Below are 71,908 nucleotides of genomic sequence, written 5' to 3'. Positions count from 1 at the left end.
ACAGCACTGTTAACAATTTTATTTGAATTTCCTTCATGAATAAAATTCACTCCATGAATGTGTTCTTTCTGTTCCAGAACCAGCACCCAGAATGCATTGACTTAACCCTCCTTAGACTCCTCCAGCCTGGAGCAGTCCTCAGTCTTCCCTCGTCTTGTATGACCTTGATCGTGATCAGTTTTTTGGTGCAGCGGACCCTTGAACAACACAGAAGTTAGGGTCACCCCAGCCCCCATGCCGTCAAAAATCCATGTTAACTTTTGTTTTCGTTTTGGAGACAGTCTTGCTCTGTCACTCAGGCTAGAGTTCAGTGGCACAATCTCATCTCACTACAGTCTCTGCCTCCCAGGTTCAAGCAATTTTCTTATCTCAGCCTCCCAAGTAGCTGGGATTACAGGCATGCACCACCACGCCCAGCTAATTTTTGTATTTTTTGGTGGAGATGGGGTTTCACCATGTTGCACAGGTTGGCCTCAAACTCCTGAGCTCAGGCAATCTACCCTCCTTGGCTTCCCAAAGTGCTAGGATTACAGGTGCGAGCCACCACATCTGGCTACCATGTTTTAACATTTGGTTTTTGTTGTTTCTGAGACAGGGTCTTGCTCGTGCTCTGTTACCGAAACTGGAGTGCTGTGGTGTGATCTCGGCTCACGGCAGCCTCAACCTCCTGGGCTCAAATGATCCTCCTACCTCAGTTTCCTGAGTAGCTGGGACTACAGGCATGCACCACCACGCCCAGCTACTTTTTCAAAATTTTTTGTAGAAACAGGGTTTCATTATGTTGCCCAAGCTAGTTTTGAACACCTAGGCTCAAGTGATCCTCCCACCTCAGCATCCCAAAGTGTTGGGGTTATAAGCGTGAGCCACTGTGCTTGGCCCATGTTTAACACTGGACTCCCCGAAAATGTGACTACTAATAGCCTACTACTGACTGCCTTACTGATAACATAAACAGTTGATTAATACATATTTTGTATATTATATGGATTATATACAGTATTCTTACAATAAAGTAAGCTAGAGAAAACAATTATTCATAAATCAAAGAAGATAAAATACATTTACTATTCACAAAGTGGAAGCGGATCATCATAAAGGCATTCGTCCTCGTCATCTTCACATTGAGTTGGCTGAGGAGGGAGAGGAAGAGGAGGGGTTGGACTTGCTGTCTCAGGTGTGGTAGAGAAAGAAGAAAATCTGCGCAGAGGTGGACCCGCAGTTCAAACGTGTGGTTCAACAGTCAATTGTACAATGAAGAACAGCGATCGGCTATTCTGTAGAATGTCCCTCGATGTGGGTTTGAAGGGTGTTTTTTCGTGATGGGAATGTGGTCATGCGTGTGTGGAAGTGATACTGGAGAAGTGCTATGGTGGCCTTCTCAGTGCCTCGGACCAGGGGTTCGTGTTGTGTTCGTGCCCCTCACTGTGGACATTAGCTGTGCTCCTTGGACGATACTGGTGTTCACTGGGCTATCATGGATGTCTGCTCTGGAAGGGTATTTTCTCCCTTGTTGTTAATAAATGCATTAGGGGAACTACTTTGAGGTTGCACCAATCCTGTCCTTAGCCTTCCACCCACTAAGCTGAGCATGCATTGGTGGGCCTTGGCTGCGACAATTATTTCCGCAGGGTTTGGTGCTTGCCTAATGGTGATTTCAATTTTCCTCTCCTTCTACATTTTTTATTGATTGGAATTCTGCTGTAAGGAAGAGCTGTTCCTTCGCTGTTGATTGATGGATGGATTTCAGTATGGATTTATGGGTATTTATTTTATTCTATTAAAATCTGATATTTTTGTTATTTTCTGGCTTCAACCTTACCACCTTTGGCATTAAGAGCTGCTTTGGGTTGGCACTTGTGTTCTGTGAGCGAGCCCCTTCCTCTTCTGAGCAATTCCTTACTTTCTGGCAACCCAAGATGCTCCACGCTCATCTGGTTCATTGCCTGCCTTCATCCTGGAATCAGCCACTTCCCCAAGGGGCCAGGTTCCTTTTCTTGGAGAATGGTGTTTAGAAGCCAGGACCTGGTTACTAGGTGTGCTTGATGCTATTGGGCTGCTATTGCTCTTAGGCCGTCTTGTAGGAAATATAAATGGATGTATGAAGCCTCTCCCCGAACACAGCTATGGTTCTGCATCTGTCTGGGTATACGACTGTGAAATACCGTGATCCTATGCTGACCTCTCCAATTCTAGAAAGACACTTCAGGTTCGTTCCAGCCATCCTCCTTCCCCTTCCTTACAACTTCTTTCTCCAACAGCAGGAAACCTGGCTTTCATGATCTATATTTACTTATGTGTTTGATATAGTTTGGATCTGTGTCCCCGCTGAAATCTCATGTTGAAGTGTAATCCCCCGTGTTGGAGGTAGGGCATGGTGGGAGGTGATTGGATCATGAGGGTGGATTTCTCATGAATGGTTTAGCACTATCCCCTTGGTGCTGTTCTTGTGGATTAGTTCTTGTGAGATCTGGTTGTTTAAAAGTGTGTGGCACCTCCCCTCGCCCCCTTTCTCCTCCTCTGGCCATGTGACGTAGCTGCCCCTCCTTTACCTTCCACCATGATTGTAAGTTTCCTGAGGTCTTCCTAGAAGCCCAGCAGATGCCAGCACCATGCTTCCTGTACAGCCTGCAGAACTGTGAGCCAATTAAACCTCTTTTCTTTACAAATTACCCAGTCTCAGGTATTTCTTTATAGCAATCCTAATACAGTGTTCAATTCTAGTACACACATAAAGAGCTGCAGACCCCATAGCCCATTAAGAACACATGTATTAACTAGATTGCATATTTGGGGACAGCTCATTTCATCTTGAGCCTCACGGTATCCAGTCACAATGTTGTCTTCCAAAGTTACTCAGTGTGCCTGGGTATGGTGGCTCACACCTGTAATTCCAGCACGTTGGGAGGCCAAGGGGGGCGGATCACTTGAGGTCAGAGTTTGAGACCAGCCTGACCAACATGGTGAAACCCCATCTCTACTAAAAATACAAAAATTAGCTGGACGTGGTGGCACACACCTGGAATCCCAGATACTCAGGAGGCTGAGGCAGGAGAATCACTTGAACCCGAAAGGTGGAGGTTGCAGTGAGCTGAGATCATGCCACTGCACTCCAGCCTGGGTGACAGAGAGAGACTCAGTTTCAAAACAAAAAAAAACAAAGTTAGTTAGTGAGTTTTTCCTTCCCTGGCCCCTTCAGGTGGTTGTGTTACTTGTTTGTTATTGTTTGTAGTTTTGTGTGTTTTTTAGAGACAGTGTCTTGCTCTGTCGCCCATGCTGGGGTGCAGCGGTATGATTCTAGTTCACTGCAGCCTTGACCTCCCGGGCTCAAGCTATCCTCTCACCTCAGCCTCCTGAGTAGCTGGAACTACAGGCGTGTAACACCACGCCTGGCTATTTTTTTTTTTCTTTTTTTTTTTTGGAGAGATGGGGTCTCGTTTCATTTGTTATTTATTAGGTTCATTTGTTAGTGTTTGTATTTCATTTTGGGTTCCTTTTGGATATGTGAAATTATGTGAAGTATCATGATTAGCTGAAGAGTCAGGGAGAGATACATCCAGAGAGGTGTCTCTTTCCTCATTCCTGCTCCCCGTACCATTCCCTCCTTCCCACCTCTCGCCCGTACAGCCAGTGTAATAACCAGTCTCTTTGGTTTCCGCTTTATTCCTCCTGTACTTTTTGTGTTTCACAAACAGATACAAATATATTTTCTTCTATTTCCTTCTTTCTTGCATGAAGAGTAGATACTATGGGCCTGCCGCTATGGCTCACACCTGTAATCCCAGCACTTTGGGAGGCCGAGGCGGGTGGATCACAAGGTCAGGAGTTCCGGACCAGCCTGGCCAATATGGTGAAACTCTGTCTCTACTAAAAATACAAAAATTCACTGAGCATGGTGGCACACGCCTGTAATCCCAGCTACTTGAGATGCTGAGGCACAAGGATTGCTTGAACCTGGGAGGCAGAGGTTGCAGTGAGCCAAGATCTCACCACTGCACTCCAGCCTGGGCAACAGAGTGAGACTCCATCTCAAGAAAAAAAAAAAAAAAAAAAAAAAAAGGAGTAGACACTATGGCTATTCTTTTGGACTTTGCTTCTTTTCACTTAGCAGTATGTCCAGAGGTTACTCCATGTCAGTTCGCAGAGGTCTTTCTCTTCTTTTTTTCCAGCTTTACAGAACTTCGTTGTGTGAACGTGCCATAGTTTACACAGCTGTGCTCTCAGATATGAACACGCAGGGAGCGTCCAAACATTTGAAATTACAAACAATGGTGCAGCGCCTAACCTTGTGCCTATGTATTTTGGTATTGCTGAAGCTGTAATTTCAGGGTAGATACCTGGAAGAGTGATTGTAGGTTAGAAAGGTAAGTGCACATGCAGTTTTGTTAGGTATTGCCAAATTTCCCTCTAAAAGGATTGTGCCAATTTGCATTCTCACAAGAGATGCTAGTACAAGTGTTGAGACTGACATGTGGCTAGATGGCTGGAGAGTTGGCAGACAGCTCACCTCGCAGCATCAATGTTAGAACCGGAGCTTATGCGGCTTGCAGTTACTAGAGAGAGCCACTAGATGGCAGATACAGCCCATCACAGAGAAGAGTGAGCACACCTTTTTCCAGATTTTGCTTGACAGACCTATGATTAACAGTTGTGTAAGTTGAAGTAACAGAATGTTTCTAAATGACTAATAACACAACAACTAGCTGTTTGGGAGTTTGTTTTTTGTTTTCTTGAGACAGAGTCTCGCTCTCTTGCGCAGGCTGGAGTGCAGTGGCGTGATCTTGGCTCACTGCAGTCTCTACCTACCTCTGAGTCCAAATGATTCTCCTGCCTCAGTCTCCCGAGTTGCTAGATTACAGGCACATTCCATCACACCCAGCTAATTTTATTAATTTTTTGTAGAGACAGGGTTTCACTATGTTGCCCAGGCTGGTCTCAAACTCCTGGCCTCAAGTGATCCTCCTGTCTTAGCCTCCCAAAGTGCTGGGATTACAGGCATGAGCCACCGCTCTGGCCACAACCAGCATTCGTAATACTAATAGTAATAGTAACATTATTTTCATTAGCAAGTAACATTTTTCATTTGATTATTTATTCATACAATAAGTGTATATTTGTTCTATGTGCTGTTATAGACACTGGGATGAAGAGATTTAAAAACACACACAGCCATCAGCCTGCATAGAGCTTTCATTCTCCTGGGAGAGAGAGACAGGAAATACAAAAGCCAAATCCGTAGTCTATCGGGGGACGGAGGTGCTATGGAGAAAGAGCACAGAAGGGGAATAGGGTGTGTGTGCATGCATGTGTGTGTGTATGTGCGCGTGTGTGTGTATAGAAGGCGAACAGGGCGTGTGTGCACGCATGTGTGCACATATGCTTGCAACGGTGCATGTGTATGCATGTGTGTATAGAAGGGGAATAAGGCGTGTGTGCATGCATGTGTGCGCATATGCTTGCAACGGTGCATGTGTATGCATGTGTGTATAGAAGGGGAATAAGGCGTGTGTGCATGCATGTGTGCGCATATGCTTGCAACGGTGCATGTGTATGCATGTGTGTATAGAAGGGGAATAAGGCGTGTGTGCATGCATGTGTGCGCATATGCTTGCAACGGTGCATGTGTATGCATGTGTGTATAGAAGGGGAATAAGGCGTGTGTGGATGCATGTGTGCGCATATGCATGCAAGCGTGCATGTATGTGCGTGTGTGTGTGCGTGTGTGTATAGAAGGGGAATAGGGCGTGTGTGTGTGCACAATATGTGTGCAAGCGTGCATGTGTGTGCATGTGTGTGCGTGTGTGTGTATGTGGTGAGCAGGGCAGTTAGTTTACAACCTTAAACAATGTGATCAGGGAAGGGCTCACTGAGAAGCAGCTGACTGAGAGAGGAAACTGCAAGGACAAAGTGGGAGGGAAGGGTGTATGGCAGGAGGAATGGGCCGGCAGAGAGCCTGCAGTCGGAGCAGCCTGGCATGATGGAGGCACCAGTGCAGGGAGAGAAAGCACGAGCAGCAATGGAGCAGGGTGTGGACCATAGAGGCCCCGTAGGCTACTGAAAGGACTTTGGATTTGTCCTCGTGTGAAAGGAGAGCCGTGGGAGAGTAAATCAAATTCCTCAGAAGCCCAGAAGGTGGCTGTCTTCAGCTCACTCCCCTCACCACAGATCACCCATTCACCAGGTACTTACTGATGGCTACCACGGGCCAGACCTGATTCCAGGATTTGATCGTGAGAGGAGCTTGTGTCAGAGGGTGTGAAGCAGAGCTACTCCATCTTCAACAGGAGCTGGGTAAAATGAGGCTGAAACCTACTGGGCTGCATTCCCAGATGCTGAAGGCGTTCTAGGTCACAGGATGAGATAGGAGGTCAGCACAAAATGCATGTCATAAAGACTTGCTGAGGCCGGGCGCGGTGGCTCAAGCCTGTAATCCCAGCACTTTGGGAGGCCGAGACGGGCGGATCATGAGGTCAGGAGATCGAGACCATCCTGGCTAATACGGTGAAACCCCGTCTCTACTAAAAAATACAAAAAACTAGCCGGGCGATGAGGCGGGCGCCTGTAGTCCCAGCTACTCGGGAGGCTGAGACAGGAGAATGGCGTGAACCCGGGAGGCGGAGCTTGCAGTGAGCTGAGATCCGGCCACTGCACTCCAGCCTGGGTGGCAGAGCAAGACTCCGTCTCAAAAAAAAAAAAAAAAAAAAAAAAAGACTTGCTGATAAAACAGGTTGCAGTAAAGGAGCCGGCCAAAACCCACCAAAACCAAAATAGCAAAAAGAGTGACCTCTGGTCGTTCTCACAGCTACACTCCCACCAGTGCCATGACAGTTTACAAATGCCATGGCAACATCAGGAAGTTACCCCATATGGTCTAAAAGGGGGAGGCATGAATAAGCCACCCCTTGTTTAGCGTGTCATCAAGAAATAACCATAAAAATGTGCAACCAGCAGCCCTCGGGGCTGCTCTGTCTACAGAGCAGCCACTCTTTTATTCCTCCACTTTCTTAACAAACTTGCTTTCACTTTGCACTGCTGACTCACCCTGAATTCTTTCTTGCACGAGATCCAAGTACCCTCTCTTGGGGTCTGGATCGGGACCCCTTTCCTGTAACCCTTCGACTCTGGACCCGGGGGGCTCTGACAATCTGGGGGTGGTGGGCAACAAGCCTTTCTTCCCAGAAAGGTCATGCATGCCGTCAGGAAGGGCTGTGCACTGCTCTGAAACGGACCGGAAGGTCTGTGGAGGCCATTGGCAGAAAACTAGCCTGTGCAGGGTGCCCTTCAGGGGGTCCTCAGCCTGCAATTGTGTTTGAGCTACTTCATGGCTCTGTAGGCTGGGCGCAGGGGCTCACACCTATAATCCCAGCACTTTGGGAGGCGGAGGTGGGCGGATAACCTGAGATCAGAAGTTCAAGACCCGCCTGGCCAACGTGGTGAAACCCCATCTCTACTAAAAATACAAAAATTAGCCAGGTGTGGTGGCAGGCGCCTGCAGTCCTAACCACTCAGGAGGCTGAGGCAGGAGAATCACTTGCATCAGAGAGGTGGAGGCTGCAGTGAGCTTAGATCACACCACTGCCCTCTGGCCTGGGCAACAGAGTGAGACTTTATCTCAAAAAAAAGAAAAGAAAAAAAGAGAACAGAAACTGTGTGACTTAGACAGTGGGCATAGCTTTGGGTTCCCCACCCTGCCCATCCAGTCTGGTCTCAGCCCACGTACCTTGCCAGACATCCATTCATTCCCTAAATATTAACTGACTCCCATGAGTCAAGCAGGCTCTCAGCACTGAGCATGCATAGGTAATAGAATCCTATGAGTTGTCAGCCTCTTAGAGGCTGTTAGACAATGGGGAGCAGACAACAGCAATGACATGTGACTATACAATAGCATATCAGCAGAGGATCAGCCTAGAAAGAAGGATGCACCAGGACGAGGGGGCTCCTGAGCTTCATGGTCAGGGAAGACCTTTAAGAGGGCACTTTGGAACAGAGCATGCACAGCAAGTGCAAAGGTCCAGAGGTCCGCTCCTTCCCACCAAGGGTACACGCTGCCCTTAATGACACATTCGTTACCATTGCAACGGGGTTTCTATCTGACTCACAGCATTAAAGGAGATGCTTCAGGAGGGCAGAATCCACCACCATTGGGTCTTCACTGCCAGGCCTAGGCAATGCCTGCCTCACGGTAAATGCTTAATAAATGAGTTACTATAATAATACAAAAATATAAAAATGAATTACTATAATAACTCATTTATTATATAACTAATATTATATATTAGTTTTATATATTACATAACTAATATAACAAATATAACTAATAATTTGGCGATGTGACCTCAAAACATTAACCGAATTTTTCTTTTTTTTTTTTTTTGGTGACAGGGTCTCAATCTCTCATCCAGACTGGAGTACAATGATGTGGTCTTGGCTCACTGCAGCCTCGATTTCCTAGGCTCAAGCGATCCTCCAACTTCAGTCCCCTGAGTAGCTGGGGCTACAGGTGCATACCACCACACCCGGTTAATTTTTAAATATTTTGGAGAGACAGGGGTCTCACTTTGTTGCATGGGCTGGTCTCAAACTCCTGAACTCAAGCAATCCTCCTCCCTTGGCCTCCCAAACTGCTAGGATTACAGGCATGAGCCACTGCACCTAGCCACTCAATACATTTTTTAAACTACGATGTGAATTTGCATATGCCAACCTTACTAAATTAGCCCTTATCTTCCATTAGCTCTCTCATTTCCTGGTTACTTTCCTACAGTGTATCATTGCTTGAAACCCAAACCTTATTTCCTTTGTTACATAAGATCAGGCGCGGTGGCTCACACCTGTAATCCCAGCACTTTGGGAGCCTGAGGTGGGTGGATCATCTGCGGTCAGGAGTTTGAGACCAGCCTGGCCAACATGGTGAAACCCTGTCTCTACTAAAAATACCAAAAATTAGCTGGGCATGTTGGTGGCACCTGTAGTCCTAGCTACTCAGGAGGCTGAGGTAGGGGAATGGCTTGAGCAAGGGAGGCAGAGGTTGCAGTGAGCCGAGCTCACACTACTGCACTGTAGCCTGGGCAACAGAGCAAGACTCTGTCAAGAAAAAAAAAAGTTATATAAGCCTGAATCTAACCATTTCTTTGAGTTTTACTCCTTTTCTATAAACTCTCGTGCATGTAAATATTAACAAAAATTATATGTTTTTTCTCCTGTTAATCTGTCTTTTGTTACTTTAATTTGCAGATCCCAGGTGCTGAACTAAAGAGGGTAGAAGAAAAGTTTTTTCTGCTTAACATATTCAACTCTCTACCCTCAATATATTTGGCTGTTATTATTCTGGTTTACATGTACCTAACTTAACCAGTTCCCTACTGGTGGATGTCTAGGTTTCCCTGATGTTTTGTTATTACGAACACATATGGTACACGTTTTTCTAGATCGGGCAGGGTTTGCTGATCTCCACTTCAAGCAGCACAACCACCATCTGCCAGTGTTGGGGTTTATTCTACAGTCAGCAAACACTGTTGGCACAGCCAGTCAGAGAAACTGAAAACAGAAAGCAGAAATGGCTTACACTGGACTAATTTTAGAATTTCTAAGTACTTTTAAGTGATGACTCATCCCGCTTACATTCAAACCTGTTTGCTGTGCCATCTGGCTCACCAGAACATGAAAGACTTCTCCCACAACCTGGAAAAAGGCCAGAGAGGAAGACAAACAGGAGTCAACCCTGTGAGAATGCCGACTGAGTGTTAGCTCCCCATGGACAGGAATGTCGCTGCATGAAAAGGCTGCAGTACGTCTGGGCCTGTTTTTTTTTTTTTTTTTTTTTTCATAAAATGTTCCTTTTTTTTTCCCTTATTACAAAGCAATGCAACAAAAAGCACAAGAAATCAAAAAGGAAAAAATAGATACATTGGAGTTCATCAAAATGAAAAATTGTTTGCTTCAAAGGAAATGGAAAGAAAGTGAAAAAACAACTAAGGGAATGGAAGAAAATATTCTCAAATCATCATCTAACGAACGTTGTCTTAGTCTGTTCGGGTTGCTGTAACAAAATATCATTTTAGGTGACCAGGTGGCTTAAACAACATATTCAGTTGGTCCTCCATATTCACGGGTTTCAGGCCTTCAACTTCAACCAACCTCAAAGAAAAAATATTTTTAAAAGCCAATACAGCCGAGTGCGGCGGCTCATGCCTGTAATCCTAGCAGTTTGGGAGGCCAAGGCGGGAGGATCACTTGAGGTCAGGAATTCAACACCAGCCTGGCCAACACATAGTGAAACCCTGTCTCTACTAAAAATACAAAAATAAGCTGGGCGTGGTGGCGGGTGCCTGTAATCCCAGCTACTTGGGAGGCTGAGGCAGGAGAATCGCTGGAACCCTGGAGGCGGAGGTTGCAGTGAGCCGAGATGGTACCATTGCACTCCAGCCTAGGTGACAGAACAATCTGTCTCTAAAAAGAAAAAGAGAAAAAGCCAATACAACAATAAAAATTAACAAAAATTTAAAAACAATGTAGCACATTGTTTTAAGCTATTTAAACTACAATTACTTACATAACATTTACATTTATAAGTAATCTAGAGATCATTTAAAGTATACAGGAGGATGTGCGTAAGTTATGTGCAAATAGTACACAATTTTATATCAGGGACCTGAGCATCTTTTTTTTTTTTTTTTTTCTTTTTGAGACTGAGTCCTGCTCTGTCACCCAGGCTGGAGTGCAGTGCCGTGATCTCAGCTTACTGCAACCTCCACCTCCTGAGTTCAAGCAATCCTTCTGCCTCAGCCTCCCGAGTAGCTAGAACTACAGGCATGTGCCACCATGCCTGGCTAATTTTTGTATTTTTGGTAGAGATGAGGTTTCACCATGTTGGCCAAGCTGGTCTTGAACTCCTGGCCTAAGGTGATTCGCCTGCCTTGGCCTCCCAAAGTGCTGGGATTACAGGCATGCGCTACGGTGTCTGACAGAGCTAGACTCCGTCTCAAAGAAAAAGAAAAAAAGTTTTGATGCCACTCCATGCACCGTGGAGAGAAATGAGACATCCAGGAGGGAAGGCTCCCAGATGCATAACTCTCCACTCCAGGCCAGCTTTCTGGAGGCACAGGGGCTTTGTCAACATGTAGATGAGAAGGCGGCCATTGAGTGTGACATGTGAGGCAGTGGGGAAGGCATAGAAGCTGGAAGTCCTGCCTTCCTAAAACCAGAGCTGCTTCTTACCAGCTGTGTTACCTTAAGAAGGTCACTTAACCTCTCTGAATCTCATTGCAAGGTGCAGTTTGAATGGAGCAGGATCATTGAGAGGATTCAGTGAAGTATTTACCCTGGAAGCCCTTAGCATGGAGCCTGGCACGTACCAGGTGCTTAGGAACAATCCATTATCACACCAAAAAAGGTGCTGTGGACACCGAAGGAAACAAAATCCTTTTGATAAAGAATTTTAAAATTTTAGAACTGTACTTATGAGGTCAGGAGGTCAACACCAGCCTGGCCAACACATAGTGAAACCCTGTCTCTACTAAAAATACAAAAATTAGCTGGGCGTGGTGGCAGGTGCCTGTAATCCCAGCTACTTGGGAGGCTGAGGCAGGAGAATCGCTGGAACCCTGGAGGTGGAGGTTGCAGTGAGCCGAGATCACACCATTGCAACTCCAGCCTAGGTGACAGAGCACTCTGTCTGTAAAGAAAAAAAAAAAAAAGAAAAAAAGAAAAAGCCAATACAACAATAACTGCACTATGAACTGTACCATGTATTATCCTGCCTTTTCGACAGAATAGACTGAACATCCTTTAACCTTTTTTGATGGTGCAAGATCATGTCTCATAAGACAAATATTCAGGCCAGGCATGGTGGCTCACGCCTGTAATTCCAGCACTTTGGGATGCTAGGTGGGCGGATCGCTTTAGTCCAGGAGTCTGAGACTCGCCTGGGCAACATAAGTGAGACCCTGTCTCTAAAAAAATACAAAAATTAGCCAGGTGTTTTGGTGTGCACCTGTGGTCCCAGCTACTCAGGAGGCTGACGTGGAAAGATGGTTTGAGCCTGGGAGGCGGAGGTTGCAGTGAGCCAAGATTTTGCCACTGCTCTCCAGCCTGGTGACAGAACAAGATTCCATCATTAAAAAAGAAAGACAAAAATTTCCTCAGAGTGCAAAGCTTGCCAGTATTTAGAAACCCAACACTAGTCTTCATTCAGCAACCAAAGTCATTCATTTGTCAAACATGAACTATCCCTAGAACCCCGTATTTCTTGGGATGTGTGAGACACTGCCAGAATAATTATTCAAGCACTGTGTAGGCCAGGTGCAGTGGCTTATGCCTATAATCCCAGCACTTTGAGAAACCGAGGCAAGAGGATTGCTTGAGCTCAGGAGCTCGAGACCAGCCTGGCAACATGGTGAAGGCCTGTCTCTACAAAAAAAAAAAAAAAAAAATTAGCCGAGTGTGGTGGTGCCCTCTTGGAGTCCCAGCTACTCAGGAGGCTAAGGCGGGAGGATCACTTAAGCCCAGGAGATTGAGGCTGCAGTGAGTTGTGATCGTACCACTGTACTCCAGCCTGGGCGACAGAGCAAGACCCTGTCTCAAAAAAAAAAAAGAAAGAAAGAAAAGAAAAGAATGAGTGGGAGGGCCAGGCGCAGTGGCTCACGCCTGTAATCCCAGCACTTTGGGAGGCTGAGGGGGGTGGATCACAAGGTCAAGAGATCGAGCTCATCCTGGCCAACATGGTGAAACCCATCTCTACTAAAAATACAAAAATTAGCCGGGCATGGTGGCAGGCACCTGCAGTCCCAGCTACTTGGGAGGCTGAGGCAGAAGAATCACTTGAAAAAGAGAGGCGGAGGTTGCAGTGAGCCGGGATCGTGCCACTGCACTCCAGCCTAGGTGACACTGAGACTCCGTCTCAAAAAAAAAAAAAAGAAAAAACAATGAAGTACTGGTACCTACAACAGACACAAAAGCCATATACTAGATGATTCTATGTGTGTGAAATGTCTAGAAGAGGCAAATCCATGGAGCAGCCAAGTAGAATGGTGATTGCCAAGAGCTTAGGAGAGGAAGGGATAATGGCATTGAGGTTCTTTTTAAGGTGATGAACATGTTTCTTTGGAGACAGGGTCTCGTTCAGTTGCCCAGGCTGGAGTGCAGGCTTTTTCTTTCCTTTTTTTTTTTTTTTTTTTTTTTACAGTAGTGTGGTCACAGCTCACTGCAGCCTCAACCTCCTGGGCTCAAGTGCTCCTCCCATCTCAGCCTCCTGGGCAGCTTGGACCACAGGCCTAAACCATCACCTCCAGCTAGTTTTTTCTATTTTTTGTAGAGGCAAGGTCTTACTATGTTGCCCAGGCTGCTCTCAAACTCCTGGGCTCAAGCGATCCTCCTGCCTTAGCCTCCCAACACGCTAAGGCGCGAGCCACCATGCTTAGCCCCTACTCCTTCTTTTTGTTTGTTTGTTTGTTTTTTAAGATGGAGTCTTGCTCTGTTGCCTAGGCTGGAGTACAGTGGCATGATCTTGGCTCACTGCAACCTCCGCCTCCCAAGTTCAAGCAATTATCCTGCCTCAGCCTCCCGAGCAGCTGGGATTACAGGCGCCCGCCACCATGCCCGGGTAATTTTTGTATTTTTAGTAGAATGGCGTTTCACCATGTTGGCCAGGCTGGTCTCGAAATCCTGACCTCAGGTGATTCACCCACCTCGGCTTCCCAAAAGTGCTGAGATTACAGGCGTGAGCCACCGTGTCCGGCTGCCCCCACTCATTCTTAATCACACCACCTGACTTTCTCCACATTGATCACATTAGGATATTATACTGTTTATTTACAGAAAATCCATGTCCCTCTTCAGCCCACTGGACTCTTCAGTGCACTGGACGCTCCATGCAGGCACTGAGTTTTGTCTGACTTACCACTGGTTGTCTGCCCCGCTCACAGCTGGTGAATGAGTGATTGGAGACACACCTGCTGCCTTGATTTAGGCCTCTGGGAAACAAGGGCAGAGGAATCTCAGGGAGAAGAAAGAACTGGTAATTTCCAGGTAGGAAAAATCCTTTGGTGTGGCCGTGAGACGCTGCATTCTTCTTGGCCACAGCTCCCTCTGCTTTGATAATCATATAATCAACTTTATCTTTCTCTGAATCGTTCACGTAAAAGGGAGGTGTTGGAACACAAGGTGGAAAGGGGTGTGTTGGGGGTGGCCGAGGAAGTCAGGGCAGGAGGAGCCACTTTCTGGGAATGAATTCCTGAAACTTGCTGGTCCCACCAAGATGCAAATCTTGCAGCAGTTTTTACAGTTATCCTGTGGAAGAAGAGAGGATCCCACTCTGAGCCCAGGATTATCAGAATGCTGATAATCCCCTCTGATCAGTTTTTTTAATTTTAATTTTAATTTTTTGTGGTTTGGGGAAGATTTGCCAACTGTATTCTCTTTTCTGGTGAGGAAAACTTGTATCCGCCCAACGAAATCAGGTATTTAACTTCATTCAATGCTTATTTGATTCTATTCTCTACTAGATTCCTACGGCTGCTGTAACCCTAAAGGACCACAAACTGGGTGGCGTAAAACAACAGACACGTGGCCAGGCACGGTGGTGGCTCACACCTGCAATCCCAGCACTTTGGAAGGCCGAGGTGGGCAGGCAGATCACCTGAGGTCAGAAGTTCAAGACCAGCCTAACCAAAACAGTGAAACGCCGTCTCTGCTAAAAATACAAAAAAAAATTAGCTGGGCATGGTGGTGGCGCACAGTTGCAATTCCAGCTACTCGAGATGCTGAGGCAGGAGAACTGCTTGAACCCGGGAGGTGGAGGTTGCAGTGACAGTGAGACTCCACCAACAAAAACAGTCATGTATCCTCTCACAGTCCTGGAGGCCAGAAGTCTGAAATCAAACCATCAGCAGCACCATGTTCTCCCTCCACATGCTCCTGGGGGAGAATGTTTCTATGCCTTTCTCTTCGCTGCTGGTGTTGCTGGCAGCTCTTGGCACTTTTTGGGTGTAGGCTTCTTACTCCAGCACCTGCCCTGGGGTCAGAAGACTCTCTCCTCACTGTGCCTCTTCTCCTTTTCTTTTTTTATTTTTGAGACAGGTCCCACTCTGTGGCCCAGGCTGGAGTGCAGTGGTGCAGTCTCGGCTCGCTGCAACCTCCTCCTCCCCAGGCTCCAGTGATCCTCCTATGTCAGCCTCCCGAGTAGCTGGGACTTCCGGCTCAAGCCACCAAGCCTGGCTAATTTTTTGTATTTTTGGTAGAGACAGCAGTTTACCATGTTGTCCAGGCTGGTCTCGAACGCCTGAGCTCAAGTGATCTACTCATCTCAGCCTCCCACAGTGCTGAGATTACAGGTGTGAGCCACTGGGCCGGCCCTCCTTCTCTTTTCTGGTTTGTTAGTTTTTTGTTGTTGCTGTTGTTTTGTTTTTGTTTTTGTTTTTTAATATTTAAGTTCAGGGGTACATGTGCAGCTTTGTTATACAGGTAAACATGTGTCATGGGGGTTTGTTTTACAGATTATTTCATCACCCATCACCCAGGTATTAAGCTAGTATCCATTAGTTGTTTTTTCTTTTTTTTTTTTTGGGAGATGGAGTTTCACTCTTGTTGCCAAGGCTGGAGTGCAATGGCATGATCTCAGTTCACTGTAACCTCCGCCTTCCGGGTTCAAGCGATTCTCCTGTCTTAGCCTCCCAAGTAGCTGGGATTACAGGTGCGTGCCACCACACCTGGCTAATTTTTGTATTTTTAGTAGAGATAGGGTTTAATCATGTTAATCAGGCTGGTCTCAAACTCCTGACCTCAGGTGATCCGCCCATCTCGGCCTCCCAAAGTACTGGGATTACAGGCGTGAGCCACCGTGGCCAGCCTAGTTATTTTTTCTGATCCTCTCCTTCCTCCCACCCTTCACCCTTTGACAGGCCCCAGTGTGTGTTGTTCCCATCTATGTGTCCATGTGTTCTCATCATTTAGCTCCCTTTTGTGAGAATATGCAGTATTTGGTTTTCTGTTCCTGCATTAGTTTGCTAAGGATAATGACTTCTAGCTCCATCCCTGTCCCTGCAAAGAACATGATCTCGTTCCTTTTTATGGCTGCATAGTGTTCCATGGTCTATATGTAGCACATTTTCTTTATCCAGTCTCTCATTGATAGGCATTGAGACTGATTCCATGTCTTTGCTATCGTGAATAGTGCTGTAGTCCTTTTCTTCTAAGGAGACCAGTCATATTGGATTATGGGTCCACTCTCATCCAGTATAACCTCATCTTAAATGATATCTTAATTACATCTTCAAAGGAATAAGGTCACGATCATAGGTACTGGGGGTTAGGACTTCAACATAGGTTTTTGGGGGAAACTATTCAATGCCTAACACAACCTCTTCAAGAAAAACAATCTTATTGAAATTTTAATTGGAATTGTATTCAATTTAACAATTTATATCATAATTTGGGGACTTCGACTTTTTTGTTTGTTTGTTTGTTTTTTGAAATGGAGTCTTGCTCTGTCGCCCAGGCTGGAGTGCAGTGGCGCGATCTCAGCTTACTGCAACCTCCGCCTCCCAGGTTCAAGCAATTCTCCTGCCTCAGCCTCCCATGTAGCTGGGACTACAGGCACCTGCCACCATGTCTGGCTAATTTTTGTATTGTTAGTAGAGATGGGGTTTCACCATGTTGGTCAGACTGGTCTCAAACTCACGACCTCAGGTGATCCACCCGCCTCAGCCTCCCAAAGTGCTGGGATTACAGGCATGAGCCACCACATCTGGCAACTTTTTCTTTTCTTTTTGAGATGGAGTCTTGCTCTGTCACCCAGGCTGGAGGGTAGTGGCGCCATCTCAGCTCACTGCAACCTCTGCCTCCTGGGTTCAAGCTATCCTCCCACCTCAGCCTACCAAGTAGTCGGAACTACAGGCGTGCGCCACTACACCTGGATAATTTTTTAATTATGTATAGAGACAGGGTCTTGCTATGTTACCCAGGTTGGTCTTGAACACCTGGGCTCAAGTGATTCTCCTGCATCAGCCTCCCAAAGTGCTGAGATTATAGGTATGAGTCACTGAGTTCACCCTGATTTTGACTTTTTCCTTCCTTCCTTTTTTTTTTTAAGATGCAGTATCACTCTTGTTGCCCAATCTGGAGTGCAATGGTGCGATCTCGGTGTACTGCAACCTCCGCCTCCTGGGTTCAAGTGATTCTCCTGCCTCAGCCTCCCAAGTAGCTGGGATTACAGGCATGTGCTACCACACCCGACTAATTTTGTATTTTTAGTAGAGACAGGGTTTCACCAGAATGGTCAAGCTGGTCTCAAACTCTTGACCCCAACTGATCTGCCTGCCTTGGCCTCCCAAAGTGCTGGGATTCCAGGCATGAGCCACTGCACCTGGCCTCTGACTTTTTCTTACTCAGGAACTCTTATGGCTCTTTTTTTGTTTCTAGTTTATGTCATGTCATTCAGTAAGATTTTATTATTTTCCTCATAAAGCCCATGACTTTCTTCTTAAATTTATTACTTTTTTTTTTTTTGAGACGGAGTCTCACTCTGTTGCCCAGGCCAGAGCACAGTGGCACAGTCTCAGCTCACTGCAACCTCCGCCCCCCAGGTTCAAGTGATTCTCCTGCCTCAGCCTCCATGTAGCTGGGATTATAGGCGGCCACCACCATGCCCGGCTAATTTTTGTATTGTTAGTAGAGACTGGGTTTTGGCATGTTGGCCAGGCTGGTCTCAAACTCCTGACCTCGGGTGATTCACCCACTCCAACTCCCAAAGTGCTAGGATTACAGGCGTGAGCCACCGTGCCCAGCCAAATTTATTTCTAAGTGTTTCATAGTTTCTGTCTGCATGCTGAATGAACAATTTTTTTTAAATTTAAATTTCTAGGTGTTTATTGCTACAGTATGGGAAAACTATTGTTTGTGTGTGTGTGTGTGTGTGTTTTGTTTTGTTTTTTTTTTTGTTTGTTTTTTTTTGAGACGGAGTCTCGCTCTGTCGCCCAGGCTGGAGTACAGTGGCTGGATCTCAGCTCACTGCAAGCTCTGCCTCCCGGGTTTACGCCATTCTCCTGCCTCAGCCTCCCGAGTAGCTGGGACTACAGGCGGCGCCACCTCGCACGGCTAGTTTTTTGTAGTTTTTAGTAGAGACGGGGTTTCACCGTGTTAGCCAGGATGGTCTCGATCTCCTGACCTCGTGATCCGCCCGCCTCGGCCTCCCAAAGTGCTGGGATTACAGGCTTGAGCCACCGCGCCCGGCGTGTGTGTGTTTTTAAGATGGAGTCTTGCTCTGTTGCCCAGGGGAGGGCAGTGGCTCATTCTGGGCTCACTGCAACCTCCGCCTCCTGGGTTCAAGTGATTCTCCTGCTTCAGCCTCAATAGAAGCTGTGATTACAGGTATCCACCACCATGCCTGTTTAATTTTTGTGTTTTTCGTAGAGATGCAGTTTTGCCATGTTGGCCAGGCTGGTCTGGAATTCCTGACCTCAGGCCATCCACCCACCTCCGCTTCCCAAAGTGCTGGGATCACAGAAGTGAGCCACCACGCCCAGCCTTGTTTGATGTATATTTATCTTGAGACTAGCCACCTAACCAAACTTTCTTATTTATTCCAGGGTTTAAAAAAATTAACTAGCATGTTTTGAGTTTTCTAAGCACATAATCCTATAAATAGAGAAATGATTGAATGTTGCATCTTAGAATATTTTGCAGGATAGGAAAAATAACCTGGAGCCGTCTATCAGCTGACCGTAACAGCTTTCCACAAGGTCGAGTTAACTAAGGAAAGTAAGATGTAAGAAGGAATGCTTAATATAATCTCAGTTTTGAAAAACAATGAGTAGGCTAGGTGCGATGGCCCACCCCTGTAATCCCAGCACTTTGGGAGGCCGAGGCGGGCAGATCACTTGAGGTCAGGAGTTCGTGACCAGCCTGGCCAACATGGTAAAACGCCATCTCTACTAAAAATACAAAAATTAGCTGGGCGTGGTGGCAGGCACCTGTAATCCCAGCTGCTCGGGAGGCTGAGGCAGGAGAATCGCTTGAACCCGGGAGGCGGAGGTTGCAGTGAACTGAGATCGCGCCATTGCACTCCAGTCTGGGCAACAAGAGCAAAACCATGTCTCAAAAATAAAGAACGCTATGCTCAGTCCCATCAGAGGTGGATGAGTGTTCAGGGCAGCCAGTCAGATGCTCCCCTGGAAATGTGACTCAGAAATGAAGGGCCAAACACAGTTGAGCCCGAGCACTCAACACAAAGGCCTCTTGGTCTTGCTCCTTAAAACCGGGAGGCCAGGCACGGTGCTCACGCCTGCAACCCCAGCACTTTGGGAAGCTGAGACAGGTGGATCACCTGAGGTCAGGAGTTTGAGACCAGCCTGGCTAACATGGTGAAACCTTGTGTCTACTAAAAATACAAAAAGTTAGCCAGGTGTGGTGGTGCACGCCTACAATCCCAGCTACTCGGCAGGCTGAGGCAAGAGAATCACTTGAACCCGGGAGGCGGAGGTTGCAGTGAGCTGAGATTGCGCCAGTGCAGTCCAGCCTGGGTGACAGAGCGAGACTCCATCTCAAACAAACAAACAAACAAACAAACCACACTAAATACTCTGATTATGAGAATGCAAAGTGAAAACTGGAGCAGCAGAAGTAAGGTTCAGCTTGCAGTGAGCTGAGATCCGGCCACTGCACTCCAGCCTGGGCGACAGAGCGAGACTCTGTCTCAAAAAAAAAAAGAAGTAAGTCTCAGGAGGAGGGTGGGGCCGGATCCGGGAGGATCACAAAAGCAAGCCAACTCCTCCAGCTCTAAGGGAGACCAACTTGCAGTTAGACACAACTGAGGAAAATGGGCTGACATTTCCTGTATCTTCCAGGTCCAAGCCCCAGAGAAAGCAAATCACTGGATCAGGAACCATGGTCTCCTGGATCCAAATCCAGGCTTTTCTCCCAGGAAGAGCACCTGCGGGGGATGCCTGGTCCAAGTGGTGAAGGCTGGGTGCCTCACCGTTCTGTGGTTTCCGTCTTCGTGGAGGGCTTATTCCCTCACGTCGATGATGACAAAAGGACCGGGTTTCTTCAAGGTGGCTGCTTCATTGGTTTGTGATCCACCCAGTGTACTCAGAGAGCTTCTCACCACACTTTTTCTGTAATTGGCCAGAAATAGTAAATATTTTAGGCTCTGTGGGCCATCTGTTCTCTGCCACAGTGCTAGACTTTGTTGTAGTGACAGCAGCCATACTGTTTACATATTATTTGTGGCAGCTTTTAAGACCATATGGAGCACAAAGCCTAAAATTGGCTATCTGGTTCTTTACAGAAGACGTTTGCCAACCCTGTCATATAGTAGGAACATCTTTCTTAACACTATCTTTTTTTGAGATGAAATCTTGCTATGTTGCCCAGGCTGGAAACAAACTCCTGGGACCAAGAGATCCTCCCCATTCAGCCTCCCAAGTAGCTAGGACTGTAGGCGCATCACCAAGCCCCACCGCTTACCACCATTTTTTTTTTTTTTTTTTTTTTTTTGAGATGGAGTCTCATTCTGTCGCCCAGGCTGGAGGGCAATGGTGCGATCTCAGCTCACTGCAACCTCCACCATCCAGGTTGAAGCAATTCTCCTGCCTCAGCCCCCCGAGTAACTGGGATTACAGGGGTGCGCCACGGTGCCCGGCTAATTTTTGTACTTTTAGTAGAGATGGAGTTTCGCCGTGTTGGCCAGGCTGTTACCACCATTTTTAACAGCTGCATTTTGTTTCCCTTCCACTGATGCTTCCAAAGTTGTCTTAGTAATGACATTTGAAACAGGATTTGCCAAGAGAAGACACCTTTTGAATAGCAATAGGAAAAGTGTCTGCAAATCCTGACTTCTCTACCAGCCCTGCCCTGGTGTCTAAGCTCTGATAGGCTGAAAAATGGGCATTTTCTAAGTCATTTCTCCTGATCCAAGATCTTACAACTTTGCAAACTTGTAAATGAGGCCACCTGCTGTGCAATCCTGTCGGCCCTGTCCTAAGATGACTCAGGCAGTCTCTTCTTTTCCTGTAACCTGGTCCCGTTCACATGATGCTATTTTTCAGCTATTTGCAAAAAGCTCCTTAAAATCTATTTCTCCCTTTAATTATAGTTTACAACTGGTCTTACTGAAAGCAAAGAATTTATTGATTGCCCAGGGCCATTAAAGATCAAGCTGGGTTGGGGGTCTCCTTGCTGAATCCAGGGAGGAGGGTTCAAGACAGAGGCTATGTCCGAACCAGTTTTTCTAGTTCCCAGGCACTCTCCGGATTCTTCTCTGGGTTTACTTTTCTTAGGTAGAAACCCTACCTAGATTTGCAAATGACATGGAGCTCTTTGTCACCCAAGATCCCCTGGGGCCCATGGGTCAGTCATTGTTTGGAAAGTGTTGCCTCTTAGGCTTTTCTATTTTTATAAAAGAAGGATTACTGTCTTTGCGCCCTGTAACCTTGGACTACTGCCAAGTTTTCTTGGTGGCATTTTCACTTGAAAAATATGAGCCTTTCCGCTCCTGACCCCGAAGAGTGCTTCTCCTAGGAGTCTCGGGAGTTTCAGACCTAGTTATACCCCTGCATTTATCGCCTCAGACGTGTCAAATGCAGCTGTCACCTCCCGACGAACTTTTAGACACATTGGTGAAGCCAGAAAGAGATAAAAGATTATCATTATGCTAATTTTTTAAATGTACAGAACTGCCCTTTTTAATCTTTAATTTTGGAGTTTTAGCCACAACTCCTTTAAAATAATATTATAATTTTTATTATTAAATGATTATTAGAGAATAAATAACACTGTAGGGCAAATTTTCCCCTCCCATTTTTTTTTTTTTTTTTAGATGGAGTCTTCCTCTGTTGCCCAGGCTGGAGTGCAGTGGTGTCACCTTGGCTCACTGCATCCTCTGCCTCCTGGGTTCAAGCAATTCTCATGCCTCAGCCTCCCAAGTAGCTAGGATTACAGGCATGCAACAGGCCCAGCTAATTTTTGTAATTTAGTGGAGGCAGGATATCACTATGCTGGCCAGGCTGATCTTGAACTCCTGACCTCAAGTGATCAACTCGCCTCAGCCTTCCAAAGTGCTCAGATTCTGGGATTATAGGCATGAGCCACTGTGCCTGCCCCCACCCTTTTTTTTTTTTTTTTTCTTTGAGACAGCATCTTGCTCTGTCACCCAGGTTGGAGTGCATTGGTTCCATCATGGCTCACTGCAGCCTTGACCTCCAGGGCTCAAGCAATCCTCCCACTTCAGCCTCCCCAGTAGCTGGGATTACAGGAGTGCACAACCCCACACCCAGCTAATTTTTGTATTTTTTGTAGAGACAAGGTTTTGTCATGTTGCCAACGTTGGTCTTGAACTCCTAGGCTCAAGTGATCCTCCTGCCTAGGCCTCCCCAAGTGCTGGGATTACAGGCATGAGCCACCGCACCTGGCCAAATCCAAGGATTTTTGTATCCACGGGTGGGTCCTGGAACCACTGCCCCAGGGATACCAAGGAATGATGATACAGGAAAAGGAAATTTTCTGTATACAAGGAGAGCCCAGCTGGAAACACCTCAGCATTTGCCTTATTTGAACACAGTTTAAACATTTGGCTGCCTGCGACTAACTGAAGCTCAGCTAGCTATTTGTTAAAAGAATATACTCCTAATTTAGCCTCTCAGTTAATTTATGTATTAAGTTAGGTTACAGTTCATTACATAAAGGCCAAAGTATGGAAGCCTCCTCAGGCCAAATTTAGTTTAATGTAACATTTGCTCCCTTTTGGTCAGTCTCAATTTCAAGAGACTGACCAAAACCTTGACACTACTCTCTGCCACCATCATCCGACTAAAGACGGAACTTATTTAGTCTCCGTACACAATCCACAAGTCACAACAGTTGAACAATTCTTCTTGCAGATTTAGTTCAAACGAGATCGTTCAACATTTGATGAATGATTGTAAACAAACATTTAAGACCTGAGAGGATATGGTGTACCAAGAAGACTATTATAATGGCTGTCAGGAGGGTTACACCAAAAAGACTGAAGTGTACTTTTTAACAAAAGCCTGTAGGAACTGAACTAATCCAAATAAAAGTTCAGGCAACATAGACAGCTCATCAGTATTTGAGTCCAGTTGGCCATGGTCTGTATTCTGGATTTGATGGCAATGAAGGACCATAGTTTGGTATAAAACGGCCTGATTTAAAGAGGTATCTGTTTTTGTTGTTAGCCTGATAATATAGGCTGTAGTAATATAGAGACTTACCAAAAGAACATGAAGACGAGAAAACCTGGCAAGAGCCAAGCTGGCCATCCACCGCCCAGGAGGCCTGGGGACCATAAACACATCATCTGTTCCTTTTCCTTGAGAAATTTTCTTTCTTATTGTTGTGGTTACATTAGCAATTTATTTTTATTTATTTTTATTTATTTATTTTTTTTAAGGTAGAGTCTCGCTCTGTCACCCAGGCTGGAGTGCAGTGATGCGATCTTGGCTCACTGCGAGTTCTGCCTTTCGAGTTAAAGCGATTCCCATGCCTCAGTGGCCCGAGCAGCTGGGATTACAGATGCACACCACCATACCTGGCTAATTGTTGTATTTTTAGTAGAGACGAGGTTTTTCCCACGTTGGCCAGGCTGGTCTCGAACTCCCGGTCTTAAGTAATCCAACTCGGCCTCCCAAAGTGCTGGGATTACAGGCATGAATCACTGCACTCGGTCATGCCTTGAGAAATTTTCTTGGTGTATTTGGTAGCAGTGTCTAAAGAAACAACAGTATCAGCCACCTTTTTGGGGGGGAGGGGGGTGGACAGAGTCTCATTCTGTCGCCCAGGCTGGAGTGCATGATCTCGGCTCACTGCAACCTCTGCCTCTGGGGTTCAAGCAATTATCCTGCCTCAGCCTCCTGAGTAGCTGGGATTACAGGTGCACACCACCATGCTGGGCTAATTTTTGTATTTTTAGTAGAGACGGGGTTTCACCGTGTTGGTCGGGCTGGTCTCGAACTCCTGACCTCATGATCCGCCCACCTCAGCCTCCCAACGTGCTGGGATTACAGGCATGAGCCACTGTGCCCGGCCTTCAGTCACCTTTTTAATTAAGCTTTCTGTAGTAGGAAAATCAAAAGAAAAATAGATACAACATTCTGTTTTCTTAAAAACCATATACAAGGCTCCAACTTGAGAGAGAAGGAGATCTAAAGGAGATCTAAAGCAGGATGCTCTGTTAGGTGTTTTTGTTGAACATATGTATTATCACCTACCTTTTAGAAAGTGGCTACTACCCCTCTGAACAGTGGGGAGGTCTGGCTGACTGCAAGATCCAAGATGTTTCCCCAATTTACAGATCAGTTTCAAATTCTATACTGCTAGTACCCCACAAGTGCCAAGGGTGAGCCTCCAGAAACCTCACTGGACTCTTTCATCAAGGAAACTAACTTGTCTTCGTAAACCCCATAATTGCTCCATAAAGCATAAACCTTAGCTAAAGCCATTCATAAATTATGGTCCCATGGATTTTCCTCGAGAGTAAAGGAAAGGATTAAGACAGCAAAAAATGAGGAAGAAAAGAATAAGAATGCTGGGTGCGGTGGCTCATGCCTGTAATCCCAGCACTTTGGGAGGCCGAAGCAGTTGGATCATCTGAGGTTGGGGGGAGTTCGAGACCAGCCTGACCAACATGGAGAAACCCCATGTCTACTAAAAAAATTAGCCGAGCATGGTGGCGCACGCCTGTAATTTCAGCTACTTGAGGGTGAGACACGAGAATTGCTTGAACTTGGGAGGCAGAGGCTGCAGTGAACTGAGATCATGCCATTGCACTCCAGCCTGGGCAACCAAGAGTGAAACTCCGTCAAAAAAAAAAAAAAAAAAGGAAGAAAGAGAGAGAGAAAGGAAGGAAGAAGGAAGGAAGGAAGGAAGGAAGGAAGGAAGGAAGGAAGGAAGGAAGGAGAGAGAGAAAGAGAGAAAGAGAGAGAGAAAGAGAGAAAGAAAGAGAGAAAGAAAGAAAGAAAGAGAAAGAAAGAAAAGAAAGAAAGAGAAAGAAGGAAAGAAAGAAAAAAGAAAGAGGAAGGAAGGAAGGAAGGAAGAGAGGGAGGAAGGGTGGGAGGGAGGAAGGGAGGGAGGGAGAGAATAAGGCTTTTCTGATGGCAGAGGAGCCTTGATCTTGGAAAAGCTGTCCAGGTCTAGAACACCATCTGCTTCTAGGGAGAAATTTTTCCAGCTAGCTTTACATTTAAGTATCTAATGGAGGCCGGGAGCAGTGGCTCACACCTGTTATCCCAGCACTTTGAGAGGCCAAGGTGGGTGGATAACTTGAGGTCGGTGGTTCAAGACCAGCCTGACCAACATGGTAAAACCCCACTCCTGGTATCAATTTTCTGTGTAGTTTGTTCTCACACTGCTATAAAGAACTACCTGAGACTGGGTAATTTATGAAGAAAATTAATTTAACTGACTTACAGTTCTGCAAACTTAATGGGAAGCATGACTGTGAGGCCTCAAGAAACGGACAATCAGCAGAAGGTGAAGGGGAAGCACCTTCTTCACAATGGCGGCAGGAGAAAGAAATAGTGAAGGGGAACCGCCACACACTTTTATTATTTTTTGTTTGTTTTTTTGTTTTTTGAGATGGAGTTTCACTCTTGTCCAGGCTAGTGTACAATGGCATGATCTCAGCTCACTGCAACCTCTACCTCCCGGGTTCAAGCGATTCTCCTGCCTCAGCCTCCCGAGTAGCTGGGATTACAGGCGCATGCCACCACGCCCAGCTAATTTTTGTATTTTTAGTAGAGATGGGGTTCATATTGGTCAGGCTTGTCTTGAACTCCTGACCTCAGCCTCCCAAAGTGCTGGGATTACAGGTGTGAGCCACTGCACCCGGCCCGAATTTACTTTAATTTAACAGAATGCAATTATGGGCAATGAGATAAAGAGGAAACTGTTCTGACATTTCTAGAAATTTGCTCACACCTATATGAAATCTTACTTTCTTTCGTTATCTCACCTGACGCTCATAAAAACTTTGTGCAAAGGAGTTCTGAGGAGTACTAATATTTAGGAAAGCTGGGCAGACGAAGAACTAACAAAGGTAAACGATGGAAAGATGCTAAGAAACCAAGCGAAGTTATTGTTTCAAAGAGGTGCCACTCCACAATTCCAAAGGCTGCTGAGAAATTAAGAATAAGAAGGTGGCCCGGCGTGGTGGCTCACGCCTGTCATCCCAGCACTTTGGGAGGCCGAGATGGGCAGATCACGAGGTCAGGAGATCGAGACCATCCTGGCTAATATGGTGAAACCCCCGTCTCCACTAAAAAAAAAAAAAAAAAAAAACTAGCCGGGCGAGGTGGCGGCGCCTGTAGTCCCAGCTACTCGGGAGGCTGAGGCAGGAGAATGGTGTAAACCCAGGAGGCGGAGCTTGCAGTGAGCTGAGATCCGGCCACTGTGCTCCAGCCTGGGCGACAGAGCCAGACTCCACCTCAAAAAAAAAAAAAAAAAGAATAAGAAGGTGACCTGTGTGTGGCTGAACAGAATGGAAGTTTTTAGTGAGCTTGGCACCTTTCTTGAGCCACTTTGCTTGTTCATATCTCACTGCCTTTGTCCTGATATTCTGCCCAGAAGTGGGACCATGCTTTGCACATGGCAAGTGCCCATTTTATGTCTGTGAGTAGCAGTTTTGCTGAGTGACTGAAACCAGAGACTTAGCAGAGATGGGTGTGCTCAAAGTTGGCTTCCACTCTATCCCCATTTCAAAGCAAAATGCAGTACGAAGCAATACAAACCAAAATACAAATGCAACACCAATCCAGAGTGAAATTCCCATTACAAAAGCTCTTTACCAGACAGTTCTACTTACAGGAATTTGTCCTAAAGATAGTTCCTCCAAAGCCTGAGATGCTCTACTTACAAGGATATTAATTGCAATGCTATTTGTAATAGTAAAAGGCGGGAAACCACCTAAATTCCACCAGCTGCAAAGCATCCAGTCAATGGGGCAATAGGATGCCCCTTTAAGAAAGAAGAAGGCTGGCCGAGCGCGGTGGCTCACACCTGTAATCCCAGCACTTTGGGAGGCTGAGGTGGGCAGATCACCTGAGATTCAGGGGTTTGAGTTCAGCCGGGCCAACATGGTGAAACCCCATCTCCACTAAAAACAAAAATGAGCCAGCTGTTGTGATGCGTGTCTGTAATCCCAGCTACTCGGGAGGCGGAGGCATGAGAATCACTTGAACCTGGGAGGTAGAGGGTGCAGTGAGCCGAGATCATACCATTGCACTCCAGCCTGAGGGTGACACAGTGAGACTCTGTAAAAAAATTAAAAAAAGAAAGAGCGAATGAGGCTGATGGCTCTGCACTGAAATGAACTCTACGATGTATTTGAAAAGTGGGAAAAAGAGGGCAGACCCTTACGGGGGAGAAAAAAAGAGACAGACAAAAGAACAGCTGGGCCAGATGCATTGGCTCATGCCCATAATCCCAGCACTTTGGGAGGCCAAGGCAGGTAGATATCTTGAGCTCAGAAGTTCAAGACCAGCCTGGGCAGGGTAGTAAGACCGCCCCCTCCTCCACAACCATCTCCACCAAAAATACAAAAAGCAGCCAAGCATAGTGGCGTGCCTGTAGACCAAACTATTTGGAAGGTTGAGACGGAGGATTGCTTAAGCCTGGTTGAGGCTGCAGTGAGCCATGATCATGCCAGTGCACTTCAGCCTGGGCAAGAGAGCGAGACCTTGTCTCAAAAAAAAAAGAAAAAAAAGAAATTATTTCAATGGATCTTGCAGTATTGACTGGATAGAAGGCTGGAAGCCAATAAAGCGAAGAGAATACAAATAGACTGTTCCAGAAATTCTATGGGTAAAGGAAGAAGGGATTAAGGGTGGCAACCTACTTGTACTATTGGGAATTTATCTTAAAACCATGTCTTCTTAGAAAGCATACATTTATTTATGTATTTATTTATTGAGACGAAGGCTCGCTCTGTCACCCAGGCTGGAGGGCAGTGGCGCAATCTCGGCTCACTGCAACCTCTGCCTCCTGAGTTCAAGAGATTCTCCTGCCTCAGCCTCCCAAGTAGCTGGGATTACAGGCACCCACCACGATGCCTGGCTAATGTTTGTATTTTTAGTAGAGACGGGGTTTCACCATGTTGGCCAGGTTGGTTGTGAACTCCAGACCTCAAGTGATCCGCCTCCCTTGGCCTCCCAAAGTGCTGGGATTACAGGCGTGAGCCGCGGCGCCCGGCCGGAAAGCAGACATTTTTTATTTAGATTGTATGCTTATCTGGCGTGGCTTGATATGGGGGTGCTGATGGAGACTGGGAGGCAGAGAAATATCCTCCCAATAATAATAGCCAAACACAACATAGCACTTGTGATATTTTCTGTGAACTTTATTAGTGTGAACTCATTTCAACCTCCTAACAACCCTATGGGGCAGGTCTTTTTAATACCCTCATTTCACAGGTGAGGACACAGTGGCCTTTCTAATATCACACACCAGCAAGTGTCAGAGCTTCAAACCCAGGCAGCCTGGTTGCAGAGAGTCACATAACCACTCTGCAAAGCTGCCTCCCTCTGCTTCAGTGGGGCTCAGATTCAGGGTTTGCCTCTCACTAGCTGGGCAAGCCTAGGCATTGGCCTTCTTAGAGCCTTGGTTTTCTCGCCGCAGAATGAGGGTAACTGCAGAGTTGTTGAGAAGCATTTGAAGCACCTGATTCTTGGTGCTCAATACAGGGAACTTGTGATAGTTACTTCCGACTTAGAGCAGCGCTCAGGCAGGCACTGTGCTAGGATGTGATTACTGATGCATCTCCAAGCTGAGCCCAGGTAAGCCTGTGGTCCCATGCCAGCGAGCAGCTGCCAGTGCCTCCCTCTGCTGCAGAGCTTGGCTGTGTGTGGATGGATGGGACAAGTCACTCCAGAAGCTTCTCCCCTTAAGACATCTTGACATTAAGGAATCTTCTTCCTTTGCTCCTCTTTCTGTCCTCCCTGCCCCCCTTCCTCCCTCCCTTTCTTCTTTAAATGCCCAAAGTCAGTTGATACCTTTTCTTTTCTTTCTTTTTTTTTTTTTTTTTTTGAGACGGAGTCTCGCTCTGTCGCCCGGGCTGGAGTGCAGTGGCCAGATCTCAGCTCACTGCAAGCTCTGCCTCCCGGGTTTACGCCATTCTCCTGCCTCAGCCTCCAGAGTAGCTGGGACTACAGGTACCCGCCACCTCACCCGGCTAGTTTTTTGTATTTTTTAGTAGAGACGGGGTTTCACAGTGTTAGCCGGGATGGTCTCGATCTCCTGACCTCGTGATCCGCCCGTCTCAGCCTCCCAAAGTGCTGGGATTATAGGCTTGAGCCACTGTGCCCGGCTGATACCTTTTCTTAAGTAACTCAATAAGCAAGACAGGCAGTTTGCTCGCGGATGGCAGTGGGCAGGATTAAGGGAGGATTAAGGCCCTTTGTCAATTTCTCATCTTCCGTCTTCAGGGACAAGACCGGAAGGATTGCTAAAGAATGCCCTTGGAAACAACTGTTTCTCCAGGGCCTTGTTTGGCTTGCCTCTGGCTGGGTGGAACCCCATGTGTGCAGACTTTGCAGGGAGGTAGGCCGAAGGCTGCCAGCATTGAAGCAGGTGAGCTATGGCATTTGCATTGGGCTGGGTCTCCATTCTTGGGCCAAATAACTCACCTCTTGGGCGAGTTGCTTCAGACTTCAGAGACAAGCCACATCACGCCGAGAGGCTTTCCCCCCAGTTCCAGGGCCCAGGGGTGCAGGCACATAGCCAACCCAGCCTTCTCTTCTCTTTGTGTTCCCTTCTCCCCTTGGTTTCGCCTCCCTTGTGAAGAAACAGCACACCTGCTCTTACACAAGGCCAGTCCTCCATGGGCGCCTTCATCCCACCCCTTTTGACCTTCTCAAGGACTTCAAGTCTCTAATGATCCTCTCCCTCTCCTGACTCATCCATCTCTCCCTCTCCCTTGCAACTCAGCAGCCTACAGACCTGCTTCTAGATTAAAATAAAAACAGAAACCCCTCCGACCACCCCCTCCACCCTTTTTTCCTGCTTTCCCTCAGAGACAAACTTCTCTGCAACCCCTGCCTCCTTTCCTAAATTCCCGTCCATTCTCCAGCCCACTTCTAGCTGGCTTTGGCACCTACGGTCCCTCCCCTCCTCTCCCCTCCTCCCCTCCCCTCCTCCCCTCTCCTCCCCTCCCCTTCCCTCCTCTCCCCTCCTCTCCTCCCCTCTCCTCCCCTCCCCTCCTCTCAGATTCACTCTTGTCAAGGTCACCAGGAATACCCCGTGCACAGTACAACAGGCACTTTCATGTCCTCGCGGGGTGGGTCTTACCAGCTGCACTTGACGCAGCTGACCCAGGGCGCTCCCCTCCCCTCCCTCCGGGGGCAAGCTCGTGGCTTTCCCGCCTCCTCCCTCTGACCCTCCTGGCTCCTCCCTCTGACCCAGGGTGCTCTCCTCCCTCCCTTCCTGGGACACGTGCATGGCTTTCCTGCCTCCTCCCTCTGACCCTCCTGCCTCCTCCCTCTGACCCAGGGTGCTCTCCTCCCTCCCTTCCTGGGACACGTGCATGGCTTTCCTGCCTCCTCCCTCTGACCCTCCTGCCTCCTCCCTCTGACCCAGGATGCTCTCCTTCCTCCCTTCCTGGGACACGTGCATGACTTTCCCGCCTCCTCCCTGGCCACGTCTTCTCGATCTTCATTTCTGAATTTTCTTCTTTCTATTCTCTGAATGTTGGCTTTCTGTATGGCTTGGCCCTGGGTCCCCCTCTAGCTAGACTCTCACGGGATGATCTCATCTGTGGCCAAGGTTTTTAACATAATCTAGAAGTCGAGACTCCCATATTGCAACTCTGGTCTCGCTGCCAACTCACATGTCCGTGGCCTGCTGGATACCCCTGTTCTGTCTCTTGGGCATTCCACACTTAGCGTTTCCTAAACAAGACTGTCCAGGACCTTCCACATTGGTTTGTTCCCAGTCTCCCTTGGAGCCGGCACTGGTGCCAACCTTCCAGCCAGTGCCCGACTGCCAAGCTTGATTCTCTCCTCCTCCCAAAACCCTCCCCTCCTCAGACCTCACTTTTTTTCATCCTTGCATTGTCACCCTAGGCCAGGCCACCATCACCTCCTGCCTGGACACTGTGACAGCCTTCTAAGTGATCAACATCCCCCATTTTTCATGCTGCTGCCATTGAGATCTTTCTAGAATAAAAATCAAATCAAGCCAGTCCGTTGCTTAAAACCATTTCACGCTCCCTATTGCTCTTCAGGTGAAGCTAACCTCCTTAACTCGGTTTACACAACCCTTCCCAGCCAGCCCCTCCCTGCCTCTCCCACCTCCAGGGCCACCCCCAGACCTCAAGTGATCCACCCACCTCAGCCTCTCAAAGTGCTAGGTGGAGGCTCACACCTGGCCGCCTCCTCCTTTTTCTCCTCCTCCCCCTCCTCATATTCCTCCTTCTTCCTCCTTCTTCTGTGAGTGGTCAGTTATTCCAATGATAGATTACAGGACTGGCTTCTGCCTTTCACAAATTAAATCATAACCCATCTCCTGGAAGTTTGAACACAGCATTGCCTAGTTTTTTTTCATTTATATTATTGTTATCACTACAGTTATTTGGGGTGGCCTGAGGACACGGCTGGAGCTGGAGTGTGGCTGTGACCTCCTCTTGACATCTCTCTGCACCACTATTAATGGTATCCCAAGTGCTGGGCACAGAGGAGGAGCTAGATCAGTATTTGATGAATAAATGGCTGGGCGCGGTGGCTCATGACTGTAATCCCAGAACTTTGGGAGGCCGAGGCAGGTGAATCACCTGAGGTCAGGAGTTCAAGACCAGCCTGGCCAACATAGTGAAACCCCATCTCTACTAAAAATACAAAAATTAGGCCAGGCGGAGTGGCTCATGCCTGTAATCCCAACACTTTGGGAGGCTGAGGTGGGCAGATCACCTGAGGTCGGGAGTTTGAGACCAGACTGACCAACATGGAGAAATCCCATCTTCACTAAAAATACAAAATTAGCCAGGCATGGTGGCACATGGCTGTAATCCCAGCTACTCGGGAGGCTGAGGCAGGAGAATCACTTGAACCTGGGAGGCAGAGGTTGCAGTAAGCTGAGATTGGGCCATTGCACTCCAGCCTGGGCAACAAGAGCAAAACTCCGTCTCAAAAAAAAAAAAAAAAAAAAAAAAAAATTTAGCTGGGCATGGTAGAGCATGCCTATAGTCCCAGCTACTTGGGAGGCTGAGGTAGGAGAATCACTTGAACCCAGGCGGCAGAGGTTGCAGTGAGTCAAAATTGCGCCCTTTCACTCCAGCCTGGGTGATGAGAGCAAAACTCAGTCTCAAAAAAAAAAAAAAAAAAAAAGAATTTGATGAATAAATGAATGAACGAATGAAATCACTCTCAAACCAGAGGTTTGAGTTTCATGTTATTGGCCAGTGGTTAATTTTATCAGCACACACAAGACTCTCAGTCTCCAAATTGCGGAACTATAGGATGGCAGGATGGGAGAATCCTTGGACCACGCAGGGCCCAACCTCCAAATTTATCAGTTGAGCCAGCTAAGCCATTGCTCACCCACAGTGGTCCCGGAGCAGGCAGGCTGCCTGTAGGATGGAAGAATGTGGAGGAGCAGAGGTGTGCAGGGGCCAGGTCTTACCTGGACTTGTTGATTTTATTCTCAATACGATGAGAAGTCCCGGGAGACTTTAACATAACGCCTGATCTTCTTTTCTATTCTTTTCTTTTAAGATCATTGCAATCCCTGCAAAACCAGATCCAGGACTGGAGAGAGAAAGTAAGGTATGGGCTGGGGCATCAACACACATTTGTGACACTCATTTGTGCCTCTTTAATGGCAAGGCCTAGAAGCACATGCCTGGGGTCAGCTTGCCATCGTGTGGCCAAACCTAAGGACTGCACATCTTCCATCTTGCTTTCCCAGGGCTCCATGTAGTTGTGGAGACAGGATTTGGACCCAGGTCTCTCCTCCCACCGAAGTCCAGGGTCTACAGGCCCAAGTTCAAGTCCCGGTTCCTGCACTCCCAGCCATATGACCAAAGAGGATTCAGATTCTGTCTCCAACTCATGGGGACAGCAACACACTCGTCTCTCACAGTGAAGACCCAGTAAGATGTGGCAGCTGTCAGCCGGGCACAGTGGCTCACGCCTGTGACCCCAGCACTTTGGGAGGCCGAGGCAGGCAAATCACGAGATCAGGAGATCGAGACCATCCTGGCTAACACAGTGAAACCCTGTCTCTACTAAAAACTACAAAAAATTAGCCAGGCGTGGTGGTGGGAGCCCGTAGTCCCAGCTACTTGGGAGGCTGAGGCAGGAGAATTTCTTGAACCCTGGAGGCAGAGGTTGCAGTGAGCCGAGATCGCGCCACTGCACTCCAGCCTGGGCGACAGAGGGAGACTCTGTCTCAAAAAAAAAGAAAAGAAAAGAAATGGCGGCTGTCACGGCATGTGGTAACTCCTGTTTGGTTGGTGGGTATTATTTTTTTGAGGAATAAATAAGAACATCTTTATTCAGTGTTACCATAAAACAAGAAAATAAGATGCCCAGGTAGTTTGGATGCCTAATCCTAGATTTGGGGGATCATTAAGTCTGACCTCCCTTAGTCCCAGCTACTTGACAGGCTGAGGCAGGGGGATTGCTTGAACCCAGGAGGTGAAGGTTGCAGGGAGCTGAGATCTCACCGCTGCACTCCAGCCTGGGCAACAGAGCAAGACTCTGTCTCAAAAATAAATAAAAAATTTAAAATTAAAAAAAAAATAGGCCAGGCATAGTGGCTCATGCCTATAATCCCAGCACTTTGGCAGGCTGAGGCAGGCGGATCACAAGCTCAGGAGACTGAGACCATCCTGGCCAACATGGTGAAACCCTGTCTCTACTAAAATGCAAACAAAACAAAACAAAACAAAAACAGCCCAGTGTGGGTGCACGTGCCTGTAGTTCCAGTTACTTGGGAGGCTGAGGGAGGGGAATCCCTGAACCCAGGAGGCAGAGGTTGCAGTGAGTCCAGATTGCACCACAGCTCCAGCCTGGCGACAGAGTAAGACTTGTCTCAAAAAAAAAAAAAAAAAAAAGGCCAGGCGCAGTGGCTCAAGCCTGTAATTCCAGCACTTTGGGAGGCCGAGGCAGGAAGGTTGCCTGAGCTCAGGAGTTTGCCACCAGCCTGGACAATATGGTGAAACCCCATCTCTAAAAAAAAAAAGAAAAACAAAATTAGCTGAGCATGGCGGCATGTGCCTGTGGTCCCAGCTACTCAGGAGGCTGAGGCAGGGTAATTGCTTGAACCCGGGAGGCAGTGGTTTCAGTGAGCTGAGATCGCACCACTGCACTCCAGCCTGGGTGACAGAGTGAGACTCCATCTCAAAAAAAAAAAAAAAAAAAAAATAGGGGCTGGGTACAGTGGCTCACACTTGTAATCCCAGCACTTTGGAAGAGGATTGCTTGAGGCCAGGAGTTTGAGACCAGTCTGGGAACCATGGTGAGACCCCCATCTCTATTAAACAACAACAACAAAAAAAAATTATAATAAATAAGTAAATGTCTAACCACTTTATCTTTGGGAGGAAGAAACTGAGGCTCAGAGAAAACAAGGTAGAAAGCCAGACTTCTCGGGCCGGGCGCGGTAGCTCACACCTGTAATCCCAGCACTCTGGGAGGCCAAGGCAGGCGGATCACCAGTCGCGAGTTCGAGACCAGCCTGACCAGCGTGGAGAAGCCCTGTCTCTACTAAAAACACAAAATTAGCTGGGCATAGTGGTGCGTGCCTATAGTCCCAGCTACTTGGGAGGCTGAGGCAGGAGAATCACTTGAACTCGGGGGGCAGATGGTGAGCTGAGATTGTGCCATTGTACTCCAGCCTGGGCAACAAGAGCGAAACTCCATCTCAACAAATAATAATAATAATAATAATAAAAGAAAGAAAACAAGACTTCTCAAGGATCTGTTCACAATGCAGGACTTCCACTCCCTAGGTTAGCAGTGAGCCCAAGGCTCACTGGACAGGCTGAACAGTTTTGGGGCTGGGGGTCCCAGGCAGGCACCCCAGAATGAGATTCAGAAACAGGGCCAGTGAGGACAGAAGCCAGGGCACTTTGGAAGCCCAGCTCCTTCTTCCTGCTAATGAACAGGCATCCAGAGAGCCTGTGAGCGGGGCTGTGTGCTCCAGGCCATGTTCCAGGTGTACAGAATTTCAGGCATTTAGTGAAGATCTTGCCCAATACTTTTTTGCTTCACAGGAGAGGAAGCTGAGATCCTGAAAGGTGGGGCCCGGCCAGGGGTCACTCAGCAATTTTCAGTAGCTGCTCCCTACTGGGAAACTGTGTGTCTGAGGTCGTGGCCATCTGTCCAAAGAGCTTCTTCTGACCAAAGAGCTCATTTTCCTAGGGGGACCACAGAGGAATGTATTTTATAACCTTATTTCATCATCCCAGCATCCTTGCAGGGAGGTTTATTTCCATTTTGCAAATGAGGAACCCGAGGCTCAGGGAGGTGATGTGATGTGCGCAAGGCTGGGAGAGGTGGGTGAGGACTTGACCTGTCTCCACTGGCCTCCAGACCCTGCGTTCACAGCTGCTCCCGTGTGGCATTGCAAGAATCTTTGAGCTTCTCAGGAGGGTTAATAAAGGGTGTGAGAAAGGGCAGATCTCTAGGAGGGCCGTCTTCAGAGTTTACCTCTCTGTGTTCTAGAGATAACCAACGACCGTCACGCGTCGCTTTTTGGCAGAGGAAATGAAGAATTCAAGACAGTGGGCACTGGGCACCCACAGGGTTTATTTAAGCAGCCGAGGCTCCTGCCTCAGAACCTTGGCACGGTTAGGGCCCAAATAAGGGTCTTTTACTTCTCTCTTTGAACATAGCCTTGCCTAATTTTGTTTCATTTATATTATTGTTATCACTACAGTTATTTGGGGTGGCCACCCCCATCTCACAGCTGTTCCCATCCCTCCCTGCCATAGACACAGAGGAGGGAAGGCCCAGTGGCTCCAGTGTGAGGGGAAGAGACCTGACTGCACCTGGGCTGTGTCTTCTCTGTCCACACTACACCCATGGGAAGAGGAGTCGGGGCATCCCTTGCTGGAAATACCCCAGCCCTGAAGGATGCTGGCAACACCCACCATTTAATTCAGAACAAAAAGTCCGCTCCAGGAGCCCATGAGAGCATCAAAAAGAACAAGGTGGGTGGGTTGGGGGGAAACATCGCTGAGAGGCTAACTAGGCCTGGATCCCCAGCAGATGTAGGTCCACAACCCCACCCTGACCACCGGCCGGCCCTCCTGAGTATCTGACTGCAGGACTACCTGGCATCCACTCGAAGAGACCAGCCTGGTGCATCACTCCCTGCGCTTCAACCCCTGTGGACACTCTCTCGGGAGCATTTCTAACTAGGCCTGGGCATGTGAAACAAGAGGAATCCTTTCGCAGAAGGCAGGCTGGACCTGGGAAAAAAGTTCTCCATGGATGGAGAAGTGAGGGGATAAAGGATGATGAACTTAGCTGTCTTCTTTCCTGTCCACGTCGTCTCTAGGTTCTTTGGAACCAGGGGTCATCTTTTACCTCCCACAGTAACTCATGTCTGCCTTAGACTTATTTCCAACCCCTCAAGTCCAGCTGAAGATCTTTGTAGGATCTGTACATTCATACTTTAGTATTACTGACACCCCACAAACTATAAACCATAACAAAATGCACCTGCTGCACACATCTAAAACGTTTTCTTCTTTTTGTTTTGTTTTGTTTGAGACAGAATCTCACTCTGTTGCGTAGGCTGGAGTGCAATGGTGTGATCTCAGCTCACTGCAACCTCTACCTCCTGGGTTCAAGTGATTTTCCCGCCTCAGCCTCCGGAGTAGCTGGGATTACAGGCATGCACCACCACGCCCAACTAATTTTTGTATTTTTAGTAGAGATGGGGTTTCACCATGTTGGCCAGTCTGGTCTCGAACATCTGACCTCAGGTGATCTGCCTGCCTTGGCCTCCCAAAGTGCTTGGATTACAAGCGTGAGCACCACGCCTGGCCAACATTTTCTTTGCTGTAAAATGTTTTAAAATGTATAACTGAGTTTTGCCAGCTGCATATAGTTCAATGTGTTCTTGTGATTCAAACTTTATTATGTTTTTAGGTAAAGCTATAGCAAGAATCCAAAAACATCCTATGCATCTGGAAGTTTAAAGACAAGCCTCTAAATAAGTCAGGATCAAAGAGGAAATCACAATGTAAATGGGAAAATACTTAGAACTGAAGGACAATGAAAACCCTACCTAGTTAAATGTGTGGCAGGCAGGTAAGCTTGTACCTAAGAGCAAATATATGGCCTTAAATAAACGCACACGTATAATCAGGAGGAAAGACTAAAAAATAATGAGTTAAAGGTTCAACTCAACAAATTAGAACACCAGAGTAAATCCAAAGAAAATGAAAGAGAATGATTAAAATAATAGTACAAATTGATTAGAATGCACTCAGAGTATCAACAAAACCAGAAGCTGGCTCTTTGAAAATGAAGACAAATAACTGAGACTCTGATGATATTATTTATGGAAAAAAAAGAAAATGTATACATTTTATGAATGAAAACAGAGTCACTACAGACATGGTAGAGATTAAAAAATAAAAGAACAAGCCAAGCACACTGGCACATGCCTCTAATCCCAGCTATTTGGGAGGCTGAGGCAGGAGATCACGTGAGACTAGGAGTTTGAGGCTGCAGTGAGCTGTGATCATACCACTGCACTCCAGTGTGGGTGACCGAAGGCGATCCTGTCTCTGAAAAGTAAATACATAGAGATAAGGCGAAGAGATATGGCAGAAGGCGAGAGCGTGTGTGAAGGAGGAACTGTCAAACACTTAGAAAACCATCAGATCTCCTGCGAACAGCATGGGGGAAGTCACCGCCATCATCCAATTTCCTCCTCCCCTGACACGTGGGGATTACAGGTCTCTCCCTTCACATGTGGGGATTACAATTTGAGATGAGATTTGGGTGGGGACACAAAGTCAAACCATTTCACTCCCCATCTCATTTGTTTTTATCTTGAGACTGAATGTCACTCCATCACCCAGGCTGGAGTGCAGTGGCGTGATCTTAGCTCACTACAACCTCTGCCTCCTGGGGTCAAGCAATTCTCCTGCTTCAGCCTCCCAAGTAGCTGGGATTACAGGCATATGCCACCACATCTGCCTAATTTTTGGATTTTTAGTAGAGATGGGGCTTCACCATGTTGGTCAGGCTGGTCTCCAACTTCTGGGCTCATGTGACCCACCCACCTTAGCTTCCGAAGGTGCTGGGATTACAGGTGTGAGCCACCTTACCCAGCGCCCATCGAATTTAGTGAGGCAAGATTCATCTCAGTACAATACCAGAGAGGAGACAAACACACACCATGGCCAATATTGCTTAGGAACACAGTTCAAAAATCCTACATAAAGTATCATTAAGCCAAATGGAACTCAATGTGGAGAACATATATTTTGCGTTCCCTCTGGGGAAGTCCCTGGGACAGGTGGGGCAGCAACCTGGCTGGGAGCTGGGGCTCATATTATCAGGGTGCCTGGGAGATCCAGTGGCCCAGTAGTTCAGGGGATTTGCTGCACACAGGGTGATGGAGAAAATGAGTCAACATATGGAGGATTTCTGGGATCCAAGTTTCTTACTTTCAGAGAAAAAAAAAAGTCCAATTATGGAAGGAGGAAATGCTAGAATGAATCCTGGGGAGCTTTTTGGAATGGGAAGAATTAATATGAATGTGTTTTTCCATGTAAATATATAAAACAATAGACGTAAATGTGTACACACTCACACCCATACCCCAGTAGTAATGAGCACACCTAGTAGCCAGATCTTTGTTTCTAAACACCAGAAACCAGACTTTTGGGAGGTCAAGGCGGGATAATCCCTTGAAGCTAGAAATTTGAGACCAGCCTGAGCAATGTGGCAAGACCCCATCTCTACAAGAATTTTTTTAGTTAGCTGGGCGTGGTGGTGTGTGCCTGTAGTCCTAGCTACTCAGGAGGCTTATGGAGGAGGATTGCCTGAGTCCTGGAGTTTGAAGCTGCAGTGACCGACAATTGTGCCACTGCACTCCAGTCTGAGCACAGTGAGACCTTGTCTCGAAAAAGAATAAACAAAAGTTGATCCTTCAGGCTGGGCAGAGACACTTCAGGTGACTGCAGCCCTAAGCTGCTCCTGGATTTGCGATCCACGGAAACTCTGTGGGCAATACATATGTATTGTTTTAAGCCACTAAGTTTTGGGTAATTTGTTTGCACAATAGAAAACTAATGTGCGTGGAAATACAAGTGACCAAGGAATTGCTTATTGCTTTTTTTATGGTCTTCATCTCTCCTACTGCTCATTTACCCATCATCCCCCGACTGTGGCCATCTGCACTCCAGTTGCCCTCAACCAAGCTCCACTCAAGCTCCACTGTTGAGGCTGGGTTTGTACTGTCGGAGTTCCCTTGCTGGTGGCTCTCCCCATGAGAGTCTGATTTTCCCCAAGACAGACCTTCTTCTTCCTTTTCCTTTTTATGTTGAGCAGCAGGGTCCCTAGTGTTGAGCAAAGACCTTGGTAGACCATGGGCGGTTAGAATTGTCAGTGGGAGGAGTTATACACAATCATAATTGAGGATCCAGTGATGGTTGGATTGATGCTGACTGCCAGGCACCGTGCTGAATTCTGCAAACCCTAAATTCTAGACTAGGGGTTCTCAAAGTGCACTCCCCACCCAAGCAGCATCAGTATCCCAAAATTCCTGGGCCTAACCCCAGACCTACTGAATCAGAAACTCTAAGGGTCGATCCTAGCAATCCATGGCTTAACCATTTCTCTGGGTGGTTCTGGTCCACATTTACATTTGAGAGCCACCGTTCTAGAGTTTCAGAAGACAATGAATTAGGGCAAATGGGTCAATTCCCAGCAGAGAGAAGGAATAATCTTTTCTGAGGCCCACACTGAATTCCAGCTCTTTCCTGGGCTGATGTCACCATTGTCCTTCACGGGGTGGGTCCACATTTCCAGTCGCCCACCTGGGGAGCTGGTGCAGCAGAGAATGTGCTTCAGGCTCAAATCCCAGCTTTTTTCCTGTTTTAAATTTTGACTTTATTTACTTTTATTTTTCCAAGTGGGACTTCATGTGACTTATTGGGTAGCTATTTCTTTTTTATTTTTGAGACAGAGTCTCGCTCTGTCACCCAGGCTGGAGTGCAGTGGCACGATCTCGGTTCACTGCAACCTCCGCCTCCCGGGTTCACGCCATTCTCCTGCCTCAGCCTCCCCAGTAGCTGGGACTACAGGCGCCCACCACCACACCTGTCTAATTTTTGGTATTTTTAGTAGAGACAGGGTTTCACCGTGTTAGCCAGGATAGTCTCGATCTCCTGACCTCGTGATCTGCCCGCCTCGGCCTCCCAAAGCGCTGGGATTACAGGCGTGAGCCACCGCACCCCGGCCTTATTGGGTAGCTATTTCTTTCTTCACTGATAGGAAAATAATAGCTTCTAGCATCTACCAAATCTGCATGGCTGTTTAGCTGTTCACTCCCTTGTCTACTGAATTTTTTAATTTATTTTTGAACTAGGACCCTATTATTTGTTTTCAGAAAAATCTTGTTTTCAGAATAATGTTAGAAATGAGAAACATTATTTCAAAAATGTTAGACAGCTGGGTGTGGTGGTGCCTGCCTGTAGTCCTAGCCACTTTGCAGGCTGAGACAGGAGAGTCACGTGAGCCCAGGAGTTTGAGGCTGCAGCAAGCCATGATCGCACCACTGCACTCCAGCCTGGGTAACAGAGAGAGACCTTGTCTCTACAAAAAAAAAATTAAAAAGTTGGACAACATTAAAACAACACATGGCTGGCTGCAGTGGCTCATGCTTGTAATCCCAGCACTTTGGGAGGCAGAGGTGGGTGGATCATGAGGTCGATAGATCGAGACCAGCCTGGCCAACATGGCGAAACCCTGTCTCTACTAAAAATACAAAAATTAACAGGGCATGGTGGCAGGCACCTGTAAGCCCAGCTACTTGGGAGGCTGGGGCAGGAGAATCACTTGAACCCGGGAGGCAGAGGTTGCAGTGAGCTGAGATTGTGCCACTGCACTCCAGCCTGGGTGAAAAGAGCAAGACTCCATCTCAAAAAAAAAAAAATTATAATAAAATAAATCTATAAAATACACGGTAATTTCACCCCTTCTCACCCAATCCTGGGTCCCCTGAGGCAGAGGACTGGGTTAGGATTCTTCCTAGGACGATTATGGAGCCAGTGCCCAGCCCAGGGCCAGCATTTTAAAGGCTAGGCCCAGCCTGAGGACCAACAGTGGGGAGGTTTTCAGATTGTCCCCAAGCTTCTGGGTGGTCTTGACCCTTTAGTGGAGAAGATGGGCCCTCCTGACATTTGGGAAAGCCATCTGCACCTTTTTTCCTTCACCAGCTCACTGCAAACTAAGAGCACGCTCTCAGTGGGGTTCACGCCTGCATTGCAGCGTCTGCCTTGTAGGTGCCCAGGGAGGTCCACAATCCCCAGTTTAGAAAGCAGTGTTGAGGCCAGGCGCGGTGGTGGCTCATGCCTGTAATCCCAACACTTTGGGAGGCCGAGGTGCGTGGATCACCTGAGGTCAGGAGTTCAAGACCAGCCTGACCAACATGGAGAAACTCCATCCCTACTAAAAATACAAAATTAGCCGGGCGTGGTGGGCACATGCCTGTAATCCCAGCTACTCGGGAGGCTGAGGCGGGAGAATCGCTTGAATCTGGTGGGGTGGAGGTTGTGGTGAGCCGAGATCCTGCCATTGCACTCCAGCCTGGGTAACAAGAGCGAAACTCTGTCTGAAAAAAAAGAAAAGAAAAGAAAAAGAAAGCAGCAGTGTTGATGCCCAGCCTGAAGGAGAGGCTACATCCCAATCCTAAGACAAAATAGGGAAAACCAGAGAGGAAAGTCAGGCCCGTGGGGTTTCTGCCCTTTAGGGAGTTCCCAGATCAGAGGTTGAGAACTTTTGGGGATCCAGACTCTCCCAAGGAAGAGCGGAAAATGCCGGTCCCTTCTCAGGAGAAAAAGGAACACAGGAAACCGAGGTTTTACCCACAGTCATGGCCTTATCAGATTGCTGAGGCCCATTTTCCCAGGTTCTGGGTTTAGAAATCTTCTCTAGTCCTGGGCTGCGTGGTGGCTCATGCCTGTAATCCCAGCACTTTGGGAGCCAAGATGGAGGATCGCTTGAGACCAGGAGTTCAGGACCAGCCTGGGTAGCATAGTGAGACCTCGTCTCTACAAAAAATAAAAATGAATAAGTAAATTAAAAAAAAAGAGAGACTGGGCACGGTGACTCACGCCTGTAATCCCAGCACTTGGGAGGCCGAGGCGAGTGGATCACGTGGTCAGGAGTTCAAGATCAGCCTAGCCAAGATGGTGAAACCCCGTCTCTACTAAAAATACAAAAAATTAGCCAGGCATGGTGGTGGGCACCTGTAATCCTAGCTACTCGGGAGGCTGAGGCAGAGAATTGCTTGAACCCAGGAGGCAGAGGTTGCAGTCAGCCGAGATCGCGCCACTGCACTCCAGCCTGGCGACAGAGGGAGATTCTGTCTCAAAAAAAAAAAAAAAAAAAAAAAAAAAGAGCCAGGTGTGGTGGCTCACGCCTATAATCCCAGCACTTGGGAGGCCAAGGTGGGTGGATCACCTGAGGTCAGGAGTTCGAGACCAGCCTGGCCAACATGGTGAAACTCTGTCTCTACTAATAATAAGAAAATTAGCTGGGCATGGTAGTGCACACCTGTAGTCCCAGCTACTCGGGAAGCTGAGGCAGGAGAATCGCTTGGACCCAGGAGGTGAAGGTGGCAGTAAGCTGAGATCGTGCAGTTGCACTCCAGCCTGGGCAACAGAGTGGGACTCCATCTCTAAATAAATAAATAAATAAATAAATAAATAAATAAATAAATATCTAATCTAGAGACAGGGCTTTGTGTGTGTGTGTGTGTGTGTGTGTGTGTGTGTGTGTGTGTGTGTGATAGGAGGGAGGGACATGGGCCAGGCACGATGGCTCATGCCTGTAATCCCAGCATTTTGGGAGGCCAAGGCAGGCAGATTACCTGAGGTCAGGAGTTCAAGATCAGCCTGGCCAACATGGTGAAACCCTGTCTCTACTAAAAAATTAGCTGAGTGTGGTAGCGTGCGCCTGTAATCCCAGCTACTTGGGAGGCTGGGCAGGAGAATCGCTTGAACCTGGGAAGAAGAGGTTGCAGTGTGCTGAGATGGGACCATTGCACTCCAGCCTGGGCAACAGAGCAAGGCTCTGTCTCAAAACAAAACAAAACAAAACAAAAAAAGGAGTGGGGGTGGGGGAGAGAGAGAGAGAGGCAGGCTGCTTTATAGAATCCCCTTTCTCTGTTAGGTTTTTGGAGCTCATTTTTTAATTTTATGTATGTATTTATTTATTTATTTTTGAGATCAAGTCTTGCTCTTGTTGCCCAGGCTGGAGTACGATGACACGATCTCAGCTTGCTGCAACCTCCACCTCCCAGGTTCAAGTGATTCTCCTGCTTCAGCCTCTGGAGTAGCTGGGATTACAGACGTGCGCCACCATGCCTGGCTAATTTTTTTGTAATTTTTGTAGAGATGGGGTTTTACCATGTTGGTCAAGCTGGTCTCGAACTCCTGACCTCAGGTGATTCACTCACCTCAGCCTCCCAAGTGCTGGGATTACAGGTGTGAGCCACTGTGCCCGGCCTATTTTTTATTTTATTTTATTATTTTTTTTTTTTGAGAAGGAGTTTTGTTCTTGTGGCAGGATCTCAGCTCACTGCAACCTCCGCCTCCTGGGTTCAAGTGATTCTCCTGCCTCAGCCTACTGAGTAACTGGGATTATAGGCATGCACCACCACACCCAGCCAATTTTTTGTGTTTTTGGTAGAGATGGGGTTTCATCTTGTTGGCCAGGCTGGTCTCAAACTCCTGACTTCAGGTCATCTGTCCACCTTGGCCTCCCAAAGTGCAGGGATTACAGGCATGAGCCATTGCGCCTGGCTGGTCTTGGGAGCTTATTTTCAAGCCTCTCACAAAGTCCACTCCTCCTCACTACCCCATTAACTTTCTAGTTGTGTTTGCTGCTATCTGGAGTGCCATTCCTGTCTTTCTCCTTCTCCTAGAAGTTTTATGCAATCCATAGAACAATGCAGAAGTAGCGGGGGGTTGGGGGAGGATTAGGAGGAGGAGGAGGAGGAGGAAGGGAGAATGAACTGCTCCCAGTTCTCTGGCATGTATCCTGCCCCTTGCTTCATGTTCATGAGAAACATTTTATAGCATATTTACAGCTACTTAGATGCAGATACAATGTATCCATGGAAATAATCCTTGCAGGATACACAATTTGTTGTGTAAGTTAAAGAATAAAATGTCGGAAGGATGAATTATGTGCCCAGTGACATACAGCAACAGAATAGTTGAGATTAGCCTGGTTATCCCAATCACTCCTGCTCTTTCCCAAGAAAATGAGTGAGCAATGTGCCCCAGCTCCTCCATGCCTAACCTCAGTGCTGAGATGTACTGAGCACCTACTATGTGCCAAGCACTGCACTGAGCTCTTTATCCAATTAGATCTCATTGTTTCACTGCAACAAATTGCAAGGCAGTTACTGTATCATCCTAATTCTATAAATAGAAACAGTAAAGCTCAGAGAGATACTTTAATAACTCAACCATTGTTACCCAGCCTGGGAGTGGCAGGGAAGGGATCTGAACCCAGGTAACCTAGCTTCAGAGACTGTGGGCTTCGCCACTGCTTTCTATTGGCAACCTTCAGATAGTTTCTTTCTCTTGAATATTTGGTATATTTGTTTCTATCACTGCTTCAACAAATAAGCACAAACAACACAGAGTTACTCTCTTACATTTCTAGAAGGCAGAGGTTTAAAATGGATGGGCGGGGCCGGGCGCGGTGGCTCACGTCTGTAATCCCAGCACTTTGGGAGGCCGAGGCGGGCGGATCACGAGGTCGGGAGATCGAGACCATCCTGGCTAACATGGTGAAACCCAGTATGTACTAAAATACAAAAACTTAGCTGGGCGTGGTGGCAGGCGCCTGTAGTCCCAGCTACTTGGGAGGCTGAGGCAGGGGAATCTCTTGAACCCGGGGGACGGAGTTTGCAGTGAGCCGAGATGGCACCACTGCACTCCAGCCTGGTGACAGAGCAAGACTCCATCTCAAAAAAAAAAAAAAAAAAAAAAAGGATTATATTCCTTCTGGTGGCTTTAGAGGAGGATCCATTTCCTTGCCATTTCCAGCTTTTAAAAGCTGCCTGCATTCCTTGGCTCCTGGTGGTCACCTCCATCTTTCCAGACATCACTCCAGCCTCTGTTTCCATCTTCACCTCTCCTCCTCTGACTCAGATCCTCCTGCCTCTCCGTCCTGGAAGGCCCCCTGTGATTACACTGGGCCTGCCCAGATAATCTGGGATAATCTTCCCATCTCAAGATCCTTAATTTACTCCTATCTGTAAGATCCCTTCGCCATGTTAGGTAATATATCTATAGATTGCAGGAATTTGGATGTGGACAGCTTTTGGGGGCTACTATTAGTTCTACCACATTTGGCTGTTTCTATTTTGTAGACTAATAACAAAAAACATTTTTGAATGCCTTCATAGACTTTAATTCCATTAGCTTAATTCCACCCGAAAAACCTGTCGATCAAGCAAAACTAGGTTATTTGGACTTCCTGCAGTAAAGGAGAACACCACGTCAACAGATTCAAATTAGGGAAATTAGGGAATGGTATTTACGGGTTTAAAATCGCAGCCCTGGCTGGGTGATTTTAAAGCAAGTCTTGCAAGGCAAGAAACTGGTTGGGAGTGGAGAGTTTCTGACAGACAGCTTTGGAATGGTGGGCCCAGGGTTTTGAAGTCACATCTGATGCATAATCTTATCTTCCAGAACAGGTATTTTTTTGGAGCAAGAAGTGAAGTGACTTTTGCTTGTCTTGATATTGCTTAACCCAAGGTTATGTTGGTTTTAGTCCTTGCTAATTACAATAATAGTATTTTTTTCGAGACTCAGTCTCGCTCTGTTGCCACGCTGGAGTGCAGTGGTGCGATCTTGGCTCACTGCAACCTCTGACTCCCTGGTTCAAGTGATTCTCCTGCCTCAGCCTCCGAAGTAGCTGGGATTACAGGCATATGCCACAATGCCCAGCTAATTTTTTGTATTTTTATTAGAGACAGGGTTTCACCATGTTGGCCAAGATGGTCTCTATCTCCTGACCTTGTGATGCACCCGCTTCGGCCTACCAAAATGTTGGGATTACAAGCGTGAGCCACCGCACCCGGCCATAATTTCTGTTTTTTAGAGCACCTCCTACAGGCCAGGCAACTTTGAATACATTTTGACAATTACAACAACCCTGCAAGGCAGGTATTTCAACTTAATCTCGGTATGGCACAATAACTCCCCTCTTGGATTTTGGAGTCAAAAAGTCTTGGATAAAAATCCTGGCTCCTCCACCTACTTGCCAGGTGAATGGGCAGGTTAGTTTTCTGGGTGAGTCTCCGTGTCTTCATCTGTAAAATCAGGGTAATGTTTCCCACTTCGAGTGTGTAGGAGTGTGCACACTGTGTGCCCACATGAGTAGGGGGACCATGCTTCCCTGTCGTTGTTTTTGTTTTGGTTTGCTTTGTTTAAGACAGAGTCTTGCTCTATCGCCAGGCTGGAGTGCAGTGGTGCAATCTCAGCTTGCTGCAACCTCTGCCTCCCAGGTTCAAGTGATTCTCCTGCCTCAGCCTGTCTAGTAGCTGGGATTACAGGTGCATGCCACCATGACCAGTTAATTTTTTATTTATTTAGTTTTTTTTGAGACAGAGTTTCACTCTGTTGCCAGGTTGGAGTGCAGTGGGGCGAACTTGGTTCACTGCAACCTCGGCCTCCTGAGTTCAAGTGATTCCCTGCCTCAGCCTCCTGAGTAGTCAGGATTACAGGCACATGCCACCATGCCCAGCTAATTTTTGTATTTTTAGTAGAGATGGGGTTTTACCATGTTGGCCAGGATGGTCTTGATCTCTTGACCTCATGATCTGCCTGCCTCAGCCTCCCAAAATGCTGAGATTACAGGCATGAGCCACTGCACCCGGCCAATTTTTTTTTTTTTTTTTTTTTTTTTTTTTTTTTTTTTTTTTTTTTTTAGTAGAGATGGGGTTTTACCATGTTGGCCAGGCTGGTCTTGAACTCCTGGGCTCAAGTGACCCACCTGTCTCAACCTCCCAAATTGCTGGGCTTACAGGTGTGAGCCAGTGCACCTGGCCCCCTGTCATTGTTAGTAGTGTCCTTTTTTTTGAGATAGAATCTTGCTCTGTCGCTTAGGCTAGAGTGAAGTGGTACAATCTTGTTTCACTGCAACCTCCGCTGCCCGGGGTTCCAGCGATTCTCCTGCCTCATCCTCCCGAGTAGCTGGGATAACAGACGTGTGCAACCACACCCAGCTAATTTTTGTATTTTTAGTAGAGATGGGGTTTCAGCATCTTGGCCAGGCTGGTCTTGAACTCCTGACCTCGTGATCCAACCTGCTTGGCCTCCCAAAGTGCTGGGATTACAGGCGGAAACCACCACGCCCAGCCATGTCCTTTTATTATTCTCAAAAGAGTCCCTCCTTGGATGATGAATTATATGGGCACAGTTCCAATAAGGTGAAGCTATGCTTATTACCTTTACTCAATAGGTGAAAGGGGATGGATCAGAGAGCTTAGGTGACATGCTTAGGGCTGCATGGCTAACTGGGAAGAATTCTCCAAGTTAAAGCTGCATAGGAGACCAGGTGCTACCCTTCTGCCTGGAACAACTCAACACAATGCCAGACTTTGTAACTATATATTTGTGTGATTTGTTTCTATTTTGATGTTTTGTTTTTTGTTTGTTTGTTTTGAGACGGAGTCTGGCTCTGTCGCCCAGGCTGGAGTGCAGTGGCATGATCTCGGCTCACTGCAAGCTCTGCCTCCCTGGGTTCACGCCATTCTCCTGCCTTAGCCGACTGAGTAGCTGGGACTACAGGCGCCCGCCAATTTTTCCATCTTTAGTAGAGATGGGGTTTCACCGTGTTAGCCAGGATGGTCTCGATCTCCTGACCTCGTGATCTGCCCGCCTCGGCCTCCCAAAGTGCTGGGATTACAGGCGTGAGCCACCGCGCCCAGCTTTTGATGTTTTTAATTGAGACAATCTTGTTCTGTTGCCCAGGCTGGAGCGCAGTGGCATGATCGCTTCACTGCAGCCTCAACCTCCTAGGCTCAAACAATCCTACTCCTCAAGCTTCCCAAGTAATTGGAACCACAGGCATGCATCACCATGCCCAGCTAATTTTTGTATTTTTTGTAGAGATAGGGTTTACCATGTTGCTTAGGCTGGTCTCAACTCCTGGCCTCAAGCAATCCACCCACCTCAGCCTCCCAAAGTGCTGTGATCATAGGGTTAAGCCACTGTGGCCAGTCCATTTATGTTATTTTTAAATTAAACCTGTCTTCCACCAGGTGCCGTGGCTCACAGCCTGTAATCTCAGCACTTTGGGAGGCTGAGGTGGGCGGATCACTTGAGGTCAGGAGTTCGAGCCCAGCTTGGCCAACATGTTGAAACCCCGTCTCTACTAAAAATACAAAAATTAGCTGGGCACGGTGGCATGCGCCTGTAATCCCAGCTACTTGGGAGGCTGGGGCAGGAGAATCACTTGAATCTGGGAGGCAGAGGTTGCAGTGAGCCGAGATTGTGCCTTTGCACTCCAGCCTAGGTGACAGAGTAAGACTCTGTCTCAGAAAAAGAAAAAAAAAAAAAAAAAAAAAAAAGCAAAACCAACAAACAAGCAAACAAAAAACTTGTCTTTTGTGTTAGATCAGGAGCCCCACCAGGATCCGCAAAAGGTGTGCTTCCTTCATGACCGTGCAGTGGTGCCAGCAACAGTGGGGAGGGCGTGGTGTGTCCTCACAGAGGTTTGTGACCCACGTGGAAATGCCTGGCAGGCTACCAGGTAAGTGTTCTAGAAAGGGAGCAACTATATCCACGGCTGCTTTTCCTGAGACACAACCCTAGAGGCCTCAGAGGCTGTCCCACTCCAGCCAGCAGGAGCTTACTCCATAACCGAAAGGCCTGCTCCTACTGTGCCTTCATCATCACCTGCCTGCAGGAATTCTGCTCCCTGTAAATACTCAAGAATTGGTGAGAGCAGGGCGCGGTGGCTCACGCCTGTAATCCCAGCACTTTGGGAGACCTTGGCAGGTGGATCACGTGGTCAAGAGATCAAGACCATCCTGGCCAACATGGTGAAACCCCATCTCTACTAAAAATACAAAAATTAGCTGCGCGTGGTGGTGGGCACCTGTAGTCCCAGCTACTCAGGAGGCTGAGGCAGGAGAATTGCTTGAACCTGGGAGGCAGAAGTTGCAGTGAGCCATTGCGCCACTGCACTCCAGCCTGGTGACAGAGTGAGACTCTGTCTCAAAAAAAAAAAAAAAAAAATTGGTGAGGAAGAGATCATTCATCATTGTCACTGTATTTGATAAGCATCCATCTCCCACAGCTGGGTAGACACAAGACGGGGGAGAAATTCTGGCCACGCACTGGGCGCTCTCAGGTCGGGTTTATATGCCTGGCTAGGTCCTGGTTCCAAATGTCCCCCAGTAAACAGGTTTTCTTTCTTTCTTTTTTTGTAATTAGCATACTTTGGGCTTGGTCCTCACGAGATTATCTGCCTTGAATTAGATAGGATTTTTTTGCACATGATGAAATAGTGCCTCCTCTTAACAGTTACTATATTATAATGCTATGCCTTGGTCTTCACTCCGTGGGTCTCCTAGTTCGAGGAGGAAATTAACCCACACATATTTATGTATTTAGATGAAGGGAATATACGATCCTGGGATTAAAACTTCAATCACTATAGAAGAGTTTTTAACAAGATTTAAAATCTGTATGGACCCCATGACTCAGCAGTTTGAACTCCAGGAACCTCATCTTTAAAAACATGCAACCAGCAGGTGTGTAGAGGACACTTATCTCGCTTTGTAAAAGCAGGAAAAACTGGAAGAACCTAAGGGTCTGTGGAGGAGACAGGGGTTGCTGACTTACACATCAGGGTCTCTCCATACAATGGAATGCCTCTCAGGTGTCAAAAATAAGGAGGCTGAGCTGAAGATGGTATCAAGGATCTGGCATTAGAGAACAAAGCAAACGTTAACATTATGTATGCTTGCACAGAGATATTCATATGACTGCCTAGACAAGGGCCTAGAAATGCAAAGGACTTAAATCTGTTACCTCTTTGGCATTTAAAAAAGATTGTATTTAGATAATATTGAGGTCATTTTAGAAAACACACACTTACTGCATTACAACAAGCAAAAGTTGAACAAAAAGGTAATAACGTTAAGCAGGTTACAATTCCATTGTAAGTAAATGCTGGTGTTAACAGCTCAAGTGCTTCCTTGGTCACATTAAGATTGTTTTGCCAGACCTGGGCAACAGGAGAAGTAATTTAAAATTTCATTCCGACATCCCCGTGGCAAAAAATAGCCTGAAAATTCAGCCTCAGCTCTGGTCTGAAGCCGGTGACAGGACTGACTACCAGATCTCTCAGCCTCTGCGCTGCTGACTTTGGGGACTGAGTCATTCTTGGTTCTGGGAGGCTGTCCTGTGCATTGCAGGGTGTGCAGAGGCTTCTTTGGCCTCTACCCATTAGATACCTGTATCACCCCCTCCCCGTTGTGACGACCAAAAATGTCTCCAGACCCGGACGTCCCCTGAAGTGCAAATTGCCCACCCCATCCCCACCAGTGGTTGAGAATCACTGGAGTAGGATGATCGACGTCAGGGTTTTCTGGGATCCACCTGGTTGGTGTCTCATGAACTGGGGAAATTACTAACTGTGCCCATTTCCTTCTGTGATAAACCATGTGGTTACTCTGGCTCCGGCCCCTTTTCCCTAGAAAAATGTACCGATGCTTGTGGCATCATAATCCCCACATCTGTCATTCTCATCAATACTTCTCATGGTTTTTGTCACGTGTGTCTGTGTGAAGAGACCATCGAACAGGCTTTGTGTGAGCAATACAACTTTTTAATCACCTGGGTGCAGTGGGCTGAGTCTTGTATACGTGCAGGTCACAGGGGATAAGATGGCTTAGCCTGGGCTCAGAGGCCTGGCAGTTTGGTTGTTGCCATCTTCGTGGATGCATGATACACCCTTTTGAAACTTTTTCCAGAACTTTTTAATTTTTCTTTCTTTTTTTTTTTTTGGAGATGGATTCTCGCTCTGTCACCCAGGCTAGAGTGTAGTGGCACAGTCTTGGCTCACTGCAACCTCCCCCTCCTGCATTCAAACGATTCTCCTGCCTCAGCCTCCTGAGTAGCTGGGATTGCTGGCACACACTACCACGCCCAGCCAGTTTTTGTAGATTTTGTAGAGACGGGGTTTCACCATGTCGCCCAGGCTTGTCTCGAACTTCTGGGATCAAGCAGTCCTCCCACCTTGGCCTCCCAAAGTGCTGGGATTACAGGTGAGAGCCAACACACCCGGCCTTCTTGTCTTAGATTTGTTTTACTCAAACAAAGCTCTGTGGCTTACCTTTATGTGAAGTTCCAAAGAAGGCCATTTTAACATTTCTGTACTTAAGTCACTACTGAAGCATGTTTGGGTGAGGAAACTCTATGAACTTGCTTTCTAAAGAAGGCCTTCTAGCCACAGGCATGTTACACAATGTGGGGCCATTTATTTTGCAAATCAGTAAGACTTCAAAATTTAAAAAATAATAGTATAAAAATGAGGATGGACCAGGCGCGGTGGCTCATGCCTGTAATCCCAGCTGTTTGGGAGGCTGAGGTGGATGGATCACCTGAGGTCAAGACTTCGAGACCAGCCTGGCCAACATGGTGAAACACTGTTTCTATTAAAAATACAAAAAGAGAATTGCTTGAACCTGGGAGGCAGAGGTTGCAGTGAGCGGAGACTGTGCCACTGCACCCCAGCCTGGGCGACAGAGTGAGTCTCCGTCTCAAAAAAATTAAAAATTAAAGAAATCTAAAAAATAAAAATAAATAAAAATTAGGATGAATTGCTGGGGGAATGGAGAAATCAATTTCTATTTTTGGTCCTTCTGTCCTGTTTTTCTTTGCATTTTGGGCCATGCAGATGTCTTGTTTTTATAATTAAAAAAACTAGGTGGGGTGCAGTGGCTCACACCTGGAATCCCAGCAATTAGGGAGGCTGAGGCAGGAGGATTGCTTGAGCACAGGAGTTCAAGACCAGCCTGGGCAACACAGCCAGATCCCGTCTCTACAAAAAATTTTAAAAATTAGCCAGGTGTGGTAATGCACACCTGTGGTCCCAGCTACTGGGGAGGCTGAGGCAGGAGGATTGCTTGAGTCTGGGAGATCGAGGCTGCAGTGAGCTGTGATCCCAGCACGGCCCTTTAGCCTATGTGACAAATAGAGACCCTGTCTCAAAACAGAAAGAAAAACAAAACTAGTTATTTTATTATACATAAGTCCAAATACATTAGCACAGGCACTGAAGAGCAGCAGAAACTGCACCTAAATCTCCTTCTCCGCATGTACATATCCAACCCCACCCCTTGTTCCCCTTTGAGCTCAGCTAGAGTCAAGTTCTCAGCGTCAGAGCTGGCTTCCGAAAGGCCTCCTTTTCCTACAGGCTTCCCCCACTGGACTCTACCTCCAGATGCCCAGGACTTGGGACACCATGCAAAGACCTAGCCCGTGGTGAGCATTTAGAAAATATTTACAGAATTATTCACAGTATTTGTTGAGCACCTACTGCTTGTTCATATCAGTTATGATCTGCTGCACACTGCTGCACACTGGCAGAAAGAGAAGACCTTGAGCATCTTAAATTCGAGGCAGTTGCCAGCTGGAGCTCCCATCTGAATTTCCTGGAGGAAGGCAGACCCCATTGCAACTAACTAACTTCCTTCCTTCCTTCCTTCCTTCCTTCCTTCCTTCCTTCCTTCCTTCCCTCCCTCCCTCTCTTTCTTTTCTTTTCTTTTTTCTTTCTCTTTCTTTTTCTTCCTTCCTTTCCTTCCTTGCCTTCCTCCCCTTCCTCCCTTCCTTCCTTCTCTCTCTCCTTTCTTTTTTTTTTTTTTTTTCTGAGACAGAGTTTCACTCTCGTTGCCCAGACTGGAGTGCAGTGGCATGATAGCTCACCGCAACCTCCACCTCCTGGGTCACGGTTCAAGCAGTTCTCCTGCCTTAGCCTCCTAAGTAGCTGGGATTACAGGCATGCGCCACCACACCCAGCTAATTTTTGTATTTTTAGTAGAGGCAGGGTTTCACCATGTTGGCCAGGCTGGTCTCGAACTCCTCACCTCGTGATCCTCCCGCCTTGGCCTCCCAAAGTGCTAGGATTACAGGCATGAGCCACCGTGCCCGGCTCTTCTTTCTTTCTTCTTTTTCTTTCTTTCTTTCTTTCCTTTTGACTTGAGTCTCGCTCTGTCTCCCAGTCTGGAGTGCAATGGTGTGATCTCAGCTCACTGCAACCTCCACCTCCCAGGTTCAAGCAATTCTCCTGCCTCAGCTTCCAGAGTACCTGGGACTACAGGCATGTGCCACCAGGCCTGGCTAATTTTTGTATTTTTAGTAGAGACAGGGTTTCGCCATGTTGACCAGGCTCGTCTCGAACTCCTGACCTCAGGTGATCCACCAGCCCCGGCCTCCCAAAGTGGTGGGATTACAAGCATAAACCACTGCGCGTGGCCTCTTTTTTTGTTTGTTTGTTTTTGTTTTTTTGAGACCGAGTCTCAGTTTATTGTCCAGGCTGGGGTGCAGTGGCATGATCTTGGCTCACTGCAACCTCCGCCTTCTGAGTTCAAGCGATTCTCCTTCGTTGGCCTCCTGAGTAGCTGGGACTACAGACACCTGCCACCACGCCCAGCTAATTTTTGTATTTTTAGTAGAAATGAGGTTTCACCATGTTGGCCAGGCTGATCTTGAACTGACCTCAAGTGATCCACCTGCCTCCACCTCCTAAAGTGCTGGGATTATAGGCATGAGCCGTTGTGCCCATCCCCCAACAGGACTTCCTAATTCAGGAGTTCTAGAATGGGACCCTGTAATTTGCATTTCTTTTTAAAATTATTTGTTGTTCTTTTCTTCCCCGCCCAACCCCATACCCAGCTTTTTCTGACTGGGGAAGAACCCAGGAGAGAAGGCCCAATTTGCATTTCTACTACTTTTCCAGGAGATGCTGATGTTGCATCAAAGAGAACCTCTCTGTGAGAACCAGTGTTCTAGAGTTTAGGAAGACCATCAATTGGGGTAAATGGGCCAATTCCCAGCAGGAAAGGGGAAGGACCTTTTCTGAGGCATGATCTGAATTTCCTGGGCTGATGTTACCCTTTGTTATTTCCATAGGGGATCTGGGTTTTCAATCACTCACCTCGGGAGCCGCCAGATTCTGGCCAGTCTCGGCTTTTTTCCCTCTCACTGTGGGTTCTTCAGAGCCCATGGTCTAGACACACCAGTGGATTCTCTTGTGCCCCAGTTACCACATCTGTCATGGGGAGAAGAGCCTGAACCCCCCAGAGGGTCAGGTCCAGGTGAGAATGGAGGGTGACACTGCAGAGAATTAAGCAAGGTGGGCGCTTCATACCCCATCATTGCCTGCTCCTCTCGCAGTTTTGCATTTGCGTGTTGTAGAGCTACGTGTCTCAGCCTAGAAGGATCTCCAGGATGTGTCCTTGGGTGGAAAAATTTAGGTACTAGAATCTAGGCCAGGCACAGTAGCTCACACCTGTAATCCCAGCACTTTGGGAGGCCAAGGTAGGAGGATCACGAGGTCAGGAAATTGAGACCATCCTCCACTCCAGCATGGGTGACACAGAGAGACTCCTCTGTCACAAACAAACAAACAAAAAAATTAGCCAGGTGTGGTGGTGGGTGCCTGTAACCCCAGCTATTACTTGGGAGGCTGAGGCAAGAGAATCTCTTGAACCCAGGAGGTGGAGATTGCAGTAAGCCAAGATCGCACCACTGCACTCCAGCCTGGGTGACAGAGCAAGACTTTGTCTCAAAAAAAGAAATAAAGAAATAAATATAAAAATAAAAAAATTTTAAAAAGAAATCTCTATCGAGTTTTGTGCCTACCTATGATTCATGGATTCCTACCAGGGAAAAAGCAGAATGAAAACATGCACAGAAGGAAATATTTTAAATTCTGCTTGCCTGGGTGGTAACTTGCTATAATGTTTTACTTCTGTAATGGGAGGGTATACACATGTGGTTATTCTATTATTTCTCCTATGTTTTCATATCTGAAATAATTCATATTTTAAATGTTTACATAATAAATTTTGTCAACCTCTTTCTTCAAGTCTTGGTGTTAAAATCATGTGTGTTACTAAACCTTTTTTTTTTTTTTTTTTTAATTTAAGAGGTAGGATCTCGCCCTGTCACCCAGGCTGGAGTACAGTGGTGTCATCATAGCTCAGTGCAGCTTCGACATTTTGGGCTCAAGCAATTCTCCCACCTCAGCCTCCCCAGTAGGTGGGACTACACGTGTGAGCCACCATGCCTGGTTAATTATTTTTATTTCTTGTAGAGACAGAATCTCACCATGTTGCCCAGGCTGGTCTCAATCTCCAGAGCTCAAGCAATCCTCCTGCATTGGCCGCCCAAAGCGCTGAGATTACAGGTGTGAGCCACTGCACCTGGCCTTAAACACTTCTTCTTCCTAATATATTTTTATACCTTTAGCTCTTTGCTATATCTAAACGGCGAGCCCTCCACATCCATGGGGTCCTCATCCATGGATTCAAGCAACTGCAGGTGGAAGTTACTAGAAATAAAAAAGGATGGTTGTGTTTGTACTGAACATGGACATTTTTTGTTGTTATTATTCTCTAAACAATACAGTATAACAATTATTTACATAGTATTTACATTGTATTAGGTATTAAAGCTAACGACTGCACAGCAGGTCCTCAAATAACACTCTTTTTTTTTTTTTCTTTTTTGAGACAGAGTCTTGCTCTGTCACCTAGGCTCGAGTGCACTGTGGTGCTATCTTGACTCACTGCAACCTCCGCCTGCCAGGTTCAAGCAATTCTCCTGCCTTAGCCTCCTGAGTAGTTGAGATTACAGGCGTCCGCTACCATGCTAGGCTAATTATTAAATTTTTTAGTAGAGACGAGATTCCACCATGTTGGGCAGGCTGGTCTGGAACTCCTGACCTCAGGTGATCTGCCCGCCTCAGCCTCTTAAAGTGCTGGAATTGCAGGCATGAGCCACTGTGCCTGGCCAACATTCTTTCATTCAACATTGTTTCATTATATCATTGATGGGAAAACAAATGGTTTTGTTTATACATCCTTTCCCTCTAAGTCAAAGTTTCTAAGAACGTTAACTGTATACAGAAGGATGTGTGGTAGGTTACATGCAAATACTACACTATTTTTGTGTAAGGGACTTGAGCATCCATGGATTTTAGTGCCTGAGAAGAGTCCTGGAACCAATGCCCCATTGATACTGAGGGACAACTGTAGTCTTTTTTGGAATAAGGAACTTAAAATTTCCCTAAAATGCTTCTCCTTAATGTCATTTATTTATTTATTTTTTTTTTTTTTTGAGACGGAGTCTTGCTCTGCCACCCAGGCTGGAGTGCAGTGGCCGGCTCTCAGCTCACTGCAAGCTCCGCCTCCCGGGTTCACGCCATTCTCCTGTCTCAGCCTCCCGAGTAGCTGGGACTACAGGCGCCCGCCTCGTCGCCCGGCTAGTTTTTTGTATTTTTTAGTAGAGACGGGGTTTCACCGTATTAGCCAGGATGGTCTCGATCTCCTGACCTCATGATCCGCCCGTCTCGGCCTCCCAAAGTGCTGGGATTACAGGCTTGAGCCACCGCGCCCGGCCCTTAATGTCATTTATTGTATAACTTGTTATTTCTCCACCAATGGGAAATAATACCTTTTACCATTTACCAAACCCCCATATATATGTGGATGGAATTCTAAATGCCTTATTCTATTTTATTAAGTTTTCTGATTACCCTATACCAGTACCAGATCACTTAATTGAAATTGGTATTATTATCAAGAGGACACGTGCTTCTAGTAAATAAGTAATGTTGAGACAACACCCAGAGAGTTTAATTTCCCACCTCTCCTAACCACACTTCCCAGAGATAAAGCTCTGGGTTAGGGTTCGCAGCAGGATTAGGGAGCCAGAGCCCAGCCAGGGTGCTGGGGAGCATGCAGGGCCTTAGGACCAGCGAAGGGAGGTCGCAATCATTTCCCCAGCGTTCTGGGTGGTCCCTATTCATTAGCTAGAAGTGATGCACCTTTGGGACTAGCAACTCGCTGTGATTGTTAGTACTTTTTTTTTTTTTTTTTTTTTTTTTTTTTGAGGCAGAGTCTCACTCTGTCGCCGGGGCTGGAGTGCAGTGGCCGGATCTCAGCTCACTGCAAGCTCCGCCTCCCGGGTTTACGCCATTCTCCTGCCTCAGCCTCCCGAGTAGCTGGGACTACAGGCGCCCGCCACTTCGCCCGGCTAGTTTTTGTATTTTTTAGTAGAGACGGGGTTTCACAGTGTTAGCCAGGATGGTCTCGATCTCCTGACCTCGTGATCCGCCCGTCTCGGCCTCCCAAAGTGCTGGGATTACAGGCTTGAGCCACCGCGCCCGGCCAATTGTTAGTACTTTATTGATGAAAAAAATGCTGTCTAATCCAAAATCATACTGCTAGGGAGTAGGTGAAATTCCTCAAGTTAAAGTTGCACAGCAAGACACATGCTGTTTCTTTTATTTGCAATATCTTCCCTCCTCCATCACTCTTTCACATGTTGTAGCACATATATGTATATATCTGGTGTGTGTATATATAATATAAATATATGTATGTAATTATTTTATATATTATATATATCGTGTGTGTGTGTGTATATATATATATATTTGAGTCAGGGCCTCACTTTGTCACCTAGGCTGGAATGCAGTGGCACAATCATGGCTCACTGCAGCCTCAACCTCCTGGGCTCAAGTGATCCTCCCCCATCAGCCTCCTGAGTAGCCATGACTAAGGCGTGCAATACCACATAGATATTTGATTGCTATGTCCCCAGTAGACCAGAAACTCCACAGGGTTGGGCACTAAGTCTATTTTGTTCACTGCTCTATGCCCAATGCCTGTAATTGTGAGAGTGTATGGTAGGTGCTCAATGGATGTTTGTGGATTGACAGGAAAACCCTTATCCTAGGTGCCTAGGAAAGGGTTAAGACATGCTAACAAGGCCGGGCCTGGTGGCTCATGCCTGTAATCCCAGCTCTTTGGGAGGCTGAGATGGGTGGATCACCTGATATCAGGAGTTCGAGACAAGCCTGGCCAACACGGTGAAACCTTGTCTCTACTAAAAATACAAAAATTAGCTGGGCATGGTGGTGGTTACCTGTAATTCCAGCTGCTTGGGAGGCTGAGGCAGGAGAATTGCATGAACCTGGGAGGCGGAGGTTGCAGTGAGCCGAGATTGCGTCACTGCACTCCAGCCTGGGTGACAAAAGGGAAGCTCGGTTTCAAAAGGAAAAAAAAAAAGGGCCAGGTGCAGTGGCTCATGCCTGTAATCTCAGCACTTTGGGAGGCCAAGGCAGGCAGATCACCTGAGGTCAGGAGTTTGAGACCAGCCTGGCCAACATAGTAAAACCCCGCCTCTACTAAAAATACAAAAATTACCCGGGCATGGTGGCGCGCGCCTGTAATCCCAGCTACTCCAGCTAAGGCAGGAGAATTGCTTGAACCTGGGAGGCGGAGGTTGCAGTGAGCCAAGATTGCACCATTGTACCCCAGCCTGGGTGACAGAGCAAGACTCTATCTCAAAAAAAAAAAAAAAAAAAAAGAAAAGAAAAGAAAAAAAGACATGCTAATAAAGACGTGCCAGAGGGCTTTTGATCACAGACAGGCTCAGTCTCCAAATGGCTAGTACAGAATCCTCTAAAGATGTTCAAAAGTCCAGCAACATGGCATGCATTCCAGTAACAGAAAAGCCTCTGCTTCCACCACTTATCTGTGTAGGTGCTATGACCCTGTGCCTGAGTAACCCAGAAGCTGTGAGTAACAGAGCATTCATCATTTTGGTTGCTTTTATTTAAACATTGGTACCAAGTCACCTTTCAATAAGCTAGACCCGGCCAGTGCGGTGGCTCACGCCTGTAATCCCAGCACTTTGGAAGGTTGAGGCAGACAGATCACGAGGTCATGAGCTCAAGACCAGCCTGGCCAATATGGTGAAACCCCGTCTTTACTAGAAATACAAAAAAATTAGCCGGACATGGGGGCGCGCACCTGTAGTCCCAGCTATGCGGGAGGCTGAGGCAGGAGAATCGCTTGAATCCGGGAGGTGGAGGTTACAGTGAGCGAGATCGTGCCACTGCACTCCAGCCTGGGTGACAAGAGGTTCCATGTCAAAAAATAAAAATAAAAATAAGCTAGACCCAGGAAGCAGAAATCATGCCCATGCCCTGGGTTCTCTTGGTCATGGTTTATGTGCCAGTGCTTTTGTTACCTGTCTCCTGGATGGGCTATGCAGGCTCACAAGACTTTCCCTTACTCCCCACACTTGGGGAGTGGAGTGTCTCATAGATTTGCTGCCACCTGATAAAATGAAAATTCTAAATTCTCCTGGAATATTTTCTTGGTTACTAGAATAACAAATCCTACAAATCTTGGTCTCCTACCACAAGAGAAAATTATTGTTTCTATCAACTAACTTACATTCCATCATAAGGTGGACTTTTCCCCAGATGTTAAAAAATGCATACTGGGTGTGGTGGCTCAAGCTTGTAATTCCAGCTACTTGGGAGACTGAGGTGGGAAGATCCTTCGAGCCCAGTAGTTGGAGGCTTCAACAAACTATGATTGTGCCACTGTACTCCAGCCTGGGAAACAGAGCACGACGTTGTCTGTATTTACAAAAAAAAGAGAAAAGACTGGTCACAGTGGTTCATGCCTGTGCTGGCTCATCCCAGCACTTTGGGAGGCCGAGGTAGGAGGATAGGTTGAGCCCAGGAGTTCAAGACCAGCCTGGGGAACACAGAGAGACCCCATGTCTACAAAATATAAAAATTAGGGCCCCAATTTCTACGCACACTGGGAGACGGAGGTCCTCTTTCCTTGCCTAATGCAGCCATAGCTCGTGATCCCAAGAAGCATCCGAAGCAGGTAGCAGCTCCAAAGCTTGGCTGCTGAATAAATTGAGTGGTGTGTTTGCTCCTCGTCCATCCACCAGTCCCACAAGTTGAGAGAGTGTCTCCCCCTCATCATTTTCCTAAGGAACAGACTTAAGTATGCCCTCACAGGAAATGAAGTAAAGAAGATTTGCATGCAGCGGTTCATGAAGATCGATGGCAGGGTTCGTATTGATATAACCTACCCTGCTGGATTCATGGATGTCGGCAGCATTGACAAGTGGGGAGAGAATTTCCGTCTGATCTGTGACACCAAGGGTCGGTTTGTTGTACATCGTGTTACACCTGAGGAGGCCAAACACAAGTTTGTGCAAACGGAGAAAAATCTTTGTGGGCACAAAAGGAATCCCTCAAATATATTTATATATATGTGTGTGTGTGTATATATATTTATATATGTTTGTGTATATTTATATATGTATGTGTGTGTGTATATATATATATTTTTCCCAAATGAAAAGGAAGACGTGAGCCACCGAGCTCAGCCTCCACAATTGTATTACACATATATCAAAACATGTTGTACACTGTAAATAAACATAACTTTCATTTGTCAGTTTCAGCTTAATAAAATTGGAGGAAAAGGCTAGTAGAGAATAAAATGAGATATGGGCATAGGTAATAATGCAGAAGAATGGACAAGAATCTTGCCAGGTGGTAGATTTATGCAAAATAGTAAAGAATAAGATCCTCATTACAAAAGCTGCATGCAAGGCCAGGCGCAGTGGCTCACGTCTGTAATCCCAGCACTTTGGGAGGCTAAGGCGGGTGGATCACCTGAGGTCAGGAGTTCGAGACCAGCCTGGCCAACATGGTGAAACCCCATCTCTACTAAAAAATACAAAAATTAGCCGGGTGTGGTGGCGCATGCCTGTAATCCCAGCTACTAGAGGGGGCTGAAGCAGGAGAATCGCTTGAACCCGGGAAGTGGAGGTTGCAGTGAGCCGAGATGGTGCCACTGCACTCCAGCCAGGGTGACAGAGTGAGACTCCACCTCAAAAAAAAAAAAAAGCTGTATGCAGTGATATGTACTTAAATATATAGAAAAGGGACTCCAAGGATATTTACCAATAATGCACGTTTCCTTCTGGGGAGAAGCGAAGCAATTCCTACTTGTTGGTATGGGAAGAGCACCTGCCAGGGCAGAGCCTGAGAGAAATATCCTATTAACCTCAGGACTAATGTTCAATTCTAGGAAAAAGCCAGGAAGATGGACATTTATGTGTTCCATAGCAATACATATTTATAAAATACACATACATATTTTAAGAGTGTTTTATAACCAAAATATACATATGCCTTCCTGGATTTTAAAAATATATTAATACTAAAAGCTAACAGAAAGTTATAAAGTGGAAAAAAATGCAGGTCTCTGCCTTTACCCACCCACCACTCACCTGCCTTCCCACTTCCAGGTAGCCACCAATGTTCCCTTAGATCTGGAATTGTTCCTTTGTAAGTAAATGTTGTTGTTAAGAGAAAATGCTAATAGCAAGGGTTTTCTGCAGCAAATTTGGATGGCTATGCATTGGGTGTGGTCATGGGAGGAGAAAGAAATTAAACCATCCCTCCAATGGGGGGAAGAAAAAAGGAAAGAAAGGAAGAAAGGAAAAAGAAGACAATGACCCACAAAATGAGTGCCTCTGAGTCTGATATGAAACCCTTCTACGCATAGTGCACAGGCACAACAGTTGACCACCAGGCCTTAATTAGTATTATTATTATTTTAAAGGCAGAGTTTCACTCTTGTTGCCCAGGCTGGAGTACAATGGCACAATCTCGGCTCACCTCAATCTCTGCCTTCCAGGTTCAAGCGATTCTCCTGCCTCAGCCTCCTGAGTAGCTGGGATCTCAAGCATGTGCCACCACGCCTGGCTAATTTTGTATTTTTAATAGAGACGGGGTTTCTCCATGTTGGTCAGGCTGGTCTCGAATTCCTGACCTCAAGTGATCCGCCTGCCTCGGCCTCCCAAAGTGCTGGGATTACAGGCATAAGCCACTGCACCTGGCCAATGTTTATTATTTTAAAATTGTATGTAAAGATGGAGTCTCACTATGTTGTCCAGGTTGAACTCCTGGGTTCAAGCATTCTTCCTGCCTGCCTAGGCCTCCCAAAGTGCTGTGATTACAAGTGGGAACTACCGCACCCAGTCCTGCCTTTTGAATAATAATGATGTTAATTAGAATAAGAGCAGCAGCTATTGTGCTTGACCCTGTTTCTTTTTCTTTCTTTTCTTTTTTTTTTTTTTGAGACGGAGTTTCCCTCTATTGTCCAGGCTGGAGTGCAGTGGCAGGATCTCTGCTCACTGCAACCTCCGCCTCCTGGGTTCACGTTATTCTCCTGCCTCAGCCTCTGGATTAGCTGGGATTACAGGCATGCCTCATCATGCCTGTCTAATTTTTGTAGTTTTAGTGGAGACAGGGTTTCACCATGTTTGCCACGCTGGTCTTGAACCCCTGACCTCAAGTGATTCACCTACCTGGGCCTCCCAAAGTGCTGAGATTACAGGCATGAGCCACCATGCCTGGCCCTTTTTCTTTTTTATTAATTGAGATAGGTCTTGCTCTGTCACCTAGGCTGGAGTGCAGTGGCACAAACACTGCTTGCGACAGTCTCAACCTCCTGGGCTTGATCAATCCTCCTGCCTCAGCCTCTCGTGTAGCTGGGACCACAGGCACACGTTAGCATGGCTGGTTAATTTTTAAATTTCCTGTAAAGACAGGGTCTTGTAGAACAGCCTAGGCTGGTCAGGAATTCTTGGGCTCGATCAATCGTCCTGCCTCAACCTCCCAAAGCGCTTGCATTACAGGGGTAAGCCACTGTGCCTGGCCTACCCATCGTGGTCTCAACTGCCACGTTTTCTGCCGCTTGGATTTTACCCATCCCTCTCCTCCACCCATCCCTCCTTTCTCAGTATTGTAAAACACACCCCGACCTCATATCATTTTACCCAGAAATACATCAATGTGCATCTAAGCAGATAAAGGCATTCCTGCTTGTTTGTTTTTCTAACCCCCAATGTGATGATCACGCCCAGTACAAGTTAATAAAAATTTCTGGGCTGGGTGCGGTGGCTTGCACCTGCAATCCTAGCACTTTGGGAGGCCAAGACAGGATGATGGCTTGAGGCAGGGAATTTGAGACCAGCCTGGGCAACAGAGTGAGACCCCTGTCTCCACATACACACACACAAATCAGTGCGGTGTGGTGGTGGGAGTCTGTGGTCTCAGTTACTTGGGAGGCTGAGGTGGGAGGACTGCTTGAGCCCAGGAGGTTGAGGCTGCAGTGAGCCATGATTGTGCCACTGCACTCCAGCCTGAGTGATAGAGTGAGACCCTATCTCAAAATAAATAAGCCAGGCATTTATTAATTTTGTGATTCACATTTGTAATCACAGCACTTGGGGAGGCTGAGACAGGAAAATTGCTCAAACCTGAGAGGGGCAGGTTGCAGTGAGCAGAGATCATGCCGCTGCACTCCAGCCCGGGCAACAGAGTGAGTGGGACTCCATCTCAAAAAAATAAATCATAAATGAATAATAATTCCTTACCATCTAACAGCAGGTCCCCTTTTCAATTCTGTACTTTTAAATGAGATCAGAGGAAGTGCTGGAAAGCTTTGGAAACTTGGCAAACATTGTAAAGCACTTAAATGAATGTCTTCAAGGGCTGTGCTCAAAGTGTGATCCCTGGGTGGGGCCACCAAACCACCCTGGAGCTTGCTGGAAATGCAAAATCCCAGGCCCAGGGCCCCAGATCCAGCGGAATGGAACTACCGCTGGACCAACACCAACGGATCATTCAAGTCTGAGGTTGGCTGTCTACACTGTGTGGAAGGCAGTGGCCGGTCCGCTCTGAATTAATCTACTTTTTTTGAGGCCTGGATGTTGCGGGTTTGTAGCCGCTTCCCTGAGTCCTCCCACCAGCAGTGAGAGCCCACCATGCGTTAAACATCAACCAGGCCTATGGGGACAGACGAGGTCACCGCCGTTGACAGGCTCCTATTCCAGCGCAAGATACAGACAAGAAGCTAATAAATTGATAAAGAAATAAAGCAATTTCAGGTTGTGATTGTTTACCTATGAGTTGTGTGAGGCCTCCCCCACAAGCCTACTGAAATTGCACTAGCAGAGCCAGGTACGGTGGCTCACACCTGTAATCCCTGCACTTTGGGAGGCTGAGGTGGGCGGATCACCTAAGTTCAGGAGTTGGAGGCCAGCTGGCCAACATGGTGAAACTCCGTCTCTACTAAAAGTACAAATATTAGCTGGGAGTGGTAGCACCTGCCTGTAATCTCAGCTACCAGGGAGACTGAGGCATGGGAATCGCTTGAACCCAGGAGGTGGAGGTTGCAGTGAGCCCAGATCGTACCACTGTGCTCTAGCCTGGGTGATAGAGCAAGCAAGACTCAGTCTCAAAAAAAAAAAAAAAAAAAAAAGAAAGAAAGAGAAACAAAACAAGAATAACAAAATTGTTCCAGCGCCTAAGGCATCCTCCCCCTCTGGCTTTACTTTGCCCTGTGGCCTGTCTCCAGATGTTGGACCACGCATCTTACTACTTACTTGCTCATTGCTTTTCTCCCAGGCCAGGATGTAATCATCACACACACACTGTCATATGCCCACCCTTAGGACACAGAATGAGTAGGAGAAATACTTGTTGAATGAAAGTTACTATAATTTTTCAAACAATGAGAGTGCCTAATAGTGATCAATACCTGATTAGTGATTGTTTTTTTAGTACATCTGATTCCTACCCACGGCAAGAGTTCCTATGCGGAATGAGGCTACAATTCTTTCACTGGAAATAAATTGCACCCTATCCTGGGTGCTGCTCCTATCCTCAGGGCTGGGAGCCTGGTGCTGCCACACCCTTCCCCTGAGCAGAAGAATCCGGAAGAAGCCTTTGGCCAGAGCGGCAGGTGAGTCATTTGAGGACTCTATGCCCTTGTGGCTATCCTTCAGTCACCTGTCTGGAATTTTATTTTTTTTAGCCCAAGGGCTCTGCATCAAAGAACTGACTTTTTTTGTTGTTGTTCGGGCTATACCTAAAAGGGACCTAATCTCAGTCTCATTTATATAAAGATCTCAGATCTCTCAAAAGGGATCTACAAATTCAGAGTAATTCTGCTCAAAATTAAAGGAAAAAAATTTTTTTGGCGGAGGAGGGAATTGTGTAGAGTTGGAGAAATCCAATAGATTGTAAAGTTCTTGCGGAGGGTGGAGTTGGTGAGAGGAGGCAGAGAAACAAGGTGAAGGCCTTTGCAGGCCATCTGGTATCTGTGTCCAATAGACAGTTTCATCCACAGCATGGCAGAGTCCAGCATGGATCCAAGAATATGTGGGAATCAGGGAAATGATGAAGACAGCACTTCAAATGGGAGGGAGTTTTTTTTTTTTAATTTGAGACGGAGTCTCGCTCTGTTGCCCAGGCTGGAGTGCAATGGCACGATCTCCGCTCACTGCAACCTCTGCCTCCCAGGTTCAAGCAATTCTCCGGCCTCAGCTTCCCAAGTAGCTGGGATTACAGGCATGTGCCACCACGCCCGGCTAATTTTTGTATTTTTAGTAGAGACAGGGTTTCAGCATGCTGGCCAAGCTGGTCTCGAACTCCCGACCTCAGGCAATCCGCCAGCCTCAACCTCCCAAAGTGCTGGGATTACAGGCGTGAGCCACTGCGCCCGGCCACGGGAGGGATGTTTTTTTTTTTTTTTGAGAGGGAGTCTCACTCTGTCTTCCAGGCTGGAGTGCAGTAGCCCAATCTCGGCTCACTACAACCTCCACCTCCCAGGTTCAAGCGATTCTCCTGCCTCAGCCTCCCGAGTAGCTGGGACTATAGGCGTCTGCCACCACTCCCGGCTAATTTTTGTATTTTTAGTAGAGACGGGGTTTCACCATATTGGCCAGGCTGGTCCGGAACTCCTGACCTTGTGATCCACCCGCCTCGGCCTCCCAAAGTGCTGGGATTACAGGATTGAGGCACCGCGCCCGGCCAGGAGGGATTTTTAAGTAAAAGCTATTGGGCCAATCGACTGGAAGTCTATCCATTTGGAAACAGTGACATGAGGCTTCCTCCTCAAACCCCAAACACATATAGACGCACATTCCACAATTCCACACGGGCTCAAGACCCAAACCTAAAAAACAAATTACATGAGAATGCTTGATACAAGACTAATAAAAAGAAGACTGGGCTGGGCATGGTGGCTCACGCCCATAACACCAACACCTTGGGAGGCCTAGCCGGAAGGATCGCTTAAGACCAGGAGTTTGAGACCAGCCTGGGCAGCATGGTGAGACCCCTGTCTCTACAAAAAATACAAAAATTAGCTGGGTGTGCTGGCACACGCCTGTGGTCCCAGCTACTCAGCAGGCTGAGGTGGGAGGATCGCCTGAGCCCAGGAAATGGAGGCTGCAATGAGCCCCGACTGAGTGATTGAATCTGGGTGACAGAGTGCGACCCCATCTCAAAAAAGAAAAAGAAAGAAACTATACTTTCAGGGATAATTTCTATAGCTGGTTACTAGAGAAGTTTCTCTAAATATGTAGGGCACCATTTAAACATAATAATAAAAAGGCTGGGGGGGTGGCTCACGCCTGTAATCCCAGCACTTTGCGAGGCCGAGGTGGGCAGATCGCTTGAGGCCAGGAGTCCGAGACCAGCCTGGCCAACATGGTGAAACTCTGTCTCTACGAAAAATCCAAAAATTAGGCTGGGCATGGTAGCTCATGCCTGTAATCTCAGCACTTTGTGAGGCCAAGGCAGACAGATCACCTGAGGTTGGGAGTTCAAGACCAGCCTGGCCAACATGGTGAAACCTCCTCTCTACTAAAAATACAAAAATTAACCAGGTGTGGTGGTGCATATCTGTAATCCCAGCTACTCAGGAGGCTGAGGCAGGAGAATTACCTGAACCTGGGACGTGCAGGTTGCAGTGAGACGAGATCGCACCACTGCACTCCAGCCTGGGCGACAGAGCGAGACTCCATCTCAAAAAAAAAAAAAAAAAAAAGAGAAAAATACAAAAATTAGCCGGATGTGGCAGTGCACGCCTGCAAGCTCAGCTGCTAGGAGGCTGAAGCGGGAGAATCATTTGGACTGGACCCAGGAGACAGAGGTTGCAGTGAACAGAGATCGCGTCACTGTACTCTAGCCTGGGTGACAGAGCGAGACTCCATTTCAAAATAATAATAATAATGATAAGAAGAAGAAGAAGAAGAGAAAGAGAAAGAACACTAAAAATATAGTGCAATGGTAACATGAGCAAAGAGCTTAAACAGATAGTTCACTGAAGAAAGAATACAGGTAAATACAGTAAATACAGTAAATACCAGAAAAGTTGTCATCACCATACCATTTCTACCATCAGGGTGTGCAGATGCTAAAATGACAAACAAACAGAGAATGAGACATAGCTGTAGATAATGTCGAAGAATGGCCAAGAATGTTGCTTGGCAAATTCATGTAAAAGAGCAGTAAGATCTTCTTTATAAATGCTGTGTGCAGAAATATGTACTTAAATACAGTATATAGAAAAGGACTCAAGGGCTACAGACTTCTTAATCCTGGTTATTTCTGTGGAGAAGCTAGGGAGTTCCTACTCGTTATGGCGTACCAACTGGAACACCCATTGCAGGTGAACTTGCCAGGACACAGGCTCTCCTCCTCGCTGTCAGCAGGGGTCTAATTCAATTGGTGGGACCATTTGAGAACCTAAATGTAGCTTTAGCTACAAACTCTTGGACATTACACCCTCCCTTCTTGCATTTACCCTATAGCATGTACCTGTATGATTCTGTAAGTCCTATAGATACTGTGGGGGATGGATCCATTACATTTTGTAGCATTGAACTTCCTAAATGCTCACAGCCCTTAGGTCCTAAACAGCCTGTGGGGTGGCTTTTGCTTGGGCCACAGGCTATATTAAAATGTATCTCAATCAAGCAGGGGAATAGTTTAATCTTAAAGCAAGTGGTTTAGCACCTGGTGTGAGAATCTCGCTTGAGCTGCCTGCCTGGCCCTAAAGGGGATGTCTCTAAACATCTGCCTCTGGGGTTCCCAAGTGTGCGGTGGGGAGTCACCTTCACAGAGAGGACTTGCTGCGACCTGTAAGACACCATGCCTCTTCTCTTTCCTTCCGAGTGATGCCTGACAGTGTCCTAAGTATCTGTTTGTGGTGGTTTATCCTCCCCAGTCATGGTAAGCTTTGTGAGGTCAGGGGCTTTGTTGCTTTTGTTCCCCAGGGTCCCCAAGCCAGGCCTGGCATCCGGGAGGTGCTCAGAGTGTATCTGTTGCAGGAACAAGAAAGTCTTACCCACCGCCCTTGCAGCTTAAGAAAAGCATCTTATTTACTAAACACTGGCTGTGGTCCAAATGCTTTGTTGAGCAAGGTAGATAAGAGGATGGATGTTTGTGGACTGAAAGAACCAGCTCCTGACCCCACCCTTAGTGCTCCAATTCTGGCTGGGATCTGGATGCCCCAGGGCCTTGCTATCCCTTCCCCTCCCCCTGCTTCCTCTAAGGATCTTCTCCATCCTTCAAGACCTTCAGGATTGCTGCGAAGCTGTCTCATCCCTGGACTGGACCAGACCACCCTGTAGCATCCCATAGCACCCTCTTGTAGGATGTGGAGCAGCATCACTGGCCTCTACCCACTAGATGCCAGGAGCACCCTCCCTAGTCATGATAACCAAAAATATCCCCAAACCTTGCTGAATGTCCCCTGGGGGGTTGGGGGCACTAAATCACCTTGATTGAGCTACTGCTTTAATATAAGGGTTCTGCCCCAGGGCTTGCCCATTCTAGACTGAAAAGAGACCTAATCTCAGCCTCATTAGTAGAAAGATATCCAGTCTTTATATCTACCCATTCTGAGTAATTCCACACAAAATTAGAGCAAGATTTGTTTATGTGTTGGAAGGTGAGGAAGAATAGGACACATTGGTTCTATAACTTTACTGGAAGACTTGAACCAGGGAGATAAGGCAGAAATTGAAACAAGGCTAAAAGCTACAATAATCAAAACAGTCTGGCATCAACATAGGAATAGACTCTGGAACAGAATCATAGGAATAGAATCAACTAAACATGTAAGAGGGTGCAGAAAAAGGCACATGGATAGAGGTCAGCTCATTATATGATTAAAGGTGACATTTCCAGGCCAGGTGCCATGGCTCATGCCTATAATCCCAGCACTTTGGGAGGCTGAGGTGGGCGAATCACCTGAGGTCAGGAGTTCGAGACCAGCCTGACCAACATGGCGAAACCCTGTCTCTACTAAAAATACAAAAATTAGCCGGGCGTGGTGGTGGGCGCCTGCATTCCAAACTACTCAGGAGGCTGAGGCAGGAGAATCACTTGAACCCGGGAGGTGGAGGTTGCCGTGAGCCAAGATTGCACCATTGCACTCCAGCCTGGGTGACAGTGTGAGTCTCCATCTCAGAAAAAAAAAAAAAAAAGATGACATTTCCATCAGCCCCATCCATGCAGTGGAGGCAATTTATTATATGTCTATTTGGGAAGAATACATATTAGGTCTACTTTAGACCATAAATATATTCCCCCTACTCATCTCTGCCACCCATACTAGATGCATTGAAGATCTCAACATCAACAACAATTAATTAAAGTAGTTGGGGAAGGCCAGGTGTGGTGGCTCACACCTGTAATCCCAGCGGTCTGGGAGGCCCAGGCAGGTGTATCACCTGAAGTCAGGAGTTCGAGACCAGCCTGGCCAACATGGTGAGACCCCGTCTCTACTGAAAATACAAAAATTAGCTTGACATGGTGTCATGCACCTGTAATCCCAGCTACTCGGGAGGCTGAGGCAGGAGAATTGCTTGAACCAGAGAGGTGGAGGTTGCAGTGAGTCAAGATTGTGCCACTGCACTCCAGCCTGAGCAACAGAGGAAGATACATAAAATACATAAAAATAAATAAATAAAGTAGTTGGGGGAAAAAACTGAAGAAAAGATAACACAGCAGAAAAATGGGAAGTCACATAAATCCAAGAGAAGAAGTAATACAAATGACCGACAAATATTTGAAAAGATGCATATCAAATGTGCACTTTCTTTTGGAGTGGATTATCTTGTTGGCAAAAATTGAGGACTGGTAATGTAACTCTCCTCCCTACAACATCTGGATTTAGCACTTTTCCTGCATTGCTGTAGGGAAGATGAGGGAGTGGGATGTTTTAGAGACTGTAGTCTCCTACAGCCTTACCCTGGCAGCCCCCAGGCCCTAAATAGCCTGTGGATGTGTCTGTTTGTGCCACAGGTTACTTTAAAAGACAACTTGACTCAACTTGTTAGGGTGTGTGCTCAGCACCTACTGTTCACACATTTTTGCCACCTGCCTGGCCCCGAAGGGTGAGTTACTAAACCACTATGTTCCCTGGTTCCTTCAAATGCAAAATGAACCCGTAATCCTTCCTACCTCACAGAGTCCATACAAGGATTAAATGAACATGCAGAGGGCTGGTGAGGAACATACGGTAGGCCTGTTAGGCATGTTAGCCATGAGGCATATGAAAAAAGCCTAACAAAAGCAAAAAAAAAAAAAAAAAAAAAACGGCCAGGCTCAGTGGCTCCCACCTGGAATCCTGTCACTTTGGGAGGCCGAAGTGGGAGAATTGCTTGAGTGTCAGGGGTTCAAAACCAGCCTGGGCAACAAAGTGCAAACTTGACTTTGAAAATAATAATAATAATAATAACACAACCAAAAAAATCGTAACGTACTAACATGGCAGTTATTATCTTTTTTTTTTTTTAAAGACAAGATCACGCTACTGCACTCCAGCGTAAGCAACAAGAGGGAAAACTCCATCTCAAAGAAAAAAAAAATTTATAGAGATGGGGTCTTGCTATGTTGCCCAGGCTGATGACTCCACTATTGTTATTTTTAAAAAATTTGGCTAGGTGCGGTGGTTCGTGCCTGTAATCCCAGCACTTTGGGAGGCTGAGGCGGGAGGATCACTTGAGGTTGGGAGTTCGAGATCAGCCTGACCAACATGGAGATACCCCGTCACTACTAAAAATACAAAAATTAGCGGGGTATATTGGTGCATGCCTGTAATCCCAGCTAGCTGGGAAGCTGAGGCAGGAGAATCACTTGAACCTGGGAGGCGGAGGTTGCAATGAGCCAAGATCATGCCATTGCACTCCAGACTGGGCAACAAGAGCGAAACTCCATCTCAAAAAAATAAAAAAGAATTCATTATGAGCCAGACGTGATAGCTCATGCCTGTAATCCCAGCAATTCGGGAGGCCAAGCAGGTGGATCATTTGAGCCTAGGAGCTGGAGATCAGCCTGGGCACCATGGGGGAAACCCCATCTCTACATAAAATACAAAAATCAACTGGGCAAGGTGGCATGCACCTGTAAGCTGCATGAGCTGCTCGGGAAGTTGAGGTGGGAGGATCACCTAAGCCTGGGGAGTTGGAGGCTGCAGAGCTGTGACTGCACCACTGCACTCCAGCCTGAGCGACAAAAGGAGACCCTGGGTCAAGAAACAACCAAAAATTATTGTTTTTGCCCAGCACAGCAGCTCACACCTGTAATCCCAGCACTTCGGGAGGCCGAAGAGGGTGGACAGATCACTTGACGTCAGGAGTTTGCGACCAGACTGGCCAACATGGTGAAACCCCATGTCTACCAAACAATACAAAAATTAGCTGGGTGTGGTGGCGGGTGCCTGTAATCCCAGCTACTTGGGAGGCTGAGGTGGGAGAATCGCT

General features: G+C 47.0%; 1 pseudogene; it reads left to right on the top strand.

The window, feature by feature from the left end:
* Window positions 1-36,022: 36,022 nt before the first annotated feature.
* On the top strand, window positions 36,023-68,793 carry LOC115892855 (annotated as a pseudogene).
* The last annotated feature ends 3,115 nt before the right edge of the window (window positions 68,794-71,908 follow it).

Source organism: Rhinopithecus roxellana, chromosome 13 (assembly GCF_007565055.1).
Source record: "Rhinopithecus roxellana isolate Shanxi Qingling chromosome 13, ASM756505v1, whole genome shotgun sequence".
NCBI classification, from domain to species: Eukaryota; Metazoa; Chordata; class Mammalia; order Primates; family Cercopithecidae; genus Rhinopithecus; species Rhinopithecus roxellana.
The sequence above is the reverse complement of the archived record's forward strand: the minus strand, read 5'-3'. Positions and strand labels throughout refer to the sequence as shown.